General features: G+C 45.5%; 1 protein-coding gene across 2 annotated transcripts; it reads left to right on the forward strand.

Moving 5' to 3' along the window:
* Nucleotides 1-3253: 3253 nt before the first annotated feature.
* Nucleotides 3254-52630, forward strand: fam8a1b (family with sequence similarity 8 member A1b). Of its 2 annotated transcripts, none has more exons than XM_085988898.1 (5): nt 3254-3816; nt 14923-15043; nt 20484-20607; nt 22531-22670; nt 52356-52630. In XM_085988898.1, exons 1-5 carry the CDS (start codon nt 3333-3335, stop codon nt 52393-52395), a joined length of 909 nt encoding a protein of 302 aa, XP_085845024.1. In that variant the 5' UTR covers nt 3254-3332; the 3' UTR covers nt 52396-52630. The 2 variants fall into 2 exon arrangements, with proteins under 2 accessions (XP_085845024.1, XP_085845023.1); XM_085988897.1 differs by lacking the exon at nt 52356-52630 and adding an exon at nt 33828-40783 and having other exon boundaries at nt 3267-3816.
* Nucleotides 52631-72089: the final 19459 nt, after the last annotated feature.

Raw genomic sequence — 72089 nt, forward strand, 5'->3', positions numbered from 1 at the left:
ACCACCGGACGTCCCAAAGTGCTTTACAGCCAATGAAGTACTTTTGGAGTGTAGTCACTGTTGTAATGTAGGAAATGTGGCAGCCAATTAGCGCTCAGTAAACTCCCACAAACAGCAATGTGATAATGACCAGGTAACCTGTTTTTGTTCTGTTGATTGAGGGAGAAGTATTGGCCAGGACATCAGGGATAACTCCCCTGCTGTTCTTCGAAATAGTGCCATGGGATCTTTTACATCCACCTGAGAAAGCAGACCGGGCCTTGGTTTAACATCTGCTCTGAAAGACGGGGCCTGAATGGACCATGTCTTCCCCTGAGGGATTCAAAGATGTACATCAGATCCTGTTTCCAAAAGCAGAAGATGACAACTCACACCAAGCCAAGGTTGTGCAAGCAGCCATCCTGTGACTAAAACTGCAAGGCTTTGGGGCAGTTACTGTTATGAAATGCTACTTTTAGACTATTAGAATCATCAATGGTTTATTGAGACCAAAGCCCAGAAATTAATGTTGAATGAATTAAAACCGCAGAAAATAATGGTTGTCTGCAACAATAGGCATATTTCCTCATTTCCATCTGATACAGCAAAGGTCAGATCTGTCAAATGTCAATCATTTAGGGATTAGGGATAGCATAAGATCCAAGGAGAGGACATAAAAATTGGCCAGAAAAAACAGTAAACCTGAGGATTGGGAGCAGTTTAGGATTCAGCAAAGGAGGACAAAGGGATTAATTAAGAGGGGGAAAATAGAATATGAGAGTAAGCTTTCAGGGAACATAAAAACTGACTGTAAAAGCTTCTATAGATATGTGAAGAGAAAAAGATTGGTGAAGTCAAGCGTAGGTCCCTTGCAGTCAGAATCAGGGGAATTTATAATGGGCAACAAAGAAATGGCAGACCAATTAAATACATATTTTGGTTCTGCCTTCACAAAGGAGGACACAAATAACCTCCCAGAGATGTCGGGGAACATAGGGTCTAATGAGAGGGAGGAACTGAATGAAATCAGTATTTGTAGGAAAATGGTGTTAGGGAAATTGATAGGATTGAAGGCTGATAAATCCCATGGGCTTAATAGTCTACATCCTAGGGTACTTAAGGAAGTGGCCCTAGAAATAGTAGATGCATTGCTGGTCATCTTCCAAAATTCTATAGATTCTGGAACAGTTCCCATGGATTGGAGGGTAGCTAATGTTACCCCACTATTCAAAAAAGGTGGTAGAGAGAAAACAGGGAATTATAGGCCGGTAAGCCTGACATCGGTAGGGGGGAATTATAAAAGATGTAATGGCAGAGCACTTGGAAAACAGTGACAAGATTGGACAAAGTCAACATGGATTTACAAAAGGTAAATCGTGCTTGACTAATCTACTGGAATTTTTTGAGGATGTAACTGGTAGAATAGATAAGGGAGAACCAGTGGATGTGCTGTATTTGGACTTTCAGAAGGCTTTCGATAAGGTCCCGCATAAGAGATTAGCGTGTAAAATTAAGGCACATGGGATTGGGGGCAAGGTACTGACTTGGATAGAGAACTGGTTGGCAGACAGGAAGCAAAGAGTTGGAATAAACGGGTCTTTTTCCGAGTGGCAAGCAGTGACTAGTGGGGTACCGCAGGGATCGGTCCTAGGACCCCAGTTATTCACAATATATATTAATGATCTAGACGAGGGAACTAGATGTAATATCTCCAAGTTTGCAGATGACACAAAGCTGGGTGGGCGTGTGTGCTGTGAGGAGGATGCTGAGAAACTCCAGTATGGTTTGGACAGGTTGGGTGATTGGGCAGATGCATGGCAGATGCTGTATAATGTGAATAAATGCGAGGTTATCCACCTTGGTGGCAAAAACAGGAAGGCAGATTATTATCTGAACGGCAATAGATTGGGAAAAGGGGAAGTGCAACGAGACCTGGGTGTCCTTGTGCACCAGTCGCTGAAGGTAAGCATGCCGGTACAACAGGCGGTTAAGAAGGCAAATGGTATGTTGGCCTTCGTAGCGAGAGGGTTCGAGTATTGGAACAAGGATGTCTTGCTGCAGTTGTACAGGGTCTTGGTGAGACCACACCTTGAGTATTGTGTGCAGTTTTGGTCGCCTTATCTGAGGAAGGATGTTCTTGCCATGGAAGGAGTGCAGCGAAGATTCACCAGGCTGATATCTGGGATGGCAGGAATGACGTATGAGGAGAGATTGGGTCGATTGGGCTTATACGCGCTGGAGTTTAGAAAAATGAGAGGGGATCTCCTTGAAACTTATAAAATTATAACAGGACTAGACAGACTAGATGCAGGAAGGATGTTCCCGATGGCGGGGGAGTCCAGAACGAGGGGTCACAGTCTAAGGATAAGGGGTAAGCCATTCAGGACAGAGATGAGGAGGAATTTCTTCACCGAGAGTGGTGAACCTATGGAATTATCTACCACAGAAGGCAGTTGAGGCCAATTCATTAAATATATTCAAGAAGGAGTTAGATATATTTCTTAAGGCTAAAGGGATCAAGGGATATGGGGAGAAGGCAGGGACAGGGTACTGAGTTTGGATGATCAGCCATGATCTCATTGAATGGCGGAGCAGGCTCGAGGGGCCGAATGGCCGACTCTTGCTCCTATCTTCTATGTTTCTATCAAGAGTGAAAAATCTCTAATACAACATGTAAGATACTGCGGATGTTGGAAATCTGAAACAAAAACAGAAAATGCTGGAAAAACTCAACAGGTCAGGCAGCATCCGTGGAGAGAGAGACAGAGTTAATGGTTCAGGTCGATGACCTTTTGTGTTCTGACGAAAGGTCATCGACCTGAAACGTTAACTCTGTTTCTATTATTATAATATATATAAATATGCTGTGGGGGGGGGTTATGTTCTGAAATATGTTGATTTAGTTGGGGAGAAATTAAGAGGGGAAACAAACACGTTTTCAACATCTAGGATTCCCCTCCCATTAGCAGCCTGGGCTGGATTCAGCAGAGCAGCCTATCACCAGCAAAAGTCCTTTGGACTGCGAGGCTGGCCCGTGCGCTCGCCACTCTGACACTTTGACAACCCAGCCCGAGTGAAACACGTCACCCAGAGACGGGCGCGTCTATTCTGGGCCCGTAGGGGTGACATTCTCATCTATGCCGATTTTTGGTTTATTTATCTTCAACTTTGAAGACCCTGTCCTTTCTAAACAACATTTTTAAAAAAAATGAAAACTGCAGTAAAACAGCTAGGTTTTTGAAATGCATTTGCTCGTTTGATTTATTTGTGTCCCCTCCCCGCCCCCCCTATCATACCGTTGCAGCGAAAGATTCTCCACACCCGGGCAACGTTCCAAACTCCGCACTCCAACAATGGCGGAGAGCGGCAGGGAAGCCAGGCACAGGGGCGGATCCTGCTCCCCTACCCACAGCCTGGCTGGGAAAAGCCGGGGAGCCCCCGGGACCGCCGGCGCTGGGGAATATTGTAGGAAAGTGCAGGAGTGGCTCTGGCAGTATTATAGCTACGCGCAATGGCAGAGCTGGATGATGATGATGATGGCCCCGCTCCCTCCCTATTACCCCTTGCCCACCGTTTCTACCGCAAACGCCGGCGGGGCGAGCTCAGCCAGGCAGAGCGAAGGAGCCGCCTCCGCCGCCGGAGGGGAGGCTGCGGTGCCCGGGGCCAACAATCTCTACAATCCCTTCTCGCTTTACGCTCCCTACTTCGGGGTTCCTGCTGCGGCGCAGACTCAAGATGAACACCCTCAGCAGCAACAGGTTGCAACTGCCTCGGCGAACGGCATCAGGCTGCCAGCCACTAATGCACAGCAACAGGCAGGGAACGTGCACCCGGGAGGTAAGACACGACTGGCGAGGTGTCTGTATGTAGTTTATTTAAAGTAAAAGAGGGGCGCAAAGTTCTAATTAGAAACATCTTGGCTCTGCATTTACCAGTACAAGCTTCACAAACAACATCCAAATAAGATTTGGAGAGTGACTGCAAACCGTAACATTGAATCAGCTGTTAAATGACACGCAGTACTATTTACACGCATTTCTTTTTCCATCAAAACACTTGCAGCAGTTTCGTTTATCGGTGGAGTATAATAATTTATATGATTACTTTAAATGCAGCTTTTGGTAAACGCTAAAGTTTTACAGAGATTTAGAACTATCAGGCATTGCAACGGTAAGCGCATAAGAAATAGGAGGAGTAGGCCAGTCGGCCCTTCGAGCCTGCTCCTAAGCTATCCTCTCACTTAAAATGCATCTCAAGTTTTAACCAATAGTGCCTATATACAGTAACAACCTCCTTATTTATGGACAACATATTGGTGGAAAGAGCACTGAATGCTAGTAATTCAAACAAAATCCTTGCGATGCTGTCATGCAATACTGAATCCATCCAGGAAATCAAATAAGCACACAATGGAGAATAGTGAATTTATAAGTGCCACTGAATGGTTGGTTGTCAGTGAATTAGAGCACACTTATCCAATCAAGGGCTTCAGCTAATGAACATAAATTGCTTGATATATGGTTCTTGAAATATATGGTGACCTCTGAACTCCCTGATTAGATTTTTCACTTGCATTTGACTGACAGCAGTCCAATATCTGCTGCAACTATCTCACCTCAACTGGATGAAAATGGCCATGCATATACATAAGTACTGTACCAACAATCAGGTAGCTGACAATGCAGCAATTTTGACTTCACCATTGGAAATTATAGTTTTGCTGTTAATGGCTTACACTGTGCCTTTTAGGAGTTATTAACATAATTTATTGGTAGTATAATGTGGAGCTCTTTGACACTTCTTCGACAGTATATCCTTGCAGCTAAAATAAGGAGAGCACTAAAGACAATGGACAGAAGTTACAGAAGGATATGGCCTGGTCTGCCCCTGCCTCAGCTCAGCTGTTGAAAACCTCATCCATGCCTTTGTTAGCTCCTAGACTTGACTATTCCAATGCACTCCTGGTTGGCCTCCCATGTTCTACCCTACATAAACTTGAGGTCATCCAAAACGTGGCTGGTCATGTCCTAACTCGCACCAACTTCTGTTCACCTGTCCTCCCTGTGCTCGCTGACCTATATTGGCTCCCGGTTAAGCAATGCCTCGATTTTAAAATTCCCATCCTTGTTTTCAAATTCCTCCATGGCCTCGCCTCTTCCTATCTCTGTAAACTCCTCCAGCCTCATAACCCCCCCAAGATATCTGCGCTCCTCTAATTCTAGCCTCTTGAACATCTCTGACTATAATCGCTGAACCATTGGTGGCTGTGCCTTCAGCCGCCAAAGCCCTAAGCTCTGGAATTCCCTCCCTAAACCTCTCCGCCTCTCTCCTTTTAAGACGCTCCTTAAAACCCTACCCCTCTGACCAAGCTTTTGGTCATCTGCCTTAAAATCTCCTTATGTGGCTTGGTGTCAAATTTTGTTTTATAACAGTCCTGTGAAGCGCCTTGGGACGTCTTACTACATTAAAGGCGCTATATAAATACAAGTTGCTGTTGTTTGGCTATTCAATTGGGCTGGCAAATGGCAAACTAAATCTAACATTAGTCAAAAAAGTATGACTTATAAGTATACAACGAATGAAATTTAATTAGCTTAGAAAGGGACATAGAAACAGAAGATAGGAGCAGGAGTAGGCCATTCGGCCCCTCGAGCTTGTTCCGCCATTTAATGAGATCATGGCTGATCATCCAAATTCAGTACCCTGTCCCTGCTTTCTCCCCATACCCTTTGATCCCTTTAGTCTTAAGAAATATATCTAACTCCTTCTTGAATATATTTAATGAATTGGCCTCCACTGCCTTCTGTGGTAGAGAATTCCACAGGTTCACCACTTTCTGGGTGAAGAAATTCCTCCTCATCTCAGTCCTAAATGGCTTACCCCTTACCCTTAGACTGTGACCACTCGTTCTGGACTCCCCCACCATCGGGAACATCCTTCCTGCATCTAGTCTGTCTAGTCCTGTTAGAATTTTATAAATTTCAATGAGATCCCCTCTCATTCTTCTAAACTCTAGCGAATATAAGCCCAATCGACCCAATATCTCTTCATACGTCATTCCTGCCATCCCAGGTATCAGTCTGGTGAATCTTCGCTGCACTCCCTCCATGGCAAGAACACCCTTCCTCAGATAAGGCGACCAAAACTGCACACAATACTCAAGGTGTGGTCTCACCAAGACCCTGTACAACTGCAGCAAGACATCCTTGCTCCTGTACTCGAATCCTCTCGCTATGAAGGCCAACACCATTTGCCGCCTTAACCGCCTGCTGCACCTGCATGCTTACCTTCAGCGACTGGTGCACAAGGACACCCAGGTCTCGTTGCACTTCCCCTTTTCCCAATCTATTGCCATTCAGATAATCTGCCTTCCTGTTTTTGCCACCAAAGTGGATAACCTCGCATTTATCCACATTATACTGCATCTGCCATGCATCTGCCCAATCACCCAACCTGTCCAAATCATGCTGGAGTTTCTCGGCATCCTCCTCACAGCACACACGCCCACCCAGCTTTGTGTCGTCTGCAAACTTGGAGATATTACATCTAGTTCCCTCGTCTAGATCATTAATATATATTGTGAATAACTGGGGTCCTAGCACTGATCCCTGCAGTACCCCACTAGTCACTGCCTGCCACTCAGAAAAAGACCTGTTTATTCCAACTCTTTGCTTCCTGTCTGCCAACCAGTTCTCTATCCAAGTCAGTACCTTACCCCCAATCCCATGTGCTTTAACGACCTGGTCGATTTCAATGTCTAGACAATGTGGCAAAGCACTTGTTAAATAAGAATACTGCACTATATAGCCAGAACAGCAAAGTACAAGTCTGCAGAGGTTATGCAGAGGTGTTAAAATGTACTGGTCAGCTGTTCCTTACACTACTGTATTCCCTTCTGCCACAACAGAATAGAATTTCATCCAGAACCACCATTTTGCAGCTGGCCATACAGCAGCTCCACGACCCCATTTATGAGCAGCTTGACTCCATTCCCCAGGTTACTACTGTAGCCGATGCCAAAGGTTTCCTGTCACATCTGTTGCTTCAGTTAATGTGGAGGTCGGGGGGTGGGGACTGCCTTACTTGGGGTGTCTAAAACAGATACGTTTTGGGGGAAAAACATGAATTAAAAGTAGTAATGTGTGCAGTGCATTTAAAAATGGTGAGGCTCCTTTTTAAAATTTGTTGATGCTGATACTTCTGGTTCTTGAAAATTGTGTACCTTTTTTATTTAAATGCCCGGGACGTTTCAGGGACTGGTGTTCAAAAGTGTGGACTTGGAGACTGTCTTTGGGCTGAAGATTCCAGTTCCCAGATCCTGTAGCTGTCTTGTCAGGGGTGGTGAAAGAGCAGTGAGCATTGTAGCTTTGCTAGACATCTGGGCTTTTGAATTTCTGATCAGTGTTTTAATCCATTTATTTTAGGCTTGGCGCACAAGGGTTACTGCTGGTGTTAAAATAACGGCAATCGAAAAATCTAGGCTCATTGCTCCAGACAGTATGCAAGGAATTGTTGTCCTTAATATCACCAATGTCTTTTGTGATATTTTGGTAAGAATTTATTTAAAGGAATGCTGCAGGGAACACAGGAAGAAATATTTGGGCCTCTGTTTATTTTTTGCCAAAAATTGTTTCCACTTACTTGTTCAAGTAGCTTTTCTGTTTTTTCCACTGTTTGCTGCCCATATTGTGAGCCGTGCCATCATATCCACTTCCTGTCCTGATTTTCTGCAAATATCATAGAATCTTACAGCACAGAAGGAGGCCATTCGTGCCTGTGGTGGATCTTTGAAAGAGCTATCCAACTAGTCCCACTCCCCTGCTCTTGCCCATTGCCCTGCAAATGTCTCCTTTTCAAGAATTTATCCAATTCCATTTTGAAAGTTACTGTTGAATCTGCTTCCACCACCCTTCCAGGCAAGGCATTCCAGATCATAGCAACTCGCTGCGTAAAAATAAAAATCTCCATCTCCCCTCTAGCCAATTATCTTAAATCTGTGTCCTCTGGTTTCTCCCTGTTTACTCTATTAAAACCCCGCATTATTTTGAACACCTCTATTAAATCGCCCTTAACCTTCTCTGCTCCAAGGCGAACAATCTCAGCTTCTCTAGTCTCTCCACGTACCAAGTCCCTCATCCCTGGTATCATCCTGGTAAATCTCCTCTGCACTCTCTTCACGGCCTTGACATCCTCCCTAAAGTGTGGTGCCCAGAATTGGACACAATACTCCAGCTGAGGCCTAACCAGAAATTTATAAAGGTTTGCCATAACTTCCTTGCTTTTGTACTCTATGCCTCTATTTATAATGCCAAGGATCCTATATGCTTTTTTAACAGTCTTACCAACTTCTCCTGCCACCTGCAAAGATTTGTGTATGTGAACCCCCAGGTCTCTCTGGTCTCTGCAGCCCTTTAAATTTGTACCATTTAGTTTACATTGCCTCTCATTCTTCCTACCAAAATGCAGCGTTATATTAGTGGAGCGTTCTGTAAAACCGAAAGAGCTACCTAGTATTAAGGAATTCTAAGTCCGCATAGTTTTGAGCAGTACTGAATCTTGTCAGAGCTGCCATTTTGATTTTTCAGGTCTAGTTGTACAGTCACTTTGACCGTGCTGCAGCCCATCTGTGTAAATACAAGGCGTCTGTACACTTGAAAGTGTCACATATGAAAAGTGTGTGCCACAGTTGCACCTGATTAGCTTGAGCATTGCATTCATAAAACAGCAGCAAATCAGAACTGAACAGGATAGGGCACCTACCAAAGAAAGAGTAGCTACTTAAACATTTTTTTTAAACAATTGAAAGAAAGGCATTCATTTCTCGGCTGGTTTCTTCTGACCTTCATAACCTGGACTTAGCAGCTGGCAATCTACAAATTTACTGGAACAACAGAAATGAGTCTCTACCTGGCCTCAGGATGTGCCTATTTACTGTGGTTAGACATTGCGGGCATCAAGGACAGGCTGGCTCAAACACCGCTCCACCATAACCGCAGGCAGCTTTCCTCAAGGCAGGCCATTTGCATCTATTAGGAAAAGACTATTGAGACATAAACACTGTCCATGATTATACAATACTACGTTGTGTGTCACATGGACTAAAGTACCTGTCATTCTAAAATATCATGGCCCAGAAATTCAGGTCGGGGGCTTCCCACGGGTGTAAGCCCCCGACCTGCACTTACCTTGCACACCGGCTGTTGAGCTGTGGGCCCGCGTGGAATTGCGATCCTGGGCCTGCTCCAGCTGCCGGCGCGCAGTGATTGCGTATCTCGGGGGCGCAGTTAGTTCGATGCGTCCCCTGGAATCACGTGGGTCATGGGGAGCCAATCAGAGCAGGGAATGCTCCATTCATAAGTCTGACAGGAAGACCTGTCAAAAGTTAGAAACACTACGGCCCCATAACATCACTAAATCTTCAAATAAATTTTTAAAAAACCATCACATTTTAAAAATAAATATAAATTACATGAAATAACTATTTTAAACAATAATTTAAATTTTTGAAAAAAATAATTTTAATTTCTTACGGGGCTAAAAATAAACTTTCCTTTAAAGTATTTAAAAATAATAAACCTGTGGAAAAAATGTTTTAATTTTAATTAATTCACCACTTACCTTGTAAAAAGCAGGCCTTACGCCTGCTTTTTAAATGTCTAACTTCTGGAGACTTACCCTCCCGGAGAAACCTGCAAAAAAAACCTAAGTTCGATGCGCACGCGCAGCCTCTCCCGCGCACGCGTTCGACCTCTGAACCCCTGCTTTCAGGGGAGCGGAAGTGCTGGTTTCCTGCGTGTCGTGTATTGATTGCGAGTTTAACACCAGTTAATACGGTAATGTAATGTGCGAGTTTAACACCAGTTAATACGGTAATGTAATGTGCATTGCATTATGGGAATTACCCAGAAAAGCTGCAGTCAGCCATTTTACCAATAAAGTAAAGATCACAGTTAGAAGCCTGTCTGCCTGACTCTGATTTAATTCGACATATCTACATGCTTGATTGAACGCATTAAAGCATAGATACAGCATTGGCGACGAGGATAACGAACAGGAATCATTTTAGATAAGTAGTTGCCCAAGTTTTAGTTAGCTAGGATGGAGAAGACCGGCATTCAAAATTTTGCATGTTTCGCCGAGCCAGCCACGTTGGGTCCAAGGTGGACGAGGTGGTTAATGTCTTTTGAGCTTTATGCCGACAGCAAAGGACTCATTATCGACGGTACTTCTACAGCTGCCACAAAGCAGAGGAGAAGAGCTCTACTTCTACACCTAGCAGGACCAGATGTCCAGGATATCTTTTCGACTACCGGACACAGGAGAGCCAGCAGACTACACAGCGGCGGTTAGTGCTTTGAATCACTACTTCATGCCCCAGGTCAACGCAGCATTTGCTAGACAGACTTTTCATAAGTTGTCCCAGAAGACAGGTGAGACTGTGCAACAATTTGCTACTCGCTTGCAGCAGGCTGCTAAAGACTGTGCTTTTGGGGGGGATGCGGATAATCAAATAAGAGACACTATCCTGAGTAGGTGCACGTCAGCTTATGTGCGGAGGAAATTGCTAGAGGAAGGGTATGATCTAACGCTCGCCTGCACGTTACAATTGGCCTCACAATGTGAAAATGTCGAGGAGCAGATGTCAGCCATGTCATGTACAGAGAAGGTGGAGACAGATACTGTTCGTCGTGTTACACAGAAAAGAGGGTATTATACGAAAAGCTCGACAGAGAAACCAAAAGGAAATGCCGATAGGAATGAAAGGAAATGTTACAGATGTGGACACACAGACCACATGGGCAGAGATCTGAAATGCCCAGCACGCGGACAAACGTGTCATAAGTGCAAGGGAAAGGATCATTTCTCCAAAGTATGCCGCACAAAGGGTACAAAGAAACACAGTGCGAACAATGTAGAGGAACAAAATAACTGTGCATTTGCTGTTACTGGAAATAACGTGACAGAGACTTACCTTTTGTGTGGGGGGAGTAAACCTGAGAATGTTAATTGATTCGGGTGCAACTAATAATGTGATAGATGAGAATACATGGGAAGGATTAAAGTCAGAACACATTAAGTGTCAGTCACATGTCCCTAAGACAGCGAGAAAGTTATTCTCTTATGTAGCCGACCACTGTCAGTTAAAGGTGTATTCACATGTGAGATTACAATGGGTAAGAGAACTGAGCAGGCAGAGTTCATTGTGGTTAAAGGCCATGGAGAGCCGTTGCTAGGAAGGGAGACAGCCATGAAACTAGGAGTTTTAAAAATAGGCGCAGATGTCTCAGCTGTGGTAGATGTAAGACAGCTACTAGAACAGCGGTATCCAAAGGTGTTCCAGGGAGTAGGAAGGCTGAACACAAAACAGATCAGTTTGTATATCGACCCACAAGTGAAGCCTGTGGCCCAGCCACTCAGGCGTACACCATTCAACTTAAAGGGGGCAGTAGAGGCCAAAATAAAACAATTGAGGGACATGGACATTATTGAACCTGTAACTGGTCCCACCCCATGGGTAAATCCTGTGGTTATTGTACCAAAAGCGGATAAGGATGTAAGGTTATGCCTAGACATGAGACGAGCAAACCTGGCAATAGTGAGGGAATGATATCCAATCCCCACCGTTGATGAGATACTCCAAGGTATGAACGGCTCGACGGTGTTTAGTAAGCTAGACCTGAAATGGGGTTATCACCAGCTAGAACTGACCCCTGAGTCACGAGAAATCACAACGTTTGCAGTACATAACGTCGTATACAGGTACAAGAGGCTGATATTCGGTGTATCTTCAGCTAGTGAGCAATATCAGCACGAGATAGCTAATGCCTTAGCTGGAATAGAGGGTGTTGAAAACATCTCGGACGACATTATCGTGCATGCACACGACCAGGAAACGCACGACAGACGCCTGCACACTGTCATGACCAGACTAATGGAAAGTGGACTGACACTAAACTCCGAGAAGTGCCAATTCAACATGGACCGATTGATTTTCATGGGAATCCTGTTGTCTGAAAAGGGCATCGGACCAACAGCAGAGAGAGTGCGAGCGGTGGCAGAAGCTCGGGAACCAGAGAATGCTACAGAGGTGAGGAGTTTCTTGGGACTCGTTGGGTACAGTAGCAGATTCATCCCGCAGTTTGCAACGCTATCAGAGCCACTGCGACGCCTGACGAGAAAAGACACACCATTTAAATTTGGATCACAACAGAGACAGTTGTCTGCATGTGCTTGACCTCACTGTTTCTCTCCTTTATCAACAAATTCTTGGATGTCAGTGGCCCTCCTTGCTGATTGTGCCACCCTCTGTAGAGTGGTTATCTCCATTTCTGAAAGATTAACAATGAGTGTGTCACTGTGGAATTGGACCGTGGACAGACAAATGGTGTGTTATTTGCAGCTCTGCAATGACTCCAGTCTGTAACTCTTGTTGAGAAAGGTCATGTGATATTGTTTATCTCCAATCTTAGGGTTGCAGCACTTCATTGCTTAATAATGTCCTCTTCTCTCCACTGGGTGTATATCCATACTATAACTTCATGGTCGGTGTGAAGGGCTTTCCTCTAAACCTGTGTAGCGTAAATCTGGAGTGGGGGCCTGACCTCCCTCCGGACTCCCTCTTCCTCTCACTCTCGGGTCAGGTTTTTTAATTTAGGCTGCATTGATACTATAATTGTAGCAGGGATGTAAAACAAAACCACATTGCACTGAAATAATTGTAGTGTAAATGCCAAACAAGTGATAATTGTTGATTTAAAAAGTTCATAGTAGAGTGGGTGTCCTATATGGAAGCTCAACCTTCATCACATTCCTATTGACACGCAGCCTGAACCCATTCTACAGATTATGTGACGGGCATGAGAGACTTCTTGCCACCTCTGTTGTTGGATTATTGGGTTCTGCAAAGCCTTTAACTGGTCTTTGTCTGAATATTGTAGTCCCCAAAGTAGGACCAGAGGAGATAAAGGGAATATTATATTTAGAATAGACATCAGCAGGAGCATCAGCACATGCATGGTAACACCATCACCTCCAAGTTCCCCTCCAAGTCAAAAACCATCCCAACTTGGACATGTTGACGTTCCTTCAGCGTCGCTGGGTCAAAATTCTGGAACTTCCTACCTAAGCATTCTGGGAACACCTTCACCACACTGACTGCAGCGGTTCAAGAAGGCGGCTCACCACCACCTTCTCGAGGGCAACTAGGGGTGGGCAATAAATGCTGGCCTTGCCAGCGCGGCCACATCCCATGAATGAATTTTTTTTTTTTTTAAACGTCTTTACTCAAAGGAGCGATAATTGTTTGGAGTAATCGATTACAGTTGGATGCTGTGAGAAAACCGATCTTTAACATTTATAATCAATGCAAGTCTGTATTCATACAGAATAGTGGACTTGACAAGCTAGTCTGCTACACAGAGAGTCCATGCTGTACACTATCAGAGAAACACAGCCAAAATATCTGTGACCGCAGCAGTGCCATAAGAGCTGTCGGTCCCAAACGCAGACCTCTGTTTGTGGCAGGAACATGAGAGTTGATGCAATTACACCTAATGAACCCTAAACGTCCAGACTCCGCAGTAAATGTTATAGAATCATTTTTCCAGTTCTGACGAAGGGTCCCAGACCTGAAATGTTAACTCTGTTTTTCTCTCCACGGATGCTGCCTGGCCTGCTGAGTATTTCCAGCATTTTCTGCTGTTGTATAATTATTACCTGCTGATCTCACCCAGACAGTGCTGTCACACGAACTCTTTCCCATTGTAATCAGAAGCTCATGTGGGGAGCTAATCATCACTCGCTGAACCAGGGTTGCTGGAACATTTAATGGACTATGTGGAACCTGGTGCCCGGCACTATTCCTCCAAGGCCTTCTGTGTCCCCAGAGGCTAGTAGAGTCCATGTCCACGTACACCTGTTCCAGTCCTCTACAGTTTGTTTTCAGCAGGCCATAAAAACATTAAAAAAGTCAGGAAGGTAGAGACCATTTGGCCCATCCATCTAGTACCCCCTAATTTTTTTATTACCGTATCCAACTGTATTTTATTATTCCAAACATTCATCACTCCTTTGAGTGAAGAAGTTTTCTCTGATGTCTGTTGTAAATTACATTTTCCCTTATTTCCTCTGGTCCTAGTTTCATAGCTTATTTTGAAGTAATAATCTGGATGCACCTTATCTATTACTTAATATATTTCGATAAGGTCCTTTAACCACCTTTTTGAGAACATAAAACTCAAGTTTCATTAATGTTTCCTTATAGATCAGCCCATTTACACTTGGGATCAGTTTTGTTGCTTTTTTCTGTTTAAAAGTGCTCCTTTTTATTTAGAAGTCTTCATAGAGCTCATCATTGAATATCCTTTTTGTCTTGCCTCTAGCATAGGCTCATCACACTCTAAATGTCATGGTTCAGAGTGTTGTATTTTATTACAGATGCAAAAGTATTTCTTCAAAAAAAGAGAAAATGTGTTCATTTCATGTTGGGTTCTTCTGACCTGGAGCCAGAAATTTACATGCAGCTGTAATTGAGCTCTGGAGTTAACAAGCAGTTACAGTGACCTGGATTCACCGAGATAGACCACTTCCCCATGGGGAGTACTTGAGCAACGGCTGTATAGGGAAAGTCTGTGTTAAACACACCTCCACATTAGCAGCTAAACATCGATAGTCCAGACTACTTGTGAGCATTGGTAGGGCACGTGTATTTATTTGTGAGAGTGAGGTTCTCCCCTTTTTATAAAGTTAGCAGTATATCTCCTCCCTGTCTATGTAGGTGACTCATTGTTGTGGGGTGGTGGATGGGGGGAGACTGTCACTCATTCAAGGGGCAGCATTCGTGGTCCAGTGGGAGTAATTTTTTCTTGCATATTTTTAAATGATGTGTAGACTTTGTTTCTTCAAATCAAAACTATTACAAAATGAAATGTCTTATTTCTAAAGGGCGTGAGTATACAATCCCCTCCCTGATGCAACGATTCCTTGCAGAGATGGTGGATTTCCTGATCCTATTCCTGCTAAAAGCTGTAGTGGTGCTGACTGTAATGCACATCTGTGGAATCAAGTAAGTAATGGGACTTTTACATAAATTAAGGCACAGTTTCATTGTGCAGTTTTTGTATGTACATAGTTTGTTAAAACACAGCAAGTCATAATGGGAAGGCTATCCAGCGATTGAGTTGCCGCTAATAAATGTAAACTGACAATCAATCAAGCAACATACAATTGGCAGTGGTTAATAATGCGACTTGTATTGGAGTTGCCTCAAACTTCTGGTACAGTGGGCACCATAAGATGATGTTTTGGTGTCAAAGTTCTGATTCCACACGGAAACAAATTGCTTCTCCAGCTGTTGTGTGTACCTGTTCAGTACTAATCTGTCTGAGTGTCGCGTATTGCATTGCTAACAATTTTGGCACTCTTCGCTAGCGCAGTCAGCTGGAGTACTAGTAGCTGGTGTCCTGGCCAATATTTAATCCCTCAATCAACATCACTGAAACAGATTATCTGGTCATTATCACATTGCTGTTTCTTGGAGCTTGCTGTGCACAAATTGGCTGCTGCATTTCCTACATAGCAACAGTAACTACACTTCAAAAGTACTTCATTGGCTGTAAAGTGCTTTGGGACGTCCGGTGGTCGTGAAAGGCGCTATATAAATGCGAGTTTTTCTTTTTGGTGTAACACATTCCCAAAGAAAATAGTGTGGGAAACTGCGCCTATCTTAAATACATTTGTTTTTGTGCATATTGTGGTTTGAATTTGGGGGGGGGGAAACTATATAGGTAGATTAATTGCTGATTTGGAGTGTGTTGCAAAAGTGCAGCCTGATTGAGGGGATCCTAAGTTAACAAAATGTGGAAATGAAATTGGAGTAGGTTGCACCACCATTGAAACACTAACAGTATTGCACTTTTTGCTTAAACTAGTGTTCCAGAGGAAAATGTAAACAGAAATATTCTCAACAGATTAATGTCACTCAACAGACCTGCAATAATAATCTGGGTTTTTGTGACAAAGACAAGTGTATCTTAAAAGCCGTACGAAAAAATTTTATAGGATTCGACGAGCTACTGTAGCTTGTAATCTATGGGGCTCTATTTGTTGCTGTAATTTGTGGTAATCTATAGGACTCTGCCTGGTGTAGCATGTGGTAATCTATAGGACGCCACTCAGTTCTGTAGCATGTAGTAATCTATAGGACGCCACTCAGTTCTGTAGCATGTGGTAATCTATAGGACTCTGCCAGGTGTTGCATCACGTGGTGCAGTAGCATGTGGTAATCTATAGGACTGCACGTGGTGCTGTAGCATGTGGTAATCTATGGGACTGCACCTGGTGCTGTAACATGTGGTAATCTATGGGACTGCAACTGGTGCTGTAGCATGTGGAAATCTGTAGGACTGCACCTGGTGCTGTAGCATGTGGCAATCTATAGGACTGCACCTGGTGCTGTAGCATGTGTTAATCTATAGGACTGCACCTGGTAATCTATGGGACTGCACCTGGTGCTGTAGCATGTGGAAATCTGTAGGACTGCACCTGGTGCTGTAGCATGTGGTAATCTATGGGACTGCACCTGGTGCTGTAGCATGTGGTAATCTATGGGACTGCAACTGGTGCTGTAGCATGTGGAAATCTGTAGGACTGCACCTGGTGCTGTAGCATGTGGAAATCTATAGGACTACACCTGGTGCTGTAGCATGTGGTAATCTATAGGACTCTATGCAGTGCTGTACCACGCGGTAATCTATAGGGCTCTGCCGGGTGCTGTAGCACGTGGTGAACCAAAGGGCTCTGCCAGATGCTGTACCACGTGGTAATCTGTAGGGCTCTGCCAGGTGTTGTACCACGTGGTGATCCATAGAGCTCCACTTGGTTCTGTAGTATTTGGTAATCTATAGAACCATTCAGTGCTGTAGCATGTCTACAGTCTACTATTAATTGAAAGTCGTTTATTGCTCAAAATAATGGAATTATCTATTCATTTGAATTACGCATTATAAATAAAGCTCGAGCCATTTTCTGCTCAAAACTGATCATTTGAATTAAGCAATTTGCTATTAAAAGGAGCCAATGGCATTGGGCACCACAGGGTCATTAATGTATATTTTGATAAAAAGGGAGAAAACAGTGAGTGTAAAGTAGCAAGAAATATAAAAACAGATTGTAAGAGCTTCTACAAGTATGTAAAAAGGAAGAGAGTAGCAAAAGTAAGCGTTGGTCCCTTAGAGGCTTAGACAGAAGAAATTATAAGGTCATGTTTATTTCCAACACTGGATCTCTAGTCACCTTGAAGGCAACGCCTGATTTCTTTCTCTCTTCCCCTTGGAGGACAAGACACACCCAGCAGTTTATCTGGAATGTGCAATTAGATCCTGCCTACCTAAGTAATCAGTTAGTTTGCAAAGTGTAATTCGAACCATTTTGACTGCCTTGCTCCAGACAGAACAGCTCACGTAGAACAGACAGGGTTCACCCTCACTGGTTAAGACTATCTCCCACCCCCCAAATAAGTTCCTAACCTCCCTCACATCCCCGAGTTTCTGACCTGTTCCCTCCCCAACAAGTTCCTGTCCTCCTCTTCCCCCAAAGTTCCTGACCTACTTCCCTCCGCCCAAGTTCCTGATCTTGACTCTCTTTCCCCCCACCAGCCACATGAGTTCCTGACCTCCTCCTCCTCCCCTCTGATCCTCTCTGGGATACCATGCCTATGCGCAGAAGGCCGCAAAAATGTTCATGTAGATAATCACAGTGAAATTATAATGGGGAATAAGGAAATGGCAGAGACTTTGAACAAATATTTTATATCTGTCACAGTAGAAGACACAAAAAGCATACCAAAAATAATGGGGCACCAAGGGTCTAATGAGTGAGGAACTTAAAGTAATTAAGATCAGTAGAGAAAAAGTACTTGAGAAACTATTGGGCCTAAAATCCGACAAATCCCCTGGACCGGATTGCCAACATCCTAGGGTTCTAAAAGACGAGGCTGCAGAAATAGTGGATGCATTGGTTGTGACCAAAATTCCCTAGATTCTAGAATGGTCCCAGCAGATTGGGAAATAGCAAAGGTAACCCAAGAAAAGGGGGAGAGAAAACCGGGAACTACAGGCCAGTTGGCCTGACATCAGTTGTTGGGAAAATGCTGGAATCCATTATTAAGGAAGTGGCAGCAGGGCATTTAGAAAATCATATGATTAGGCAGAGTCAACATGGTTTTATGAAAGGGAAATCATGTTTAACAAATGTATTTGTTTTTTGAGGATGTAATTAGCAAGGTAGATAAAGGGGAACCAGTGTATATGTGGATTTCCAAAAGGCATTCGATTAGGTGCCACATAAAAGATTGTTAAGCAAGATAGGGGCTCATGGGGTTGGGGGTAATATATTAGCATGCATAGAGGATTGGTTAACAGACAAAAAACAGAGAGTAGGGATAAACGGGTCATTTTCCAGTAGGTAGGTTGTAACTAGTGGGTGCTGCAAGAATTAGTGCTTGGGCCTGAGCTATTTACAATCTGTATTAATGACTTAGATGAAGGGACCGAGTGTAATGCTTCCAAGTTAGCTGATGATACAAGGCTAGGTGGGAAAGTAAGCTGTCAGGAGGACACAAAGAACCTGCAAAGGGATATAGACAGATTAAGTGGGTAGGCAATAAGGTGGTAGATGGAGTATAATGTGGGGAAATGTGAAGTTATTCACTTTGGTAAGAATAGAAAAACAGAATATTTTTTAAATGGTGAGAAACTTGTAATGTTGGTGTTCACAAGATTTAGGTGCTCTCATACAGGAAACAGTTAGCCTGCAGGTACAGCAAGCAATTAGGCAGGCAAATGGCATGTTGGGCTTTATTGTAAGGGGGTTGGAGTACAGGAGTAAGGAATCTTGCTACAATTGTACAGGGCTTTGTTGAGACCACACCTAGAGTACTGTGCACAGTTTTGTTCTCCTTATCTGAGGAAGGATATACTTGCCTTTGAGGCGGTGCAACGAAGGTTCATTAGATTGATTCCTGGGATGAGAGGGCTGTCCTATGAGGAGAGATTGTGTAGAATGGGCCTATACTCTCTGGCGTTTAGAAGAATGAGAGGTGATCTCATTGAAACATACAAGATTCTGAGGGGGATTGATGGGGTAGAGGCTGAGAGGTTGTTTCCCCTGGCTGGAGAGTCTAGAACTAAGGGGTATAGTCTCCGGATAAGGGATTGGCCACTCGGAGGGCTGTGAACCTTTGGAATTCTCTATTCCAAAGGGGCTGTGGCTACTGAATCAGTGAGTATATTCAAGGCTGAGATAAATAGATTATTGAACTCTAGGGGAATCTAGGGATTTGGGGATCGGGCGGGAAAGTGAAGTTGAGGTCAAAGATCAGCCATGATCTTATTGAATAGCGGAGCAGGCTTGAGGGGCCTTATGGCCTACTCCTGCTCCTAATTCTTATGTTCTTATTGTTAAAAGTGAGTTTACAAATAAACATTGAAGTGTCCTGTGGGTAAGTGCTATTTAGTTGTTCACACCCATGACATTGTTTCCCTTTCACGTGTGAAACTATTACAAAGCAGTGACTAACAGCTGAATTGTAAATTCTTATAGATTACCACAAGCTAAAGAATATAAGAGCAGAGAGGTAGTGCTAGAACTATATAAAACACTAATTAGGCCGCAGCTAGAGTACTGCATATAGTTCTGGTCACCACATTACAGGAAAGCTTTGATTGCACTAGAGAGGGTACAGAGGAGATTTACAAGGATGTTCAGGACTGGAGAATTTTAGCTGAGGCTGTTTTCTTTGGAACAAAGGAAGCTGAGGGGAGATTTAATTGAGATGTAAAAGATTATGAGGGGCCTAGATAGAGTGGATAGGAAGGACATATTTCCCTTTATTAGTGAGGTCATTAACAGGGGGCATCAATTTAAAGTAATTGGTAGAAGGATAGGGGTGTTGAGAAGAAATTTTTTCACCCAGAGGGTGGTGGGGGTCTGAAACTCACGGCCTGAAAGGGTGGTAGAGGCAGAAACCCTCATAACATTTAAAAAGTACTTGGATATGCACTTGATGTGCTGTAACCTGCAAGGCTACGGACCAAGAGCTGGAAAGTGGGATTAGGCTGGATGGCTCTTTTTTCGACTGGCACAGACATGATGGGCTGAATGGCCTCCTTCTGTTTCATAAACTTCTACAATTCTATAGCACCTTGCTTTTGTATACAGCAATAATTGTAGGGGGAATTAGTACTTATTTTACTCATTTTTAATTTCTTCCATCATTTCACATTATTTATACAATATGGAGAATGCTTTGTGGCGATTCAAAGTTTTGTTTGCACACACTGATTATTGGAAATGGAAGTGCGCGGGGAATTAATGTTAGTTTTTCCAAACGCTAGAAAAAGTCATGTACAGTACTTCCGAGATTTTTCTCCAGCACTTCTATTTTCACAAATGGTGAGTGATAATCTGTTTATGCATGTGCATCTTGTCTGTGTTGTGATACACAGGGATCTTTCTAAATTTGCCCTGAATTACATAATTGAAGAAATAGATGAAGACACCTCTCTAGAAGACCTTCAGAAAATGATGGCCGTAGCACTGATGTACAGACTCTTAGTCTGTTTCTATGAGGTAAGATGTTCATTAGAATCATGTGGGACTGGGTCTTTGGAGTAATGAGATGGTATTAATGTGCTATTGGAAGTAACAGTGGGTTGGGTTTGTCTGGTTGTATATGTAGTACTGGTTTAAAAATAAAGTATAACCCTATCACTGACTTGCACTCCAGAAGATCAGCCTTGCTGAATTTGCTCTGTTGTGATCCTGGAGAGTTCCAGTACGATTATTAGATGCACTGTGTGAGGGATACATTTTTAGGAACATGCAACTTGTCATACCTATCACATATTGGGTTGCCTTGAACATAAGAGCATAAAAACTTTTTAGAGGTAAAGGCCATTAGGCCTAAAAGCCCATTCCTTTCAAATAGATCAGCACCATCTACCAGCTTTCTTACTGTATCACTCTATCCCTTCTCTGTCCATTAAGACATTTAAGTGCTCATCTCCAAGTATACAGCGGCAGTGAGAAAGTCTTGGAGTGGCTTGAACACAACTTGTATTTATATAGCCCCTTTTAACGTAGTATAACGACCCAAGGTGCTTCACAGGAGCGTAATCAGACAAAATTTGACACCCAGCCACATGAGATATTAGGAAAGCTTGGTAAAAGAGGTAGGTTTTAAGGAGCATCTTAAAGGAGGAAAGAGAGGACGAGAGACTGAGCGGTTTAGGGAGAGACTACCAGAGCTTAGGACTTGCACAGGTGAAGGCACAGCCACCAAAGGCTGGGCAAAGGAAATTGAGGATGCACAAGAGGTCGTAATTGGAGGAACGCAGAGTTCTCCGTGGATTGTAGGGCTGGAGGAGGTTACAGAGATATGGAGGGATGAGAATTTTAAATTTGAAGCGTTGCTGGACTGGGAGCCAATGTAAGTGAGCGAGCACAGGGGTGATGGGTGAACGAAAATTGGTGTGAGTTAGGATACGGGCAGCAGAGTTTTTGATGAGCTCAAAGTTTACGGAGGGTGGAAGATGGGTGGCGGGCCAGGAGAGCATTGGAATAGTCGAGTCCAGAAGTAACATTAGAATAGTTGTGTCTGGAGGTGACAGAAGCATGGATGAGGGTTTCAGTAGTAGATGGGCTAAGGCACGGGTGGAGATGGATATTACGGAGGTGAAAGTAGGCGGTCTTTGGGTTGGAAGCTCAGCTCAGGGTCAAATAAGACACCGAGGTGGTGAACAATCTGGTTCAGCCTCACAGTGGCCAGGGAGGGGAATAAAATCGGTGGCTAGGGAACACAGTTCGTGGTGGGGACATACGACGGTGGCATCAGTCTTCCTAATGTTTAATTGGAAGAGATTTCTACTCCAATACTGAAATTTGGACAAGCAGCATGACAAATTAGAGGCGGTTGAGGGGTGGTGGTGGTGAGGTATAGCTGGGTGTCGTCAGCGTACATGTGGGACCTGACGTGTTTTCTCCCCTTTGCCTCTGAGCACGTAATTTAGGCAGACAGTTAAGTGCAGTGCTTAGGTTGTGCTGCATTGTCAGAGGTGCCATCTTTCGGATGAAACTTTAAAATGAGACCCCACCTGCCTTCTCAGGAAGATGGAAAAGATCCCATGACACAATTGAAAGATGAATAGGAGATTTCGTCCTGTGTTCTGACCAAAGTTTATCACTCGGCTAACACCACCAAATGCAGATTGACTGCTCATTTCTCTCGTCTCTGGTTGTGGAGCCTTGCTGTGGGCAAATTGGATGCCATGTTTACCTACAAAACCATAGTGACTTCCATTCAAAACTAATTTAAGCACTTTGGGGCATCCCGATGATGTGAAAGGCACTTTTTAAAAATGCAGGTTCCTTTTTTTGTCTTATAATTTGTTAAAAAGGGAAAGACAAGTAATGAAATTGTCCATGGTGTTCACTCAGTAATTGACATCACCCAAAATCTTTTAAAGACAATTTTGTCTTTGTCTCTATCTTCAGATCGTCTGCCTGTGGGGCGTCGGAGGGGCTACACCTGGCAAGTTTCTGCTTGGGTTACGAGTCGTTTCTTGTGACAGCTCGGTGCTAGTTGCTCCTAACCGGGTACTGGTGATCCCGGCACAGAATGTCAGCATCTCATCGTAAGTAACATTAGTAGTTCAGAAGAAACGGTCTGTGATTCAGTTTGACAGCAGTTATCTGTACTTTATTTTTGTACCAATATTTCAATTGCAAGGTCTGTTATGTCCGTGTATAATCAGACACCGACTGCGGAGAACGGTACAAACGGTGTTTACTCAACGTGGCTCAGATTGCAACTGAACTGTACAGATTACTACTCAACGTTATATACAGGTGTGGTCACTGCCGGTACTATAGTATACATGAGCTATAAAAAGTAGTTCTCCCCCTTAAAGGTACATACATTACAATTCCTCCCCTTTTAGATTAACAGTACCATAACACTCATTTAACAATTAAATATCAAACTAATTACAATTAACACTTTTAACATGCAACATTAGCTGAAAATAGTCTATTTATAAATTCAGTCTTTGGGGAGGCTTCCTGATCCTTTCTGGATAGCGCCTTTCCCGAGTGTCTTGCTCTTGGTGCGGAGGCGATTCTGGCCCCCTGTCGTCGGTTGGTTCATCAGCTTCCGATGCTACTGTTTCTGGGGTAGATGCTACCTGTACGTCGGGTTCATCACCAGGTCCGTATGGGCGAGGCATGGGGTTGACTTGTTCCTGTGACTCTAGGATCTGGTCAGCATGGCATCTCACGATGCTCTCCCCAACGTCCACTGTACATTAGTGGGCCCTGCCGTGTGCATATCGTTCCTGGCTGCCATTTTTCTGTTCGGTAGTCGTGGGCCAAGACTGGTTGCCCTACATTGAAGCTCCTTGTTGGCTTCTCATGGATGTGCTGGAATTGCTTACTCTCAACATCTCTTCGTACGTTTGGTCTGAGCAAATCCAAGCGAGATCTTAACCTTCGGTTAAAGAACATCATGGCTGGGGCCTGGTTGGTGACTGTGTGGTAAACCACTGTTATTGTTGTTCACCGTTGTTGTTGCACACTGTTGTATCTATGCATGCCTCAGCTGGCTCCGCCCCTGGCTCCACCCACATGCCCAGGTATAAAGGTGACTGCTCTGCAGCCCCCTGCCTTCTTGGAAACCAGTCAACCACGAGAGGCATGCTCTGTTCTTTGTTAATAAAAGCCTTTTAGTTACTCTCCTAACTCTCCGTCTTTTATGAGTAATTAATAGCGCATCAATTTTATTAACAAAAACAAAATGTCGGCACCAAACGCTGAGCAGCAGGCGCTGCAGCAAATGACGGCACCAAACGCTGAGCAGCAGGCGCTGCTGCATGCCCTCAGACCAACATGCCTGGACCTAGACCCTCAAGAGGCGGGTTCGTCTACCAAGTTCGCACAATGGCTGCGTTGCTTCGAAGCTTACCTGGAAGCCTCAGCCGTGACACTAGATGGAAACAAACTAAAAATCCTGGCATCCAAGGTGGGCCACCAAGTCTACACGCTCATCCAGGACACGACTACCTACGCGGCGGCTATCGATCTGCTAAAAGGACAATACACACGCCCGGTAAATACGGTTTATGCCAGACACCTCCTGAGATCCCGCAAACAGCAGTCCGGGGAATCGGTGGAGGCATTCCTACGGGCACTACAGATACTCGGCCGAGCCTGCGATTGTAAAGAGGTATCGGCCGCGACACACACGGAGGGACTTATCCGAGATGCTTTTGTTGCGGGCCTCAAGTCCGACTACTCCCGGCAGAGACTGCTGGAGAAGGGCGAAATCGACCTGAAGAAGGCAGTGTCCCTCGCGCTCTCGCTAGACGCGGCCCACCGGAATATGGACGCATTCTCCCCTAACCGCTCCGCACCGTGGACGCTGCAACCTTAGGTCACGGGACCGCCACCAACTGCTGCAGCGATGTCCAAGGGCCCGAAATGTTACTTTTGTGGCCAGGCAAAACACCCCAGAGCACGCTGCCCGGCGAAAAACGCTACCTGCTCTGGCTGCGGGAAGAAAGGACACTACGTCAGCGCCTGCAAAGGTAAAACTGCTAACGCCAGCAGCGCCGCGTGTGAACCGTGGGGGCAGCCATCTTGTCCGCCATCTTGGACACCTCCAGCCGCGTGGGGATCGGGATCATGGGCGCAGCCATTTTGTCCGCCATCTTGGACGCCCCCAACTCCAATAGCGGGTGACCCGGACTCAACCACCGCCTCGTCTGACGACCACAGCAACTCGCTCGACCATACGCTGGCCTCCGTGACGCTGGACCAATCTCTCCCTTACCAACTGTCCAGGTCCATGATGGACATTACGGTAAACGGCCGCGCCACTACCTGCCTTTTCGACAGCGGGAGCACGGAGAGCTTTATCCACCCCGACACGGTGCGCAGTTACTCTCTCCCGGTCCTGCCAACGCGCCATCGGATCTCTATGGCTTCCAAATCCCATTCAGCAGACGTCGGTGGCTACTGTGTAGTGACCCTTTCAGTAAGGGGCACAGAATACAAAAATTTTAAACTTCTTGTCCTGCCCCATCTCTGCGCTGCCGTTCTACTGGGGTTGGATTTTCAGTGCCACCTTAAAAGTGTCACATTAGCGTACGGCGGACCCCTCCCCCCACTCACAGTCTGCAGCCAGCAGCTTTTAAATCGCCCACCACGCACCATTTGCAGCCTCTCCACGCTCAAAGTCCCCCCCGCCCCCTTGTTCGCTAACCTCACCCGCGACTGTAAGCCCATCGCTACCAAAAGCAGGCGGTACAGTGCCGGGGATAGGAGCTTCATTAAATCCGAAGTAGCAAGACTCCTGAAGGAAGGGATTATTGAGGGTAGCACTAGCCCATGGCGAGCACAAGTGGTGGTAGTGAAGACTGGCGAAAAACAGCGCCTAGTTATTGACTACAGCCAGACGATCAATCGCTACACCCAGTTAGATGCATACCCACTCCCCCCGCATATCTGACATGGTCAATCAGATAGCACAATACCGGGTGTTCTCGACGATTGATCTGAAGTCGGCATACCACCAGCTCCCCATCAGGGCTGTGGACCGCCAGTACACAGCTTTTGAAGCTGACGGTCGTCTCTACCACTTCCTCCGAGTCCCCTTCGGCGTCACCAACGGGGTTTCGGTCTTCCAAAGGGAGATGGACCGAATGGTTGACCAGAACGCGCTGCAGGCCACCTTCCCCTATCTAGACAACGTCACCATCTGCGGCCACGACCAGCAGGACCATGACGTTAACCTAGAGAAATTCCTCCGTACGGCCCAGCGGCTGAATCTAACATACAACAAGGACAAATGTATGTTTCGCACCACGCGCCTCGCCATTCTTGGCTGCGTAGTGGAGAACGGAGTCATCGGCCCCAACCCCGACAGAATGCGCCCCCTTATGGAGCTCCCCCTCCCCCACTGCCAAAAAGCACTGAAGAGATGCCTAGGGTTTTTCTCTTACTATGCTCAGTGGGTGCCCAACTATGCGGACAAAGCCAGACCCCTCATCAAGTCCACCTCCTTCCCCCTGACAGCAGAGGCATGTGCAGCCTTCACTCTCATAAAAAGAGATATTGCGAAGGCCACAATGCACGCAGTGGATGAGTCCATCCCTTTCCAAGTGGAGAGCGACGCATCCGACTTCGCCCTAGCTGCAACCCTTAACCAGGCGGGGAGACCCGTGGCCTTTTTCTCAAGGACCCTCCAGGGCCCCGAGATTCGACACTCCTCTGTCGAAAAGGAGGCCCAGGCCATTGTGGAAGCTGTGCGACATTGGAGGCATTACCTGGCCGGAGAACGATTTACCCTGCTCACTGACCAGCGTTCAGTAGCTTTTATGTTTAACAATAAGCAGAGGGGCAAAATCAAGAACGACAAGACCTTGAGGTGGAGAATTGAATTCTCCACCTACAATTACGATATCTTGTACCGGCCCGGGAAACTCAATGAGCCCCCAGATGCCCTATCACGTGGTACATGCGCCAACGTGCAGGTTGATAGACTGCAGACCCTCCACAATGACCTCTGCCACCCGGGGGGTCACCAGGTTCTTCCATTTCATCAAATCCTGTAACCTGTCCTACGCCATCGAGGAGGTCAGGACCATGACCAGGAACTGCCAAATCTGTGCTGAGTGCAAACCGCATTTTTATAGGCCAGACAGAGCAAGCCTGATCAAGGCCACTCGCCCCTTCGAGCGCCTGAGCGTCGATTTTAAAGGGCCCCTCCCCTCCTCTGACCGCAACGTGTACTTCCTCAACATAATTGATGAGTACTCCCGTTTCCCGTTTGCCATCCCTTGCCCAGACATGACCAGTACCACGGTCATTAAATGTCTGAATGACCTTTTCGCCTTGTTCGGCTTCCCTAGCTATATCCATAGCGACCGGGGCTCATCCTTTATGAGCGACGAACTCCGTCAGTACCTGCTCACGAGAGGTATTGCTACAAGCAGAACCACCAGCTACAACCCCCGGGGGAACGGCCAGGTGGAAAGAGAGAATGCGACGGTTTGGAAGGCCGTCCTCTTAAACTTAAAATCTAAGGGCCTTCCGACCTCTCGCTGGCAGGAGGTCCTCCCTGCGGCGCTCCACTCCATTCGGTCACTGCTTTGTACGGCCACCAATGCCACCCCCCATTGAAAAAATGTTCACTTTCCCCAGGAAGTCCACATCGGGGACCTCGCTACCGACATGGCTGACGTCTCCGGGACCCGTCCTACTGCAGAAGCACGTGAGGTCCCATAAAACAGACCCCCTAGTCGAGAGGGTGAGCCTCCTCCACGCCAACCCCCAGTATGCTTACGTGGCGTACCCGGACGGGTGGGAGGACACGGTCTCCATACGAGACCTCGCACCTTCGGGTGCCCCTGAAACACTACCATTGCCATCCACCACTACCCACAACCCAACCCCTGTAGACGGCATGCCGCAGCCCCAGGACCCGTCATTGACCACCCAACCACTCAATGAGACGCCAGATTCAACGTTGGATGCTGCACCATCACCGCCGCCACCACGACGATCAGGACGGCATACAAGGCCACCTGATAGACTCACTTACACGAACCTTTAGTACACTTCACCCCGTCGGACTCAATTTTAAACAAGGGGTGAATGTGGTAAACCACTGTTATTGTTGTTCACTGTTGTTGCACACTGTTGTATCTGCATGCCTCAGCTGGCTCCGCCTCTGGCTCCACCCACATGCCCAGGTATAAAGGTGACTGCTCTGCAGCCCCCTGCCTTCTTGGAAACCAGTCAACCACGAGAGGCATGCTCTGTTCTTTGTTAATAAAAGCCTTTTAGTTACTCTCCTAACTCTCCGTCTTTTATGAGTAATTAATAGCGCATCAGACTGCATGTGTCGCATTCTGGTAGGCGAACAGGAAATTGTCCACCTTGTGCTGCAGCGGAATGTTGTCATTGTACATAGCCTTTATTGCCGCCTTAAAGGTTTGTATGAACCTCTCAGCCAATCCCCATTTGTGGCTGGATGATACGGGGCGGATGTGTAATGCCTTACCCCATTCTTTTTCAAGAACCTCCGGAACTCTTCGGACACAAACTGTGGTCCATTGTCGGAGCAAATCTGTTCTGGCAAGCCATTCCTGGCAAAAATGGTCGGTAGGACTGCAATAGTTTTCTCCGTGGTGGTGGAGGACATTTTGATGACCTCAGGCCATTTCGAATGCGCATCCACGGCTATTAAAAACATTGAGTCCATGAATGGACCAGCAAAATCCGTTGCCATGGAGATGAGGGCCACTCCCATGGGTGTAGAGGGGCCTGTGGTGGTGCAGTTTGGACTTTCTGGCATCCTGAGCAGCTCTTGGTCAGGTCCTCGATTTGTTTATCGATTCCCGGCCACCACACATAAGCCCTGGCTAGGCTTTTCATTTTTACCCCTCCCAGATGACCCTCATGAAGCTCATTGAGCACTCTATCCCTTAACTTGGGTGGAATTACCACTCGGGATCCACATATCAAGGTCCCCTGGCACACTGACAGCTGTTCTCTCCTTGTCGAGAATGCTGGCAACAGTGAGTCACCATGTGCTGGCCATCCCTTCACCGTCACATCATATACCCGAGACAGTGTCGGGTCATTTCGGGTTTCCTTTTCGATACAAGCGTTAGTTACCGGTAGGTATTCAACTATAGTCGAATGGAATATTTTGACAGGATCCACTGCTGGTGCTTCCTCCGCAGTAGGCAGTGGCAGGCGTGATAGCCCATCAGCATTTCCATGCTGTTTCGTGCCCTTATATTCAATCTCATAGTGGTGCGCCCCTAGAAAAAGTGACCATCTTTGTAGTCGTTGCGCAGTCATCACCGGAACGCCCTTCTTTGGATTAAAAATGGAGACAAGAGGCTGGTGATCAGTCAGCAAGGTGAATTTCTGCCCGTGCAGATAGTGATTGAACTTTTTCACTCCCCACACTAGGCTGAGGGCCTCCCTGTCAATCTGGGCATAGTTACGCTCGGCTGAGGTTAGTGATCGTGACGCAAAGGCTATTGGCCTCTCTGAGCCGTCCGAGAATTTGTGCGACAGCACCGCTCCAATGCCGTAGGGTGACGCATCACATGCCAACCGAATTGGTAATGCTGGGTTGTAATGGGCCAATACCTCTTTCGATGTGATTAGTGTCTTGCTCTTCTGGAAAGTTCGTCTACATTCGTCACTCCACTTCCATGGCACCCCAGTTTGCAGTAGGGTGTTCAGTGGGTGTAGTATTATAGACACATTTGGCAAGAACTTATGGTAGTAGTTTACCAGCCCGAGGAACGACCGCAGTTGTGACACATTTTCCGGTGCTGGAGCCTTGACTACAGTCTCAATCTTCTCTAGGGACGTATGTAACCCCTCTTTATCGGTAACGTGGCCACAATACGAGATCTGTTTCCTCAAAAACTCGCATTTGGGGCGGTTAGCTCGGAGCCCACATTCCTGCAATCTAGTGAGCACCTGCTCCAGGTTGGCAAGGTGATCACTGTCATTTTCGCCTGTGACCAGGATGTCGTCCAAATAACACTGGGTCCCTGGGATCCCTTGCAGGACTTGTTCCATTGCCCTCTGCCAAATAGCTGGAGCTGATGCTACCCCGAATACCAGCCGGTTGTATTGGTAGAGACCGTTATGGGTGTTGATTGTGAGGTATTTTTTTGATGCTTCTGCTACCTCCATTTGCAGATACGCCTGGGCCAGATCAATCTTAGTGAAGCGTTTCCCTCCAGATAGCGAGGCGAAAATATCTTCAATCCGCGGAAGTGGATATTGTACGGTGTGAAGGACCAGGTTCACTGTTACTTTAAAGTCCCCACAGATGCGAACCTTCCTTGGTTCCCCAGGCATGCTGCTCAACGACCTTTTCATCACAGGGACGATGGGTGTAGCCCACTCGCTCCAGTCTACCTTGGACAGTACACCTGAACGTTCCAGACTCCAGCTCTGCTTTGACGGCTGGGCGGATCGCATAAGGTACCGGTCTGGCCTTAAAAAAATTTTGGACTTGCGTTTTCTTCAATTTTAATCGTCGCTGTCATGCCTTCTAGTGTTCCGAGTCCTTGCTGGAACACTTCTTTCGCGTCAGTTAGGATCTTTGACAGTCGCCCAGGTGTGACGTCGTCATCCTTTTTGTCAGCCACAGTCAGTGCCTGTATGGAATGCCAACCCAGTTGTATTTTCCGGATCCATTCACGGCCCAGTAATGGTGGTCCTCCATCTTGCAATACATACAGGTCTAGTTTTGGTGTTTCCTTACCGTTATATATAACGGTCACCCTTATTTTTCCTTTGGGGTAGACTTTTTGCCCCGTGTACGTCTTCAAAATAATTTTTGTGTCTCTCAAGGGTATGTGTGAGAATAGCCGCTCGTAGTCCCGTCGGTTTATGACTGTTAGGGCTGATCCTGTGTCCAATTCCATCTTTACCTGGACTCCTGCTATCTTGAGAGTGACCCAAATGGTTCGGTGATCCTCTATTGTGATCACATTATGTAGTTTCAGACAACTCGGTTCCCTGCTTTCGGAGTCGTTATCACTCTTTTGTTCGTCTGAACTATTCTCCGTTATCTTATGTACCTTCTTGTACTTTCATTTGGTCGGTTTCTTATTGCTGGTTTTCTTTCCCGACCTGCAGACTCGTGCTATGTGTCCTACATTTCCACACTGTCTGCACACTTTGTCTTTGAACCAGCAATCATTCTGGTCGTGTGTTGTTCTGCCGCAGCGATAGCACTTCTCTGTTCCATATGACATTTCATTTGTGCCATATTCTTGCGGTCTCTGTTGTATCTCTGCAGCGCCCTGTGCTGCTGCTTCATATGATACCGCAATGCTGAAAGCCTTTTCCAGCGTAAGGTCCTTTTCAGATAAAAGTCGTTCCTGGGTTCCTTCACTTTGAAGCCCACACACAAACTTGTCCCTTAAAGTATCTGCTAGTCCCGTTCCAAACTGGCAGTGTTTCAATAGCTTGCGCAGTTCCGTTAAATACTCAGCATTACTTTCATCTTTATGCTGGTTCCTTTTGTGAAACTTAAATCTTTCTGCTATCAGCAGCGGTGTGGGGTTTAAGTGGTCCTGTAGGATTGACACTATGTTTTCAAAATCCTTTTCTACTGGCTTCTCTGGGGTTACTAGGTTTCGTAGTAAGCCATACGTTTTTGCACCCATTGAATACAACAATACCAGCGCTTTCTTGTCATCTGGCACTTCATTCACCTTGCAGTATACTTCTATGCGTTCGACATATGTCGTCCAATCTTCGACTTCATTGTCGAACGCTGTGATACTGCCACTCTTCGGCATTTTTGGGTGTGGTTAGACTGGCTTAAAATGGCGTCTCCCGCGCTTTCCTTTCTTCCCCGCTGCGGCTTAAAATGGCGTCTCCCGCGCTGCTGCCGACGCCGCTCTCGGCGGTCCTCGTGGCAAATGGCGACGCCCTGTGGGTTTCGCGCGCTGCTCCTGCACTGCTGCCAACGCCACTCTCTGCGGTCCTCGTGGCAATGGCAGCGCCTCGCATTTTCTTGCGCGCCTCTCTCCCCCGTTGACGCTGCTCAGCCCTTGAACACCGGCTGCGCTCTGCTCTCTCTCGTCTGTCTCCCCCGTCGACGCTGCTCGGCCTTTTTCTGTGCCGCTCGGTCGGGCTCTAGCCCGCCGCTGTCCGGGAAGGGTCTGCGCAGTACCTGTTGCCAGCCCGTTTCGCTGGACCACCGTGACTGGAAAGCCAAGCCTGGCTCTTGACAGCCTCCCCTGCGATGCTCAAATCTCCGCTGGATGACTAGGCTTCTGGACTCGACCTTCTTCCACTGTTTTCCAGGAGCGAATCCCTGGGAGGTGATGCAGAGTTGCAGGTAGGTTCGAATCTGCCTCGTCGCCACTGTTATGTCCGTGTATAATCAGACACAGACTGCGGAGAACGGTACAAACGGTGTTTACTCAACGTGGCTCAGACTGCAACTGAACTGTACAGATTACTACTCAACGTTATACAGGTGTGGTCACTGCCGGTACTACAGTATACATGAGCTGTAAAAAGTAGTTCTCCCCCTTAAAGGTACATGCATTACAAGGTCCATGCCACCCAATATTGTGCGTTGCAGTGCTCAAGGCAACGTGAAATTGGATGTTTAACCTCTTGTAGTTGGTGGAATAAAAAGTACCACCCCCCCCCCCCCCCCCCGGCCCCGGATCGGTAAAGCCATTGTGCAGGTCAAAGGTTAGAGAAAGCAGTCTGTTTCCTTCATTGAGTTCGGCGAGTCAGTTAGTTAAAACAAGGACATGAGGGAGAAAGGAATCGAAGGATATGCTGATCGGGTGAGATGAAGTAAGGTGGGAGGGGGTTCATGTGGAGTATAGACGTGTTGGGCCGAATGGCCTGTTTCTGTACTGTAAAATTCTAGGTAAGTCCAACAAGGAATGCTGACCAAAGTCTGTCCACTGTTTCCCTATCCTGCTGTGCCTGAAGTTATTGATTTTATGCATTTCATTATGGCTTGTTACAGTACCTGATTAGCTTGAATATAGGCCAAGTTTTTTTTTTTTTAAAGCAAATTATGAAAGTTAATTTTTGAGGGATGCTTAACTTTTTAGGTTTTGACCCATGTGGGCTACATACCTGTTGTATTGTGCAGGATCCATTTTTGTGATTTTTACCAATTGGTAGTCTGAATTTTGATGTGCTACAATTTAATACAAGGGCATACAAACCACTGGTCACATGCAAGCCCTGAAGTCCAGGTAACTCTTGACCTATTTGCACTAAGTCTGTGCGTTTCATCGGCCTGGAGGAAAAGGGCTATGCTTAGTGCTGTTGCCTCATTAGTGAATAAATCTTAAATTGAAACACCAAGATTTGCTAGAATTAACAATGAGATATATGCAAATTAAAAGGAACAGGGATTTAAGTTTTATGTTACATGCCCTCCAAGCTCGGTGTTTCACGCCTGTGTGGCCCAAAAAGACAGGAAGCATCTTTTTAATAATGCATTAAAATTTGTATTAAACTTCTTCAGTTGGATTAAGTTAGTCAGTATATTTATTGAAGAAATTGTTTTAGAAATTCATGCTCCAAACTTCACATGATAGGGCTGCATAGCGGAAATTCAGCCGTGGCGGTCAGCGCGACTTGCAGGAGCTATATTATCCATTAAAATTAATGAGGGAAAATCCCACCGGGCACATCTGCAGCCAAATTCCCGATATGTGGTGTTGGTAGTGCAGATTTGTAAAATCTATCTTTACATTTAAAGAGTAGGACTATGTTCTGTATTGCCCATTGTTAAGAAGAGACTTCTATTATTTTTATATATTCTGATATATGAAAGAGACTGCTATCTTTTAGATGAATCCAAAACTAGGGGTCATAAATATAAGATAGTCACTAATAAATCAAATAAGGAATTCACCACAGAATGGTTAGAATGTGGAACTCGCTACCACAGGGAGTGGTTGAGGAAAGAAAGGGATAGAAGGATATGTTGATAGGGCGAGATGAAGTAGGTGAGAGGAGGCTCGTGTGGAGCATAAACACCAGCACAGACCAGTTGGGGCCGAGTGTTTCTATGCTGTAAATTCTATGTAATCTGTAATGAATTCATGCACTGATCTTGAAGAAATGCAGGAGTAATTGAAACAATAAACTGAAACTATTTTTTAAAGAAGTTGTGTGGAAAGTGACAAATCTGATTTCAAAAGGAATCCAGGAATAAATTGTCCCTTATTTATTGTCAATTTTTTTGTTGTCATTTGCAACAGGTCTGCAATACGAGCGTTGATCAAGAATTTTTCCATTGCCTTCTTTTTCCCTGCCTTTGTTACATTGCTTTTCTTTCAACACAATCGCACGGCCTACGATATCGTAGCTGGGACTATTGTGGTAAAGAGAAATGGAGCGAGATGAGGACACCGCGGAAGACTTCTCTAATTTTTTCAATCTGCTACTCCAATTTGTTGGGGTTCTGCATCATTCAGAAGGAGGGGAGAAGAAAACACCTGTTGCTGTCTGCACTCTGAAGTCACTGATCTTATTAGGAGCTGAGTTGAGAATGAGCACATTTACAGTACTGTACCTGCCAGTGTAATGAAATACAGGAAATGACTAGGTCTTGGGAATTAATCTTCTCTGACAGTTGACACTGCGGTCTTTAAAATGTGTGTCTTGATTGACTCACAAGTTCCACATCAGAACTTTGCACAACTTTGAAATTAATGTCTCAAAATCTTCATTTTATTAGCAGCTTGAAATTGATAAAAGCAGTAAAGAATTGACTTTGCCATTGGCAGTCGCCATTTTATTTTAGTCTCTTCCTCGTGACACTTCTATTTTTTGTGTGTGTGGCTGCTTTAGAAAGTTCTGCCGTTGGACCGTCTGAAGAAAAGGGTTTGCAGTCAATCTACCTTTGAAACTATAACGTGCACCAGTGGGTTGATAATAGTTATCAACTTCCCTCCGGAAACATAACTGGATAGATTTGCTTAATGAAGAGATGTTGTATCTTGAAAAGCTTCAGCTAAATATCCAGGGGAAAGAAAATTGGGGGAAAAAAGAGACTTAAGCTTTAACACTGATGGCTTGTTTCTGTATATTCAAGGTATCAATTGCTTTTAAAGCTGATGCCTGTTCTGCAATAGTAAATCCATGTGCTCAGTATTGAAATTAATTCTATTCAGTTTGGCTTCCTAGGATTATGCAAAACACAAGCTTTTGGTTATATATTATGGCTATTTCATGCAAATAATTTGTTACTTTTTAAAATGGATATTTCGTGCATACTTGAATAATTTGCTTTTTTTTTTTTAAAAAGTGATTTAATCAATCAATTGCTTTTGTAACTTGAGTAATGACACACCACCTCAATGTAACATAACTTGCTCAGAGAACTGTATGTGTTTACATTTTCTGCCGCTTTCCGCAGATGTTGGCTTTTGTTTTGCTTTTATCAGATGGAAGCTCTCAATCACTTGTTCACAAATGCACACTTAGCATTCTCGCACACCCGTGATACTGGAACTGGCCAGCCGGAACATGCAAGGTTAGATTTCTGATCGGTGTAAAGTAGAAATCTGCAATCAGAGAAAATGTGTGGAAGTCCGTTAAGTCAGATATTTGCTCATTTAGCGCTCCGCCCAAGTTGTCAGTCGCACTCACCAGGTTCCATTCAATTCTCTCAAGCCCAAATGCTGTCATTTAGACATCCATGTATTTTCCCAGCATTTATAACACTCGCTTATCTACTCACTCATGTAAAAGTGTGTCTGGAGTGTGCCGTTTGTGGGTATGCATTTAAAGAGTGTTTTGAGATGATTTCTGAACTTTTTGTCTTGTGTATTTTTTCCCGATTCCACTTAGTTGCGATGCTTTGTGCCAAGTGATCCAGTGCAGCCACCTTTTTTTTGGTAATACACCATCTTGGGACAATGGGAATCCTACTTCACTTATGCTTTTTGGCAGAAGAGAAGGAGCAATGGCGCCATCAAACACTGAGTTCAGGCGCTTCACTTGACTACAAAGACAGAGTGTGACCATCTGCTCATATCCTCGTACCTCCGATTACAGATGGAGGTGCCCCTAAGTGGCAGTGACCATTGTGGAATGATGCTCCCTGTAGCCAGAGTCAGAGCTGTGCATCTGCTGCGAGTACACCTGCAGCCAACGTGTACTGTAAAGCTGGCCTTGCCAGTGGTGGGAACGGTCAGCTGTGTCCTCCAGTTCTCTTGCTCTACCTTTTACCAAGCTGAGCTAAGCAGGACCACACTGCTCACAAGCACCTCATTCAGCACTACCTCCACTTTGCCAGCAGCAGGTTTGATTGTTGCACTGCTCCATAGACTTGACTTCCTTCCTCCACAATTATTGTGCCTGCCACTGGCTTTACCAAACATTTCTTACCTAAAACAGTTTTTGCAAAGGTTGAAATATATATATTAAAAAAATATAAACTGCTTTTTTAAAGGCTACTGGCATTTTTGTACTCGTATGCAGCCATTTGCCATTAAGTGGCCACATCCCTTTAAATTTACCCCTTATCCTGCATTATCTCGCTCCACTTCTGGCAGCGTGCCAGTGTCAGGCACAGTATATGTGGATGAAGGTGAATGCAGCATCAAGTGGGATCAGTGACCAATGCCCAGTCAGAGGCCTGATCTACCCCCATATTCGCCACCCTATCCAAACTGAAAAGGCTGACTGATGACTGATGTTTGCAAATACTGACAGTTGGTGTAGACTATGTCTGTCTGGGAGTTAAACTGTTGTCTAGGAAGACATGGTGGTCAGCCGCCTGCAAAAATAATTTGCATACATTACAAATACAAACCTCATTTTGGCCAGTACACTTCCTCCTCTTATCTCCCTGGATTTTTAATTTTAAATACCCCCTTATGAATTATTTTCATGACCTTGTAGCAAGCTTATTATTTCCATTGACACAATGTGTTAAAATTGGCTTTTGCAAGGAAACCAAATCATTTTGGGGAGGAATCGAAATTGGTGATTTGGGTTTCTTGGTTTGGCGCAATGACTAAGTATTTTTTAAACTGCCATTTCAGTCAAATGTTAAACCTGGTGTCATACTACTGTTGTGATTTAACATTGCACAGTATATGGTTTTGCTATGCTGCAGATAGTCTTATAAAGTGTAGTAGTGAAATTCTGTGCCAAGAAAGTCATATGAATTGGTGGAATATTTCTGCTGGAACTGCTCTCCAGCGATAACCAGCGTTGAACCATTCCCATAATACTGACTTATGGTGTCGCTTCATCCAGTGTAATCATATTGAACCCGCCCTACTTCTGAAAAGAACAACGTACAGAAAGCCCCCTCCCCCCTCAACGGTTACAGATCTCTGGTTTTATAGCTTGTTTAGTGAAGTAGTAACAAAAATCAGCCTGTCCATCGTAGTGCTGTTTTCTCAATAGGTCAGTATAACTGTAGATAATATTCTGATGCACTGCAAGTTACAAATTACTTTTGCCCAAATTAATTTGAGTTGAAAGTGAATTTTTATCCAAAATGCTTTTCTCAAAATGAAGCTTAAACAGTAAACACACAAAAAAAATACAGTTCTTGACTCTGCAGGAGGGAACCGTACAATTGTTAATTTTTCCGGTGATCTATTACCAGTGGGTTTGCCACAACATGGTCAATATTGCAGATAGTGCCTCAAGTTTAATTTGGGGTTGACTTTTTTTGTAATTAATTGTTGTCATCAGAACACAAAGAAACCTTTCCGCACCCTCGCTCTGTAGTTTAAGAGTCCATGTGGTTCAAGTTAGAGGATCATTCAGAATAAAGAAAATATACTCAGCCTTGAGTTAGTTTCAGTAGATTCAACCATCTCATCTCTTCAATCGATTTAAAAAGCGAAACTTCTAAATAACAATTTTTTATTGGGGGGCACACGTTTGAATTACTGGGCTACTTACTTTTGCCAGCAGTGGGTCAGCAACCATATGCTGAACCAGATAACATGAGCTATGGCTGCCAACACTATACCATGGTGGCTTGTATGTATAAAGTTTGAATCTTGACATCCAGATAGAGCAAGAGGAAAAAAAGATGCACTGATTTGATTACAGGTTCAGTGAAGCTGTAGTATAGTGTGAACAACAGTAGGGGAACCATTTTACGGATTTGAGTTACCCTCTTTAGAAAGGAAAGGATAGCAAATTCAACTTTCATCCGGTGCACCAACCAGCTAAAAGTTCACCAGATTAACTGAATTATTAACATTGGAACCATGTGCTGGGACTGCTGGTTGGGTGGTTTATAAAGGCCCAGTGCTAACTGGATAGCCCTTTCCAACAGGCACAATGGGCCAAATGGCGGCCTTCTGTGCTGTATGATTCTATATGAATGCGATTGAAGTTACGCTGGGCGACAGAGGGATATGTTGATGAGATTTTTTTGACCTCCTTCAACGGAACACCTGGCCGATGTAAAATGAGCTGGTTAATCCCTCTGTTAAAACAGCAGAGGGCTGAATTTTATACAACTGCCCTGGAGGGTTCTTTTGCTGATACTGCAATTTCACAGCAATTGTTTCTATAAGTACAAACTGTAGAGCTACTTATGCCACTTGACTTTTAATATATTCAGTTAATCAGCAGTTAGATGGATCAAACATAACAGCAATAATTTGATTCTGCATTGGTAAGTATTACACTTAGCCCATCAAATTTTGTTTTAGCATCTGATCCATGCGTTCTAAACTATTCTTTTGTATTCTGCCAAATTATTTTGATTGAAGCAAGTAAAAAGAAAACCATTTCTGCAGTTTAATTTTGATTGCATCAATAGTCTTGCATACTGGCTCATTTTTAATGGTACAATAAAGAATATTGTCAAATGCTTAAGTATTTTATGTGGAAATGAGTGAGAAATTGTACCTTTTAAAATGTCAATGTTTGATTTGTAATTTCAATTAAAAAATTTTGATGGAACTTCATATGGAGAACAATAGACACAGCGATTAATGAGACTAAGGATTGCCAATGATACCCTAAACCATAATACTCCAGCCTTGAAATCGCTCTGTATCTACCATTTGGTTTATTTTAATGCTGCACACTGCCTAGTGTTTAATAAATTACACTGTCTCCATTTAGACAGCAAGCATATTGAGAAATTTGCAGTTTATTTTCAGGAAATAATAGGAGAGCCAGGCTCGAGGAGGGTGCAAGTCAGAGATAGAGCTACAGCACCGATTCTCTGAGCCGCCCTCTCTCGGAGCGTGGGATTGTTGCTTTTGCATCATTCCCGTAGAACCAGAGAGGTTTACAGTGCAGGCAGTCATTTGGCCCATCGTGTCTGCGCTGGCTTCTTTACTAAAGCAAAAATTGCCCAATAGTATAACAGTCTGTTAATTAAATATTCGTGACTCGGCAAAGACAAGTTTTAGCTGGTTCCCAACCGAAAATCACAGATCCATGTTCGATGGGCGGATTGTCACTGGCCTTCCTCAGTTGGGTTTAAAAAAAAAAATTAAAAAAAAATTTAATCAGGAGAAGAAATGTGAGGGGGCAATGTGAGGATCCATAATATCCTGCAGGAACAAATGGAAATGAAATGTACAATCACTGCACATGTGTGTTTAGAAAATGCATTTATATAACAAATGTGTCAGTGTGAAATGATTTCACCGCACTAATGTTGCAGTTACAGTGTAAATGTGAACTGAATCCAGGTGTTCAACATAGAGTAGATAGGGAGGAACTTTTTCCAGTGGCAGGAGGGAAGGTAACCAGAGGACACAGATTTAAGACAATTGACAAACGAGCCAGGTTGTAGAGCGGGGGAGTGGTACTAATTGGAAAAGCTCTTTCAAAGAGCCGGCACAGACATGATGGGACGAATGGCCTCCTGTGCTGTATCATTCTATGAATCAAGAGTAAGAGCCTTACCTGGCACCTAAATGAAATGGAATAGGACTCCCTGGAGGAGGGAGTCTCACTCAGTATTGGAGTCAGTTCAGACCTTCACACCAGATTTACATTCCCAAGTTTGGCGGCTGTGTGAAACATTCTCCGTTTTGCACTGAAACTAAACTTGTTTGTGAATGTAAGTTAGATCCATGCATTTAAAATTAATCAGAAAAAATAAATAACTTTGGTATCATAGCCTGTCATTATTAATAAATGGTCCACTGACATTATCAAAATGCAATAGCATCAACCATTTGATGTGAGTTTGTGCTTAAAAACCAACAGTATGAACAAAATTTAAAATTTCACACTGCTGGGGCATTTAACTTTTTCTAAAGGTCGATTCTGTATGTGATTTGATCTAAGCAAAAACAAGTGTTTGGTTCTACATGTTCATTCCATGTTGTAGTGTCCGTGTGTAGATAAAGACACTGAAGACAGGAGTTGGTTCATAGGTATTTACTAAGCAAGTCTGGGGGGGGGTTTCTAAAGGATATACACAATACACAGGCTTATATAGCCCAAGTGGCAATTACCGGCATTACGCACACCTGGGGCTCTTTAAGAGCAATTATGGTGTATGTGCCTTTAAGGCACATACACCACACCACACCATTTTAAAGCTACATGACCTTCCAATTTTTAACTCTAAAAATCAAAATGGCTAACCTTCAGATAGATGTTGCTAAAACTTGCATAAGCATTTGATGTGGTTTAAAAGTTACTGCAGTTTTTCTGCCACTTCCCCAGATACACTTTTTAATTTTCCAACCCTCCGCCTCTCCCCTTCCCCCCCCCCTCCCCCGGTGTCACAGCATACAGCAATGATAACATTGTGCTGTGGGTCACGAGGGCTAAACTAGTTGGAATTTAAATATTATCTGAATCTTTGCAGATTTCGACAACAGCAATTTAAAAATATATAAAAGTTTTAGAGCAGTCCCATTCGAGCAGTGCAGATGAGGACATTCTTGGGCTGATTCTAGTCAGAGGCCTTGATGCTTTGTGTGTGACACTGGTTGGTAAATATTGGACAGGAGAACTCTGCTCTCTGGGGAAGAATTGCTGAGAAACACTTCTTAAATGTAATAACTTTACAAGTTGTAATGTTAATGGAGTCATGCAGTTTAAAGTTTGTGTGTGTGTATATATATGATAGTCAGGATTCTAATATTGTTTATAATAAACATGCATTGATTGTTGCCTGTATGTAAGGAGAATGTATATAATTTAACAACCAATTTCCTATACTCATCAGTTCTAGGATATTAAATTTGGTTTCACTTTATTTGAACTTTGTCCAGTGAGTTTACTTTGATGATGCAGATCCAAGTGTGGGCAGCCAATGGTAAGTTAAGTAGGTGCAGAGGCCGCTTCTGAAGGTAGCTTGGACCACAACCTATTGCACGTGACTAATGAACATTATATATGGAGGTTCTTACCCAACCGAAAATCCAGGAGCTTGGTTGAATGGGAAGCCTCCAGTGAGGCCGGGCTGTAGGAATTAACGAATTCCTACGAATAACGGCGATCGACACGAGAACAATTAAACAGGTCTTTACTCAACGGAGATGCCACGAGGACTCCATGGGCAGTCCCGTGGTTTGCGACGTGACGTCATCGTGTTTGCCCACTGTGGTAAACCACTGTTACCGTTCACAACCGTTCACTATTGTTACACTGTTGTTATCACTGTTTACACTGTTGTTATCGATACACAAGGTTACCTCTTGCCATGCACACTGCTATACCTGGGCTTACCTCAGCTGACTCTGCCCATGGCTCCGCCTGCTTGCCCAGGTATAAAGGTGACCGCTTGGCTAGTATTCTCCCTTGTTGGAACCGATCGCCCACGAGGGTGGGCTCTGTTATTTAGCCAATAAAAACCTATAGTTACTATCTTAACTCGTCGCTTTTCATGGACTGAATTGATAGGTATATCAATTTTATTGGCTAAATTTTGAAATGAGTGGATCGGAGCAGCCAAACGACCAGCCAAACGGCCAGCTACAACAGCCACAGCAGCCGGCCTGGCTGCGAGCCCTCCGACCGCCGTACCTGGATCTAAACCCACAGGCAGCGAACTCAGCCCTCGACTTCGAACACTGGCTGAGCTGTTTCGAATCCTACCTGGGAGAATCCGGCGTGCCTCCGGGATCCAAACTAAGAGTTCTGACCGCCCAGGTGAGCCCTAAAGTGTTTGCATTCATCCGGGACCGTGCTACATACGAGGACGCCCTCAACCTGCTGATAGAGCAGTACCGGAGCCCTGTAAATTCTATGTATGCCAGACATCTCCTAAGATCCCGCTCGCAACAGCCAGGAGAGTCTGTAGATGAATTTTTACGGGTGCTACAAACACTCGGCAGGGACTGTGACTTTAAAGCTGTAACGGCTGCAGAAAATACTGAAGGGAACATCCGCGATGCCTTCGTGAAAGGCCTTTGGTCTGACTACTCACGGCAAAGACTGCTCGAATCAAAGGACCTTGACTTGAATACAACTGCAGCCCTCGCTCGCTCTCTGGAAGTGGCCCATCGGGACCTCGAGGCGTACTCCAGGTACTGTGCTGCGCGACCCTGGGACGCGGGCCCGACTCCGGCCGCAATTCCCCTCGCACCGCCACCCCTGGGACCCACCACGGCATCGGTGTCCCGGAATCGATCGGGACCGCCACCCCCGCGACCCGCTGTGGCAGCGGACCTCCGCGATCGGGCCGCCAGCTGCTTCTTCTGTGGCCAGGCGAGACACCAAAGGGCGCACTGCCCTGCAAGGAACGCGACCTGCTCCGGCTGTAAAAAGAAAGGCCACTTTGTAAACGCCTGCAGGGGGAAAGCCAGACGCCAGCATTGCCTCATGTGAGTTGTGGGGGCAGCCATCTTTGATCAAGGCCACAGACGCCAGCAGTGCCTCATGTGAGTTGTGGGGGCGGCCATCTTCTCCGCCATTTTATCCAACTTCGTGGGGACCCGCGTCATGGGCGCCGCCATTTTGTTCGCCGCACTCGGCCGCCGTTCTGTCTCCAGACCCGACCACCGCCTCGCCTGCAGACTACAGCAGCTCGCTCAGCCGTACACTGGCCTCCGTCACGCTTGACCAAGCTCTCCCGCATCATCTGTCCAAGTCCATGATGGACATCGAAGTAAACGGCCACGCCACGTCCTGCCTGTTCGACAGCGGAAGCACTGAGAGTTTTATTCATCCAGACACGGTGAGCTGCTACTCCCTCACTGTCCGGCCAGCGCGCCATCGGATCTCGATGGCGGCGAAGTCCCATTCAACAGACATTAGCGGCTACTGTGTAGTGACCCTGTTGGTTAGGGGCACGGAATATAAAAATTTTAAACTTCTCGTCCTGCCCCAGCTCTGCGCTGCCGTCCTACTAGGGCTGGATTTCCAATGCTACCTTCAAAGTGTCACTTCGGCTTACGGTGGACCCCTCCTCCCACTCACAGTCTACAACCAGCAAATTTTAAACCGCCCACCGCGTACCACCTGCGGCCTCTCCACCCTCAAAGTCCCGCCCCCCTCGTTCGCTAACCTCACCCGTGACTGTAAACCCGTCGCTACCAAGAGCAGGCGGTACAGCGCCGGGGACAGAGCTTTTATTAGCTCTGAGGTGCAGCGACTCCTGAAGGAGGGCATCATCGAGGGGAGCACCAGCCCCGGCGTGCCCAGGTCGTAGTCGTTAAGACCGGCGATAAAAACCGCCTGGTTATCGACTACAGCCAAACCATAAACCGGTACACCCAGCTGGACGCATACCCCCTTCCCCGCATATCTGATATGGTCAACCAGATTGCACAGTACCGGGTATTCTCCACCATCGACCTCAAGTCAGCCTATCACCAACTCCCTATCCGCCCTGAGGACCGCCAGTATACCGCCTTCGAGGCGAACGGCCGCCTCTACCACTTCCTTAGGGTTCCCTTCGGCGTCACCAACGGAGTCTCGGTCTTCCAAAGGGAGATGGACCGGATGGTCGACCAGAACGCGCTTCAGGCCACGTTCCCTTATCTAGATAACGTCACCATCTGCGGCCGCGACCAGCAGGACCATGATGTTAATCTGGAGAAATTCCTCCGTACGGCCCAACGGCTGAATCTCACTTACAATAAGGATAAATCTGTGTTTAATACCTCGCGCCAGGCCATCCTCGGCTGCGTAGTAGAGAACGGAGTCATCGGCCCCGACCCCGAAAGAATGCGCCCCCTCATGGAGCTTCCCCTCCCCCACTGTCCAAAGGCGCTGAAGAGAACCCTGGGGCTCTTCGCTTACTATGCCCAATGGGTGCCGAATTATGCGGACAAAGCCAGACCCCTCATGAAGTCCACCTCCTTCCCCCTGACAGCAGAAGCAGGCGCAGCCTTCTCCCTCATAAAAGGAGACATTGCGAAGGCCACAATGCACGCTGTGGATGAGTCCATCCCTTTCCAAGTGGAGAGCGATGCCTCCGACTTCGCCCTAGCGGCAACCCTTAACCAGGCGGGGAGACCTGTGGCCGCCTTCTCAAGGACCCTCCAGGGCCCTGAGATCCGACACTCGTCTGTCGAGAAGGAGGCCCAGGCGATTGTGGAGGCGGTACGACGCTGGAGGCATTACCTGGCAGGCAAACGATTTACCCTCCTCACCGACCAGCGTTCGGTTGCTTTTATGTTTAATAACAAGCTGAAGGGTAAAATCAAGAACGACAAGATTTTGAGGTGGAGAATTGAGCTCTCCACCTACGATTACGATATCTTGTACTGGCCTGGTAAACTCAACGACCCCCCGGATGCTCTATCACGAAGTACTTGCGCAAACGCGCAAGTTGATAGACTACGGACCCTCCACAACGACCTCTGCCACCCCGGGGTCACCAGACTTTACCACTTCATTAAGGCCCGCAACCTGCCCTACTCCATCGAGGAGGTCAGGACCATGACCAGGAACTGCCAAACCTGTGCCGAATGCAAACCGCATTTCTATAGGCCGGACAGAGCAAGCCTGATCAAGGCCACCCGCCCCTTCGAGCGCTTGAGCGTCGATTTTAAGGGGCCCTTCCCGTCCTCTAACCGTAATGTGTACTTCCTCAACATTATTGACGAGTACTCCCGTTTCCCCTTTGCCATCCCCTGCCCAGACATGACCAGTACCACAGTCATCAAATGCCTGAACGACCTGTTCGCCTTGTTCGGGTTCCCGAACTATATACATAGTGACCGGGGCGCATCCTTCATGAGCGAGGAACTTCGCCAGTTCCTGCTCGCGAGAGGTATTGCTGCGAGCAGGACCACCAGCTACAACCCCCGGGGGAACGGCCAGGTGGAAAGAGAAAACGCGACAGTTTGGAAGGCCGTCCTCTTAGCCCTAAAGTCTAAGGGCCTTCCAATCTCTCGCTGGCAGGAAGTCCTCCCGGCAGCACTCCATTCCATCCGGTCACTGCTTTGCACTGCCATTAACGCCACCCCCCATGAATGAATGTTTGTTTTCCCCAGGAAGTCGACTACGGGAACCTCGCTACCAACATGGCTGACTTCTCCGGGGCCCGTCTTGCAGCGGAAGCACGTGAGGGCCCATAAAACGGACCCCCTGGTCGAGAGGGTGGACCTCCTGCACGCCAACCCCCAGTACGCCTATGTGGCATACCCAGATGGGCGGGAGGACACTGTCTCCTTGCGAGACCTCGCACCCTCGGGCACCCCCGAGATACCACCGTTACCCCCCACCACTCCCCCAAATCCAGCTCCTGTAGACGGCATGCTGGAACCCCAGGAGCCTTCGTCGACCACGCAGACACCAGCATTACCATCGGATACTGCACCACTGCCGCCGCTGCTGCGCCGATCAGAAAGGCTTACGAGGCCTCCTGAGAGACTGACATACACGAACTGGCAGTACACTTCACCCCGCCGGACTCAATTTTAAACAAGGGGTGAATGTGGTAAACCACTGTTACCGTTCACTATTGTTACACTGTTGTTATCACTGTTTACACTGTTGTTATCGATACACAAGGTTACCTCTTGCCATGCACACTGCTATACCTGGGCTTACCTCAGCTGACTCCGCCCATGGCTCCGCCTGCTTGCCCAGGTATAAAGGTGACCGCTTGGCTAGTATTCTCCCTTGTTGGAACCGATCGCCCACGAGGGTGGGCTCTGTTATTTAGCCAATAAAAACCTATAGTTACTATCTTAACTCGTCGCTTTTCATGGACTGAATTGATAGGTATATCACCCACGTTTTCCCACGCTCTTAAAGGGGCCACGTCCTGTACATGCAAACTCTATGTACAAAACACAGTAATGCCTAACACAATGGTACAGGTTTAGGCTGGCGTTAGAACATCGTTAAAGAGAATTATATGCAGTTAGCCAGAGTCATTCAGTGGTTCTGCCACAGGGCTGCTGTTTTGCTCCTGTTGAAGCAGATCCAAATTTCAATGCCTCAGAATTGGTGGTGTTGAAGTTAAAACCAGAACCACTGTTCCCGGACTGGAAACTTAACTGCAGATTATATTAGAAATGGCCTCAACACTCAGCACATATCTATTCAATGACAATGTCACCTCAACATGCATTTCTTGTCCATCATAGGTGCCAGCTCAGTGGTGTACTCTTCTCTGAGTCAGAAGGTTGTGGGATCAAGACCCACTCCAGAGATTGAGCACAAAATCTAGGCTGACACTCCAGCGCTGCACTGTGAGGTTTTGTCTTTTGGAGGAGACACTAAACCGAGGCCCCATCTGCCCTCTTAGGTGGACGTAAAAGAATCCCATGGCACTATTTCGAAGAGGAGCAGGGATTCTTTCCTCTTTCTACCCCCCACCCCACCCTTCCTGGCTAATATTCAACACCTAAAACAGATGATTTGGTCATTTGTCTCATCGCTGTTACACTAAACATCTGTAAGACAAAGGTCCTCTACCAACCTGCCCCCGCCACACAGTACTGCCCCCCCCGATTATCAAAATCCATGACGAGGCCTTGGACAACGTGGACCACTTTCCATACCTTGGGAGCCTACTGTCAACAAGGGCAGATGTTGATGACGAAGTCCAACACCGCCTTCAGTGTGCCAGTGCAGCCTTCGGTCACCTGAGGAAGAGTGTTTGAAGACCAGGACCTCAAACCCTGCACCAAGCTCATGGGCTACAGAGCAGTAGTGATTCCCGCCCTCCTGTATACGTCAGAGACATGGACCATGTACAGCAGGCACCTCGAGCACTGGCGAGGTATCGCCAATGCTGTCTCCGCAAGATCCTGCCAATCCATTGGCAGGATAGCACACCAACGTCCGTGTTCTCGCTCAGGCCAGCATCGAAGTTTTGACCACGCTCGATCAGCTCCAATGGACAGGCCACATTGTCCACATGCCCGATACGAGACTCCCAAAACAGGCGCTTTACTCAGAGCTCTGACACGGCAAGAGAGCCCCAGATGGGCAGAGGAAACGCTTCAAGGACACCCTCAAAGCCTCCTTGAAAAAGTGCAACATCCCCACCGACACCTGGGAGTCCCTGGCCCAAGACCGCACAAAGTGGGGGAGAAGCATCCGGGAAGGCACTGAACACCTCGAGTCTCTTCGCCGGGAGTAAGCGGAGGCCAAGCAAAAACAGCGGAAGGAGCGCACGTCAACCCAAGAACCCCACCCACCTGCCCCTTCAACTATCGTCTGCCCCACCTGTGACAGAGACTGACCGGTCCTGCATTGGACTCACCTGAGAACTAATTTTTAGTGTGGAAGCAAGTCATTCTCGGTTCCAAGGGACTGCCTAAGAAGTTGTTTGCGGGACCTTGCTGTGCACAAATTTCCTGCCACGTATCCTACATTACAACAGTGACTGCGTTTAAAAAGTGCTTAATTGGCTGTAAAGTGCGTTAGGACATCTGGAGGTGGTGAAAGGCGCTATATAAATGCAAGATTTTGCTTTAATAGCCCCAGTTTATTTCCCACACTCGGAGCATTGCAATACGTGCACTTTATCTTTGTTTGTTTGTATTTAATACTATTCCTTTTCCCTTTGTTTGGACAAAAAAATCCAACACCTAATTTCTTTGTCTTTTTCCTGCTTATAACTGATGTAATTTTCCTCCCCTATTCCCAGTATACATTCTGCATGTTATCCTTGCTAAGTTTGTATATTTTCCGACTCTGATGCATGTATATGTGCTCTCTGGCACAATGGGCTTCAGGATAGCCACTTTGGTGTCACTGCATATGCTTCTGATACTTTCAACATCTCAACCTTGCTTGCAGAGGGGAGCAGACATGCATGGGCGGTGCAATCAACTGTGACCTGCAATGAGGGAATATTAAGCACCTGAAATAGCACTGGAAGGGAAAGCCATCTGCTTAGCCTGTATAATTGGGAATTATTGAGTGAGGAAGGACAGTTGGAAAGGAGCTGCAAATGCTTCCACAAGAAGCCAATGAGAGGAAAAACAATTTGAATTGATTGTTAGCCATCTCTTCCCTTCTCCCAGAAGTGCATGGAAGCTTAGTAGGTAACACTAATTGTCTCATGCAGGTTTCTCGCAATGCACAGACCAGGGAGGTCTACTGTCACCACAACCTCTATGTCATGCACAATGTATTATTCTAAGGCCAGATTGTTAAACAAACAGCAGCTGAAGTCAATAAGATTAATTGTTGTTTGGTCAGGAACATTTGCAGATTGTAAAGTGCTAATTATTTTCAGGCTGTAGGATTTTAAAATTGTTTTGTATCTGTGATAAAGTGCAAAGTCTGGTGTGCAGTTAATGTACTGTTTTTACGATATTACTAGTGGGTCTTCCGAGGCATTGCTCACGGTGAGTTGGAGGATGCAATGCTGTATAAACAGGGTTTTATGCCATGTAGTGCGCAATGTATTTTTATGACCAGTGACTGAATAAGTCAAGTTAAATTTCTATTACTTGGTATTGTGGGATTTTTTTACCAGTATTTTAGAATTGAATTTGGTATATGAGTAGTCATGTACTTTTACCCATTCAATCTTTATCTTGCATTTTAAAACCTGGGATATACAGAAAGATAGCAGGCATCATATAACAGATTGGACATGGGTAATTGGGGTTTAGCAGTACTTGTGGTTTGTGGAAGGTGCTGGACTTTCGTAGCAGTGGGGTGTTTCTGGGGTATAGCAGTACTGTGAAGAGGATATCTGGGGCTTGGTAGCACTTGGGCTGAATGATGGGGTCTGGCTGATTTCTGGAACCTGGCAGTAGCTGGGAAGGTTGTAGAGTTTGATTTGAATGGAGGAGGAGGCACTGGGGGGTCAGGTAGCACGAGACCGAGGATGTGACTGCACTAAACAGGGTGTGTCTGAATTGAGTCATGGGGGTAGATCGTACTTTGTGCGATAGTGTAAAACGGCTATAATCTGGACTAGTTAATGCAAGGCTGTTCAGCCATCTAGTACTTCTCTAAACATCAACTGCAGAGTAAACCCCAGAAGGTTCCTCAACGAGGAGATGAGGGGGTTAAGGATTCATCTAGTGTCTTTTGACTAATAAAATAGTTTACCAAACCCAGCATTCTCTCAACAGCTCACTCAAAAATCAAACTGTCCAGTTCAAAGCTGAACAGGAGAAATTCTCTGTAAAACTTCAAGACAGTAAAAATCCATTCCCCAGATATCGGTTACATGTAATTGTCCTCGTTACAGTTACTACAGCACTAAATGTCATCACTTGTGCTTAAATGCATTGTTAATAAGACGCAAAAAAATGTTTAAATCACCATCTTCCTACCTCCCCTGTGTATCTAACGTGGACTTTTCCAACATTTTTTGGCCATAGACAGGAAAAACGTTGGTCAGATAATGAAGGGTGTCAGATCGTCAAAGCAAGAAGTTACTGGTATGATCCAAGCATGTCAGATTGAACCAGAGGAATTAGATTATTGAAGTGGGGGAGGTAAAGAATAAGAAACAACAGTTGGTACATAGTGAATGGAGTAAAAATATTTGTTAAAATATGCTAGTTGTGTACTAAGTGTATTGTAATTATGTAATTACAGCACCAATACTAATTTTATTAGTATCTTGCTGGAAATACTCAGCAGGTCAGACAGTATCTCTGGAATATCTTTCGAGCATTTTCTGTTTTATTTCAGATTTCCAGCATTCGCAGTATTTTGCTTTTGTTTTATTAGTATCTTAACGTATTGTTGTGTATTGATGGCCATTAATGTAGAATTGACTTGCAGTGTTTGCTCTTCAGGCATTGTAGAAAGCACATTTAAATGAATGTCAGCATAGAAACATAGAAAAATAGGAGCAGGAGTTGGCCATTTGGCCCTTCGAGCCTGCTCCGCCATTCAATGTGATCATGACTAATCCTCTGTCTCAATACCATATTCCTGCTCTCTCCCCATACCCCTTTGATGCCTTTTGTGTCTAGAAATCTATCTATCTCCTTAAATATATTCAGTGACATGGCCTCCACAGCCTTCTGTGGTAGAGAATTCCACGGGTTCACCACCCTCTGAGTGAAGAAATTTCTCCTCATCTCAGTCCTAAATGTCCTACCCCGTATCCTGAGGCTGTGACCCCTCGTTCTAGATGCCCCAGCCAGGGGAAACTTCCTCCCTACATCCAGTCTGTTTAGTCCTGTCAGAATTTTATACGTTTCAATGAGATCCCCTCTCATTCTTCTAAACTCTAGTGAATACAGGCCTAGTCGACCCAATCTCTCCTCATACGACAGTCCTGCCATCCCAGGAATCAGTCTGGTGAATCATCGCTGCACTCTTGCTATGGCAAGTATATCCTGTCTTAGGTAAGGAGACCAAAACTGTGCACACTACTCCAGGTGTGGTCTCACCAAAGCCCTGTACAACTGTAGTAAGACATCCTTGCTCCTGTACTCAAATCCCCTTGCAATGAAGGCCATACCATTTGCCTTCCTAACTGCTTGCTGCACCTGCAGGTTTGCTTTCAGTGACTGGTGTACAAGGACACCCAGGTCCCTCTGTACATCAACATTTCCCAATCTATCACCATTTATATAATACTCTACCTTTCTGTTTTTCCTACCGAAGTGGATAACTTCACATTTATCCACGTTATACTGCATCTGCCATGTATTTGCCCACTCACTCAACTTGGCTAAATCGCCTTGAAGCCTCTTTGCATCCTCCTCACAACTCACAATCCCACCTAGTGTTTTGTTGTCAGCAAACTTAGAAATATTACATTTGGTTCCCTCATCCAAATCATTGATATATATTGTGAATAGCTGGGGCCCAAGCACTGATCCCTGCGGTACCCCATTAGTCACCGCCTGCCACCCTGAAAAAGACCCATTTATTCCTACTCTGTTTCCTGTCTGTTAACCAATTTTCAATCCATGCCAGTATATTACCCCCAATCCCATGTGCTTTAATTTTGCACACTAACCTCTTATTTGGGACTTTATCAAATGCCTTCTGAAAATCCAAATACACCACATTTACTGGGTTCTCCCTAATCTATTCTACCAGTTATATCCTCAAAAAACTCCAGTAGGTTTGTCAAACACAATTTCCCTTTCATAAATCTATGTTGACTTTGTCTAATCCCATTGATATTTTCTAAGTGTCCTGTTATCACATCCTTTATGATAGACTCTAGTATTTCCCTACTTCTGATGTTGGGCTATAGTCTGTAGTTCCATTTTCTCTCCCTTTTTTAAATAGTGGGGTTACATTTGCCACCCTCCAATCTGCAGGAACTGTTCCATAATCTATAGAATTTTGGAAGATGACAACCAATGCATCCACTATTTCCATGGCTACCTCTTTTAGTACTCTGGGATGCAGATTATCAGGCCCTGGGGATTTATTGGCTTTCAGTCCCATTAATTTCTCCAGCACTATTTTTTTACTAATACTAATTTCCTTTAATTCCTCCTCCTCACTAGACCCTTGGTTCCCTAGCATTTCTGGGAAGTTATTTGTGTCCTCGTCTGTGAAGATGGAACCAAAGTATTTCTTTAATTGCTCTGCTATTTCCTTGTTAACCATTATAAATTCTCCCATTTCTGACTGTAAGGGAACTACATTTGTCTTCACTAATCTTTTTCTTTTTACACACTTGTAGAAGCTTTTACAGTCCGCTTTTATGTTCCTTGCAAGTTTACTCTCATACTCTATTTTTCCCCCTCTTAATCAAACTCTTGGTGCTTTTTTTGCTGAACTCTAAACTGCTCCCAATCCTCAGGCTTGCTACTTTTTCTGGCAACTTTATATGACTCCTCTTTGGATCTAATACTATCCTTAATTTCTTTTGTTATCTTTTATCTTTTGTTCTTTTGAATCACCAGTGATTCCATCCGCTGCAACATTGGGAAATTGACTTTGTGATCATTTAAGTAACTTCTAATTTAAATGTCTCTGCACTGGAAACATGAGCCACAATCTAAATATCAAGGGAAAAATTCCTATAATAAAGATGGCAGGATAGTTAAATCAGACACGTTTTAATTTTTGCAGTAAACGAAGAGTTTTTGGGGGTTTCTAACTGATAAACAAACCCAAAGTGGTTTCCATTAGCAAAGGGGAAATAATTTGGTTGTAATTTTATTATGAATTGAAAGTTTCCAGTCAGCTGATTTCAATGAAGCGAACTAAATATTGGGATACGATAGCAAAATACTGCAGATGCTGGAAATCCGAAATAACAACAGAAAATGCTGGAAAAACTCAGCAGGCCAGGCAACATCCGTGGAGAGAAATTAAGAGTCGATGTTTCGGGTGAACCCTCTTTCAAAACTGGAAAGGAATATTGGGATATACTGCTTGACTCTCTCCTTCCATAACATCCACAACTACTTGCCACTGGATAGTAATCAGAAGCTGCAACCCTCTCTGATTTCCACCTCTCCCTAACGCAGAGGCACTGAGACCAACTGCAGCATCCGGACCACCAACTAAGCTGAGAACCAGGAGCCTTTATGAGGAACTTTAATTCAGTGGGATATTGTCCATGATGGGTAAGATTGAACATGGTTTGTGGGAAGAACAGTTTGCTGGAACAAATGGGCTATTCTCATTCCGTGTTTTATGTCATGAGATACTTTAGCTACTTAAATAATGAAAGTGATTTTGGATCAAAATTATACATCTACATCCATGATAAAGACCATATTAAATAACTGTTTATTATATAGTGGAATTAATTATGTATGGAATAAATATTCTGCATAATCATTTCAATAGATTTTTTAAATGTCTACTTTTTTTGTACAGATAAATAACATTTGTCAACTTTTGCAATTGTGTTAAGGTTCGTATCCCAAAACTATTTCAGATTTTAATCATTTTGTTTTATGCATATGTTAAATGGTAGACAATGATTCTGTATAATTTTAATTAGCTATTATTTAAAGTTTGTAGGTAAAGTATGTCTAAACCATAAACTTCTGTAATCTTACTTAACTAGATACATTCTAATTTTGTAATGTATTTGTCAAAATTATTTGCTTTTGTTCTTTCAGTAATGACTAAATTGAGAAGAGTTCAAATCTGCTGCGCATCTCTGCACACAAAACAAATTATACTTCCTAACAGATTTAGTGAAATCCAGTGAACGTGACTTGGATTAGGGTTACCAACTCTGGTTGGACATATTTCTGGAGGTTTCATCACATGACCTCCCACACCGCCTCACCCAGTCGAACAGCCTCTAAATAAATAATAAATTAAAAAATTCAAAGAAAATGGGAAAAGAACCACACTGCCCCTGTGACTTTTCTCCTGGATTGCTCGCATCAGTATCCAGGATATTAATCTTTAATTCCTGGAGAATCCAGCAGAATTGGCAACCCTAACATAGGTTAGCAACTTTGAAAATTGGGATAGTTTGTAAAGATAACATAGCATGTACCAAGTAGACCCATCTTTCCATAAAATTCCCTATGCAATAAGCTGGATCTTGACGTTTGATTAAAGGTATTGAGGTAGATTCATGAAAATAAAGAAGGTTCACTAGGTTGATTCCTGGGATGAAGGGGTTGTCTTATGAGGAAAGGTTGAGCAGGTTGGAGTTCAGAAGAATGAGAGGTGATCTTATTGAAACATATAAGATTCAGAGGGGGCTTGACAGGGTAGATGCTGAGAGGATGTTTCCCCTCGTGGGGGAATTTAGAATTGGGGGCATAGTTTCAGAATAAGGGGCTGCCCATTTAAGATGGCGATGAGGAATTTCTTCTGAGGGTTGTGAATCTTTGGAATTCTCTATCCCAGAGAGCTGTGGAGGTTGGGTCATTGAATATATTCAAGACTGAGAGAGACAGATTTTTGAATTACAGGGGAGTCGAGGGTTATGGGAACAGGCAGAAAAGTGGAGTTGAGGCCAAGATCAGATCAGCCATGATCTTATTGAATGGCGGAGCCGGTGCTCCTATTTCTTATGCTATAGAGCCATAACGGCACAGAAGGAGGACATTCGGCCCATCGAGTCCATGCCGGCTCTCTGTTGAGCAATCCAGTCAGTCCCATTCCCCTGCTCTATCCCCGTAGACCTGCATGTTTATTTCCCTCAAGTGCCTATCCAGTCTTCCCTCAAAGATTGAGTGTCTCCGTTTCCACCACTTCCGTTGACAGCGAGTTCCAGGTCCTCGCCACTCACTGCGTAAAAAAGTTTTTCTTCACATCCCCCCTGTATCTCTTGCCCAAAACCTTAACTCTGTGTCCCCTAGTCCTTGTACCATCAACTAGTGGAAATAGCCTTTCCCTGTCTAGCCTATCCAAACCTGTCAATCTTGTATACACCTATCAAATCACCCTGCAACCTCCTTTGCTCTAATGAAAACAAATCCAGCTTCTCCAACCTGTCCTTGTAGCTAAGATCCCCCATCCCCAGAACCATTCTGGTAAATCTCCTCTGCACCCTCTCGAGGGCCTTCACATCCTTCCTAAAGTGTGGTGACCAGAACTGGACGCAATACTCCAGTTGTGGCCTAACCAGCGCTTTATAAAGGTTCAGCATAACTTCTCTACTTTTGTACTCAATACCTCTATTTATGAAGCCCAAGATCCCATATGCTTTGCTAACCACTCTCTCAATATGTCTTGCCACCTTCAGGGACCTATGCACATTAACTTCCAGGTCCCTCTGTCCCTGCACACTCTTTAAAACTGTGCCATTAAGTGTATATTGCCTCTCCCTGTTCCTTCTGCCAAAATGCATCAACTCACACTTCTCTGTATTAAATTCCATCTGCCACTTGTCTGTCCATTCTGCTAGCCTTTCTATGTCCTGTTGCAGTCGATTGGCATCATCCCCACTGTTTGCCATACCCCCAAGTTTGGTGTCATCAGCAAATTTAGAAAATCTACTCTGTATTCCAATATCCAGGTCATATATATCAAACAAAGCAGTGGCCCCAGCACTGACCCTTCGGAAACACCACCGTCTCCAGTCTGAAAAACAGCCATTTACCACAACTCGCTGTTTTCTCAACTTATGCCAATTCCTTATCCAAGCTACCACTGACCCTGACCCACCTATCCCATGAGCCTCAATTTTGTTAACCAGCCTTCTATGTGGTACTTTGTGTCAAATGCCTTCCTAAAATCCATGTAGACAACATCCATTGCATTCCCTTCATCAATCCTCCCTGTTACTTCATCAAAAAATTCAATTAGATTAGTCAAACACGATCTGCCTTTTACAAATTCGTGTTGGCTCTCAATTAGCTTAAACCTCTCCAAGTGCCCATTAATTTTGTCCTTGATTATTGTTTCTAAAATTTTACCCACCACTGATGTTAAACTGACTGGCCTGTAGTTACTAGGATTGTCCTTACACCCTTTCTTGAACAATGGTATCACATTTTCCACTTTCCAATCCTCAGGCACCTCCCCTGCATCTAGGGAAGATTATGGCAAGCCCTTCCGCCATCTCCTCCTCCAATTCCCTTAGCAACCTAGGATGCAAGCCATCTGGACCAGGCGACTTGTCCACTCTAAGCATACCCAGCCTTTCTAGTACATCCTGTCCATCAATTTTCACCCTTCCATTGCATCTACCTTTTCCACTTCTACCGATACTTTGTCAGCATCCACCTCCTTAGTAAACACCGATACAAAATACTCATTGAGTATTCTAGCATTGCCCTGCGCCTCTAAGCATATATCCCCTTCTTTGGCCCTAATAGGCCCCACCCAGCCTCTTACTACCCTCTTACTGTTTACATGCCGGTAGAAGATTTTTGGGTTCCCTTTTATGTTAACCACCATATTCTCTCTGCCAATCTTATTTTCATCTTCATTTCCCCTCTCAACTTATTGTATTTGGTCTGGTTCTCCCTTGATGAATTCACCTGACATGCATCATACACCCTCTTTTTTGTTTCATCATCTTCTCTATCTCCCTCGTCATCCAACGAGCCCTTGTTTTGGTTCCCTTACCCTTCCCTCTTGGAACATCTCCTCCTTAAAGATCATCCATTGTTCCATTATAGTTTTTCCTGTCAGTCTTTGGTTCCATTTTACCCTGGCTAGATCCTTTCACATCCCATTGAAGTTAGCCCTATTCCAGATTAGACGTTCCACTCTAGATTGTTCCTTGCTCCTCTCCATTGCTAATCTAAATCTTATGATACGATGATCACTCACCCAAGTGTTCTCCCACAGACACTTGGTCGACCTGGCCCACCTCATTCCCCAGCACCACATCCAGCAATGCCTCCTTCCAAGTTGGGCCAAGAACATACTGGTCAAGGAAATTCTCCTGAACACATTTCAGAAATTTCTCCCCCTCCTTTCCTTTACCCTAGCATTATTCCAATCGATATTTGGATAATGAAAGTCCCCCCAATATCACCACTCTATAGCTCTTGCATATCTCTGTGATTTCCTGCAGATTTGCTCCTCTACCTCCCTCTCACTATTGGGAGGCCTATAGAATACCCCCAGTGGCGTGTTCATACCCTTTTTGCTCCTCGACTCTAACCAAATGAATTCTGTCTTTGTCCCCTCAAGAACATCCTCCCTTTCCAACACTACAATGTCTTCCTTCATCAGCATTGCCATCCCACCTCCCTTCTTTCCTTCCCTATCTTTTCTGAGCACGGTGTACCCTTGAATATTAAGTGCCCAGTCCTCACCGTTTTTAAGCCTTGTTTCCATTATATTGTGGCAGAACCACTGAATGACTCTGGATAACTGTATATAGTTCTCTTTAACGATGTTCTAACACCAGCCTAAACCTGTACCATTGTGTTAGGCATTACTGTGTTTTGTATATAGGGTTTGCATGTATGGGGCGTGGCCCTTTTAAGAGCGCGGGCAAACGCGATGACGTCACGTCGCAAACCACGGGGCTGCCCAGGCAGTCCCTGTGGCATCTCCTTTGAGTAAAGACCTGTTTAATTGTTCTCTGGTGTCGATCTCAGTTATTCGTAGGAATTCGTTAATTCCTACATTGGTGACCCTGTTTTTGTGAACGTTTTCACAAAAGAAGAGCACAGCATGGAAGCAAACGCCGTTTCACTAAAGCTACCGCAGTTCTGGGAGCAGCAAGCGCCCTCGTGGTTTATTCAGGTCGAGGCCTAGTTCGCCCTGAGGAACATCGATGCGGATCAGACCAAATATCTTTGTGGTCTCCGCATTTGACAGCTCTACCGCCTCTCGGATCGTCAGCCTCCTCGAAAACCCCCCAACGGAGCGCAAGTATGAAACCCTCAAAGCGCAGTTACTGCAGGTTTTCGGGCTCACAAAATTGGAACGCGCCTGTCGATTACTCGCTATGCCCGGGCTCGGGGACACCAAGCCTTCAGAGTTGATGAGCCAAATGCTCACACTCCTGGGCTCAGAACGGGAATGTTTCCTATTCCGCGAGATTTTCCTCAGCCAACTGCCTGAACAGGTACAAGCTGCCCTGGCCAGATCTGAAATAGAAGACTGCGCAACACTCGCTGCGGAGGCTAACAAAATTTTCGCTGTAACTCTGCATTACTGCGCCGCCGGGAGGCACCCATCCCCCGCAGACGCTGCACCAGCTCGTCAGCCTGCTGGGCTGTGTTTGTACCATGCGCAGTTCGGCGCGAAGGCGAAGCGTTGCCGCCCTCCCTGCAGTTTTCCCCAAAAGAACCAACAACTGACACTGCGACCACCGAGGAACGGGTCTAACGGGCGGCCGTGATGGCAGTCGGCAATGCGGGAAAATTGTTCATCACTGATACTCTCTCCGGTCGTCGTTTTCTGTGCGACACCGGAGCGCAGTGCAGCATTTTACCCGCGTCCGCCCTCGATGTGCAGATGGGGAATCACGGCCCCACCCTTGAAGCGGCCAATGGCGGAACAATTCGGACCTTCGGCAGACGGCGAGTGGAGTTGTGCCTTGGGGGGCAATGTTTTCACTGGGAGTTTGTTACGGCCAAAGTTTCCCAACCCCTCGGCGCAGATTTCCTGTGCGCCAACAGCCTCCTGGTTGACGTTAGGAACCGGCAGCTGATCAACGCAGCAACTTTTAATTCTCTTCCATGTTACCGCAGTAACACTACATCACGCACCATCTCCTGTGCGTTCCCGACTCCTGATGAGTTCACTCGCCTGCTCAGTGAATTCCCCGACCTGACAAGACCCACGTTCTCCTCCACAGCCACAAAACATGGTGTGGAACACCACATCACCACCAACGGCCCCCCCGGTCTACGCACGGGCCCGGCACCTGGAACCTGGCAAGCTGGCGGTCGCAAAGGCGGAGTTCGCAACCATGTAATGGTTAGGGATTATTCGCCGGTCGAATAGTCCCTGGTCTTCACCCCTCCATATCGTCCCGAAGCCTGGCTGCGGATGGCGGCCATGCGGCGACAATCGACTGCTAAATGACGCCACCACTCCTGATAGGTCCCCGATCCCCCATATCCAGGATTTCTCTGCCCATTTGGCAGGGAACACCGTGTTCTCAAAAGTCGACCTCGTCCGGGGCTACCACCAGGTCCCAGTTCATCCACAAGACGTCCAGAAGACCGCAGTCGTCACCCCATTCGGCCTCTTCGAGTTTTTACGGATGCCGTTTGGGTTAAAGAACGCAGCCCGGGCTTTCGAATGCCTGATGGACTCCGTGCTGCGGGACCTCAAGTTCCTCTTTGTCTACCTGGACGATATTCTAGTTGCCAGTACTATCAAGGAAGAACATACCTGTCACCTACGCACCCTTTTTCGACGCCTCAGCTAACACGGCCTGATTATCAACCCGGCCAAGTGTCAGTTTGGCCTGCACCAAATTGATTTCCTGGGGCATCGCATCACCTCAGAGGGAGCGGTTCCTTTACCTTCGAAGGTCGAGGTGGTGACATCTTTTCCATGCCCGCAGAACATAAAGGCCCTGCAGGAATTCCTAGGCACTGTAAACTTTTACCACCGTTTCGTGCCTAAGGCGGCACTACTCATGCAGCCCCTGTACGAGGCCCTCAAGGGCAAGACTGGCAAGAACCCAGTAGACTGGACTTATGACATGGCCCGAGCGTTCGCCAACACCAAAAGCGCCTTACCCAATGCCACCATGCTGGCGCACCCGCTGCCAGGAGCCACCATCGCCCTCACCACCAACGTGTCGGACTATGCAGTCGGTGCCGTGCAACAGCAGTGGGTGAACGGGACGTGGCAGCCGTTGGCATTCTTCAGCCGTCAACTACGGCAGAGCGAGATAGCATGCAGCACGCTCGACCGGGAGTTGCTCGCCCTTTTTCTGGCATCCGCCATTTTCGGTTCCTTCTGGAAGGACGTCCTTTCACTGCCTTTGTGGACCATAAGCCGCTGACCTTTGCAATGTCCAAGACCGCCGAACCGTGGTCAGCCCGACAGCAGCGTCAACTGACCTACATATCTGAATTCACCATGGATATACGGCACGTGGCTGGTAAGGACAACCTGGTGGCAGACTGCCTCTCCCGCGCGATCGTCAATACGGTTCATTTGGGCATCGACTACGCCCTCATGGCAGCGGGCCAAGCCTCAGACCTGGAATTCCAGGCTTACAGAACGGCCATCACTGGCCTCCAGTTGGCCGACGTCAAGTTCCATTCGGCAGGTACCACGCTATTGTGTGACGTCTCCGTACAGGATCCTCGCCCTGTCGTGCCGGTCGGCTGGCGCCGCAAAGTGTTCGACACCATACATGGGTTGTCACACCCAGGAATGAAGGCCTCTAAGAAACTGATGTCAGCGAAATTCGCATGGCATGCATAAGGATGTCTGCGACTGGGCCAACACCTGCGTGGTCTGCCAAAAGGCTAAGGTACAGCGCCACATCAAAGCTCCGTTGGCCGCCTTCACAGTTCCGGAGCGACGTTTTGACCATGTCAACGTGGACCTGGTAGGACCACTCCCACCCTCCCATGGTTTTTCACACATCCTGACCATGGTTGACCGCACCACCAGATGGCCAGAGGCGTTCATTTCCTCCTGGATCGCCCGTTTCGGAGTGCCCGCAGATATTTCATCGGGAACGCTTCCACCGTTCAATGAAAGCCGCCCTGAGGGCCAGCCTCCAGGACGCTGGATGGGCAGACAAGTTACCATGGGTCCTGTTGGGCCTTCACACGGCCCCCAAAGAAGACCTTCACTCTTCATCAGCGGAGCTTGTCTATGGTCAGCCGCTGCGAGTCCCAGGGGACTTCCTACCAACATCGACAGAGCCATGGTCCGCATCTGCCCAGCTTGCTAGTCACCAAGAGGCGGCCAGATGTTTTGCACCGGTGCCCACTTCGCACCACGGGCCGCAGAGGTCACACATTCCCACAGAGCTTCACAAGGCGGAATACGTTTTTATTCGCCATGATGCACATAGGGATCCGCTCAAGGCCCCATATACCGGTCCCTTCCGTGTGTTGGAAGCAGGGGACAAAACCTTCACTGTAGATGTTGGTGGCAAACCAGACCACATTTCGGTCGACCCTTAAAGCCAGCGCATTTAGACTTCGACCGCCCCGTCGAGACAGCACAACGGCCGAGACGGGGTCGGCCACCCATCGTCGTTACGGCAGATCAAGTGCGACCACCCGTCAAACCACCAGCAGCCTCCGCCTCGAGAGTACAGGAGTTGTTCTGACAGGCTTGTCAGACCCCCTCACCGTTTGACTTTGTCTGTTAAAGCAAATTCTGGGGGGGCGCATGTGGCAGAACCACTGTGACTCTGGATAACTGTATATAATTCTCTAACGATGTTCTAACAACAGCCTAAACCTGTACCATTGTGTTAGGCATTACTGTGTTTTGTATATAGGGTTTGTATGTACGGGGCGTGGCCCCTTTAAGAGCGCGGAAAAACGCGGGCAAATGCGATGACTTCACATCGCAAACCACGGGGCTGCCCAGGCAGTCCCTATGGCATCTCCTTTGAGTAAAGACCTGTTTAATTGCTCTCCTGCGTCGATCTCAGTTATTCGTAGGAATTCGTTAATTCCTACAATATCATCATATTGCCACACGGTTAATTGTGCTTGTAGCTCACCAACCTTATTCACCACACTTTGTGCGTTTACGTACATGCATTCTGAACCCTCTTTTTGAATTTTTCGTAGTCTTTCAGAGCCTGCTCCTATCTAATATGGTACTACTACCGCCTCTAATACTAATCTTCTCTAGTGCTATCCAACACACTCACTCTTTTATGCACCTTATTCCCCTTTTCTACTCCTATATGCTGGTACCCATCCCACTGCCAAGCTACTTTAAACCCTCCCCAACAGCACTAACAAACCTCCCATGAGAATATTGGTTCCGGCTCTGTTAAGGTGTAACCCATCCGGCTTGAACATACCCAGACCTCCCCAGTATTAAACAGTTAGGGATGCCATAACTGAAGCATTCCGCAGAGTCCAGAACTGTAAGATGACATTCTTTCCACAGCCTTGGCTCCAGGAATTCCTTCCCCCCAACTCTCCTGTTCATTACTCTGTGATGTAGCAGTGTGGGTTGGAAGCAGCAATTAAGTGAAGAAACATGACACTTCCACACAAATCTCAGGAACATTGCAAAAATCAGAATCCCAAATGGGCTCCAACATGAATAAAATCTGAAGTGAAAATGTTACACTCCCTCATCAGTCGAAAACAATAGCTAAAATGGCCCCAACAGTGAAAAAAATAAATTCTACCTTTAATGACTCACAGTAATGTGTGTTTCAATACATGCACCTATGGATAACTGAGTACGCCACAAAGAAAAACAGACTGAGTTTCACTATATTAGAGGCTAATTTTCCTTCCAATTCTAGTTATTTTGAGAAGCAGTTTAGAAATGAAGGAATAAACGGCCATCAAGAACTGTAACATTTGCATACTGAATTATCATTGGCCCGCAGGCATCTGTAAGGAATACCTATTATATTCACGTGATCACATGCTGAGTTGTCATTGGCCTGCAGGCATCTGTAAGGACTGCTGTTGTTTAGAAGACCCAGGGGGTCCTGACTCCATCTTGTCCACACTGCTGTATGTTTAAGCTCACAGACCCGATGCTTCATAAAAGAGTTTAAAGTGTAATACTCCGTTGTCCTGCAATTTATTATTTTTGTACAAAGTGTGCAAAACAAGACATGGTGTCAGAACAGGGATTTGAAATGGACATCGTTGGCGCTCCCTTACCTCGAATGAATTGGGAATCCTTGAACTTACATAGAGAATGGTGCAAGTTCAAGCAACACGTGGAATTGACGTTCTCGGGTCCACTGAAAAGTAAAGGGGAGGAAGAAAGATGCAGCTACCTACTCTTGTGGATCGGAGAAAAAGGGAGAGACATTTTTAACACATGGTCTCTCACCGCAGATGAAGCAAAGGTACTGAAAAGTTATTTTGACCATTTTGAAGCATATGTGATGCCCAAGACAAATACGATATTCGCTAGGTACAAGTTTCAGGAGAAAGTACAGGGAGCTAGTGAGTCGTTTGAACAGTTCGTGACTGAGTTAAAACTGCTGGTAAAAGACTGTGAATATGCGGATAAAGATGAGATGGTCAGAGACCACATCGTGTTTGGAATACATTCAGCTAAAGTGAGAGAAACTTTTGAATGTTGGGTCCGGGCTAACACTGGACAAAGCTATAGACATAGCTAGATCGCACGAGATAGCCCAAGCACAGTTGAAAACCATAACCGGCTCCACGAGCAGCTCGAGTGAACAGAGAGTGCACGCAGTTAATAGACACACACCAAAGAACACTGCCCAGACAGCATGTTTCAGAACCGAAAGAACAGCGAGAGTTCTAAAAATGGGCGACACAGACATAAAACGCTTCAAAAACTGTGGATATTGTGGAAACAACTGGCATGGAGAAAAGGAGTACTGCCCTGCCAAAGGAAGGCAATGTGGTAAATGGAACAAAAAGTTTGCAAGACTGTTTTCGGAAAAGCAGTACAGACAGTGAGTGACAGCCAAATGCCAGATAGATAGCCAAATGCAGAGGAACTGTTTATTGATTCTGTGTCACAGAAAAAACAGATTTCAGAGACTGAGCAAGCCTATGCCAATATTGAGATAGGAAAACAGGGCAAAGAGCTTAAGTTTAAACTAGACACTGGATCTCAGGTTAACGTAATTCCTCTGAGTGAGTATCACAGCTTGAAGGATGAGTGTGAGCTACAGCCCACCTCATGCAGACTGACCGGCTATGGGGGTGAGCAGCTCATTATAAAAGGCACATGCGTGATGAAATGCAAGTACAAAGAAAGCGACATGATGTTGAACTTTTACATTGTTGACACTCGAGCACCTCCAGTGCTAGGTCTAAAGGCATGTTTAGATATGGACCTCATCAAGTTAGTGCTATCATTGACAGCACCAGTTGAGAAGCAGACAGTCATGGAGGAGTTTGCTGACGTTTTCAAAGGAATCGGACTATTCCCAGGTGAATGCACTATTCACCTTGACCCAGCAGCAACCCCTGTGGTTTGCCCACCGAGAAGGATACCCCTTGCTCTACGTAGTCGCCTGAAGGATGAGCTACAGAGCATGGAGAATACAGAAATCATCGTCCAGGAAACAGAACCGACAGACTGGGTCAACGCATTAGTAGTGGTTGAGAAACCACGTACAGGCAAGCTCAGAGTCTGTCTCGACCCCAGAGAGTTGAACAAGGCTATCAAATGCCCTCACTACCTTCTACCAATGCTAGATGACATCACACCCAAGCTAGTGGGAGCATGTTACTTCAGTGTAATGGATGCACGATCAGGATACTGGACTATCAAGCTCACGGAAGAGTCAACTAAGCTAACAACGTTCAACACACCATTTGGATGCTACCGATTTCTGCGTTTACGATTTGGTCTTATCTCAGCTCAGGATGAATTCCAGCGGAAGATCGACGAAACCTATGAAGGCCTCGATGGAGCAGTCGCAATCGTAGACAACATCCTCATCTATGGCAAGAATAGAGAGGAACATGACGGGAACCTCCGTGCGATGCTACAAAGATCACGGGAGAAAGGTATCTGGCTCAACCCCGAGAAAAGCATAATCGGATCCACCGAGATCAGTTATTTCGGGCATCACCTCTCAACTGATGGCATTAAGCTGGATCCAGAGAAAATCTCCGCCATCAAGAAGATGGAGCCGCCGAAGAACCGCGCAGAGCTAGAGACAGTACTAGGCATGGTTAACTACTTAGCTAAGTTTGCCCCGAGCCTTTCCGAAATCAACGCACCCATGCGTCAATTGCTCAAACAATCCAATGAGTTCCTGTGGGACAAACAACATGACACAGCATTTCAGAAAATGAAAGGACCTAATCACCAGAGAACCAGGACCAGTTCGTGCCTGCTTCGACCCCAACAAAGAGCTCAGACTACAAGTGGACGCGTCAAAGTACGGACTAGGCGCAGTATTACTGCAAGAAGGAAAGCCCATCGGCTACGCTTCCAGATCTCTCGCAGACAGTGAAATTAACTATGCTCAAATCGAGAAAGAGGTATATGCAATTCTGTTTGGATGTAAGCGTTTCCACCAATACGTCTATGGCCGACGAGTCATTGTGGAATCCGACCACAAGCCCCTCGAGTCAATCATGAGGAAACCACTAGCCGCAGCCCCACCAAGGCTACAGAGAATGATCCTTCAGCTACAGAAGTACGACTTCACAATCATTCACCGTCCAGGCAGACATTCCTGTCGCAGACACGCTCTCCAGAAAGTCTCTTAGCTACCAGGACAGCAGCCTCAGTGAAGGCATGGATGTGCAGGTTCACATGGTGTACAACAGCTTACCTGTGAGTGACTCAAAACTGAAGGAGATCCGAGCAGGAACAGAGAAAGATGCACAACTCGCACTGCTGAGCAAAGTCATACATGAAGAATGGCCTGAGGAAAGGAGGAAATGCCCTCGGAGCATATCTGAATTCTGGAACCACAGAGACGAACTGTCACAAATCAACGGAATCGTCTTCAAAGGGGAGAAAATCATCATTCCTACCAGTCTCAGAGAAGAGATGTTGACAAAAATTCATGCTGGACATATGGGCATGGAAAAATGCAAACAAAGAGCACGTGACAATGGCCCTGAAATTAGGATCGGGAGCTTGCCGCGCGTGCAAGCCCCCGATGTGCACTTACCCGACGCGCTGACATTTCAATCGTGGCCCGCATTGCATTTCCTCTCACTGGCCCGCTTGAGGTCCTGCCGCGCTGTGCGTGCATGACCCAGTGGCGTACTTAGTGCGATGAGCCAGCTGGGATCACGTGAGCACAGGGCAACCAATGGGAGGTTGCAAAAGTTCATTCATGAGTTTGACAGTAAGAGCTGTCAAACTCATGAAAACTCCTGGCCCCAAAACACTACTTAAACTTGAAAGAAAATTTTAAAAAACATTGCACTACTTAAATGAACCATAAATAAATGTAAAAAACTATTTTAAACAATTTTAAAATTTGAAAAAATTTATTATATAAAAAATCGGGGCTAAAACTAAACTTACCTTACTGTAAATTCTTTAAAAATAATAAACCTGTGGAAACATTTTTTATAAATTGTATTAATAGACCACTTACCTGTAAAACTAAGTACTTGTGTGTGGTTTTTCAATGCGTAAAAACTGGAGGCCTTTACACATGCGCAACTCTTTTTTTTTAGAGGAAATCCAAGTCGCACGCGCAGACTCCTGCGCACACGCGTTCAGCCTCTTAACCCCTTGGGTCAGAGGAGAGGAAATGCCGGTTTTCTCCGCATGCGCTATGCATGCTGAAAACCGGCAATTCCTCCGGGCACACGCGTGAGTACCCCGTCCGTACTCACGCGTTGGGAGAGGAATTACTGGGCCATTATGTTTTGGCCCGGAATGTGCAAACACATTGAGGACATTGTCAGAAAATGTTCCATTTGTCTAGAACGCCGCCAATCAAATGTCAAAGAGCCCATGATAACTCACCATATCCCAGACAGGCCCTGGCAGGTCGCGGCAACGGATCTGTTCACATGGAACAACGAGGACTACATAGTGACTGTTGATTACTACAGCAGATTTTTTGAATTGGACAAGCTTCACCACACCACATCTGCAGCTGTGATCCACAAGCTAAAGGCAGCCTTTGCCAGGCATGGCATTGTAGAGACCTTAGTCTCAGACAATGGGCCCCAATACAAATCAAAAGCGTTTGAGTCATTTGCCAAGGCATGGGATTTCACACATGTCACATCAAGCCCACATTACCCTCAAAGTAATGGTCTTGCTGAAAAAACTGTCCAGATTGCAAAAACAGTCATGGACAAAGCCAAAGCGGACAAAAGAGACCCCTACATCAGTCTCCTTGAGTACCGCAACACTCCGGTTGACAACTTCAAGTCACCAGCACAGCTGTTGATGAGCCGCAGACTTCGCTCAATCCTTCCAAGCACCAACCAGCAGCTGCAGCCAGGGGTCGTCGGCTGCAAGCAAGTGCATGCAAAACATGTACAGAGACAGCAACACCAAAAGAGATACTATGACAGGTCAGCTAGACTACTGCCACCACTCCACAATGGAGAATCCGTCAGAATCCAGGAGCATGACTACTGGAAGCCAGCAGTCGTCATCCAGTCAGCTGACACTGAGCGATCGTATCACGTCCGCACCCCAGAAGGACAGGTGTACCGCCGCAATCGCAGGCACCTCCTGAACACCAAGGAACAATACCGTCATTCCGACAAGAGGATCAGTGCAACAGAGTGTGATGAACAGAGCAATACACAAAACACATCATACTTACCTGGACCTGAACCTGAATTATTGACCGATTCAGGAGCATGCTCAGTTCCATACCCCACAAGGTCGGGACGAGAGGTCAAGCCTAGAATTATCCTTGACTTGTGAACTGTCAAAGGGTGTAGGCGGTGTAATGATCAGTAACCTGTCATTCTAGAATGGTACACTAGGTGGAGCTGTAGAGATGTATGTTTAGCTATGTATATAAGAGTGGACTACCCACGGTGCACTAGGCTACCCACAAGGCAGTAGTCAAGATGGATGCTGTACAAGTCCACATGGCATGAATAAAGTGACTAGCTCAAGCTAGCTGTTCATAATGAAAACGACTAGTTATTAATGAACATAACATGGTACCAGGATTGGTAAAATCTGCTGAATATTGTGAAATGCGACATGGAGACTTTGAAACCACCGGAGGGTTTGAAACTCACGGGGAATGTCGACTGCAATTGGTGGACTTTCAAACAACAATTCGAACTCTACATTGCTGCCATCGGGTTCGGTACGATGCCAGACGCAAGGAAAATAGCGTTGCTGCTTATGGTTGCAGGCCCACAGGCGATAGAGGTATTTAATACATTTGATTTTGATCAAGAGGAGGACAGAAAAAAACTGGACGATGTGCTAAAGAAATTTGATACACATTGTTCTCCTAAAAAGAATGAGACCTATGAGGGATACGTGTTCCGTTCACGGACACAGCAGCAAAATGAGATTTTTGATCGCTTTGTGACTGATCTAAAACTGAAAGCACAGATATGTAATTTCTCTGATCTGAAATTATCCATGATTCGTGACCAGATTGTGTTTGGTATTCATGATAAAAAAAGTCAGGGAACGTCTGTTGAGAGAAACCGAACTAACATTGGAAAATGCTGTGAAAATACGCCAAGCCAGTGAGCTAGCTCAAAAGCACGTGAAGACTTTCAGTGAAATTAATAATAATGCGATTGTAGTAAGTGATAGTGCTGCTGTCGGTGCTGTGTCCTACAAGGGGAAGAAACGTGGGCAGAACAGAAATGAAAAGCAATCGGAGGAAGGAAGTTTTAATTGTAAATGCTGTGGTTATAAACACCAGTCAAGACAATGCCCAGCATTTGGGAAAATATGCACAAAATGTCATGGAAAGAATCACTTTGCCAAACGATGCTTTTCAAAAGTAAAAACAAAGAAAGGGCAACAAGTCCAAGTCAATGTGATTGAGGACACTGATTTAAGTGAGACATTTTTTGTAGGAATGGTGTCATGTGACAATATCAAAAAGGATACAGAAAATGTGCAGCCCTCAGGAATGGACAATGCTGAACATAAAATTAATGCAGTAAAAGAGGACAAATGGATGATGCCACTGCAGGTAAATGGAGCATTAGTTACATTGAAACTAGACACTGGGGCAAAAGCAAACTTAATCAGTATGAGTGACATTAAAAACATGAAAGAAAAGCCCAAAATACAGAAAAAGCCAGTACTACTGAAGAACTATAATGGACAGAAAATAGATAGCTTAGGTGTATGCAGACTTAAAGTGACAGTCAAAGACAAATTGCATCATCTCATGTTTTCTGTTGTGGCTGAAGGACTTGATTCACTACTAGGTGACAAAGCTTGTGAGGACTTAGAACTGGTCAAGAGAGTCTACCGTATAAACTGTGCTATAAGCAGACCAGATGAATCGGTGGATTCTGTAGTGAATAATTTCCAGGATGTGTTCAAAGGATTTGGAGTTCTACCATTCACTTACAAGATCCAGCTAAAGGAGGATGCTCAGCCAGTGGTACATGCTCCACAGAGAGTTCCAGCACCCCTGCGTGACCGGCTCAAGAAAGAACTGGACAGAATGACCACACTAGGAGTCATCAGGAAAGTTGAAGAGCCAACAGACTGGGTTAACTCCATGGTATGTGTAAAGAAAAAGAACAATGATCTAAGAATATGCATGGATCCAAAGGACTTAAATGCAAACATAAAACGTGAACACTACCAGATTCCCAAGCGAGAAGAAATTACCAGTGAAATGTCAGGTGCCAGATACTTCACAAAGTTCGATGCCTCACAAGGATTTTGGCAACTAAAACTGGATGAAGAGAGTACCAAATACTGTACCTTGAACACACCATTTGGCAGGTATTGTTTCCTCAGAATGCCTTTCGGGATAATATCTGCATCTGAAATCTTTCATAGAGCGATGGAACACATAATTGAAGGTCTGGAAGGAGTTCGGGTCTATGTTGCTGACATCATCATCTGGGGCTCCACACTGAAAGAACACAATGAGAGACTGACTAAAGTGCTACAGAGCATACGCCAGAATGGACTGAAGCTCAACAAAGCCAAGTGTCAGTTTGGCGTCCAGGAAGTCACTTTCCTAGGAGATAATCTATCTGGTAAAGGAATAGAGCCAGATATGGAAAAAGTAAACGCCATACTCAACATGCCCCGACCCACTGACAAAAAAGGAGTGCTATGCATCATGGGGATGATAAACTTAATTGGAAAGTTCATTCCTAACTTGTCAGCCAAGACAGCCTGTCTGCGAGACCTGCTACATAAAACAAATGAGTTTGCATGGACAGAAAGACCTGACCAAGAGTGGATGAACCTTAAAACAGTGCTGACAACCACACCTGTACTCACCTTCTTTGACCCAACAAAAAGAATCAAAGTGTCAATGGATGCATCAAAAGATGGCCTAAGCGTGGTCTTGCTACAAGCAGAGGGTGAAGATTGGAAGCCTGTTGCCTATGCCTCCAGGTCTATGACTGACTGAGTGTCGATACGCCCAAATTGAAAATGAATGTCTAGGCTTGGTAGTTGGACTAGAAAAGTTCCATGGCTACATATATGGACTTCCCACCTTCACAGTTGAGACAGACCACTGCCCACTGGTTGTCATCATAAAAAAGAACCTGAATGAGATGTCTCCAAGGATTCAACGACTCATGATGAAGCTGCAAAGATATGACTTTGAACTGATCTACACACCAGGCAAACACAGTGTTAGCAGATGCACTATCCCGAGCACCCACAATGAGTCATGTGAGCTCTACTGAGGAAGACGTGGCTGTTCATGTGAGTATGGTCACTGCTGCGCTGCCCGTGTCAGACACAAAATCAAAGCAAATAGCAGAAGAAACAGTAAAAGATACAGTGTTACAAACAGTAATAGAGAACATTCATCATGGTTGGCCAAAAGGTTCCTGTCCAAAGTACTATCACATCAGGTCAGAGTTGAGTGTCACAAGTGGACTATTACTAAAACAGAACAGAATATTCATTCCACAGGCTCTACGTCAAGACATGCTCAAAAGGATTCATGAGGGACACCTCGGAATTGAAAAGTGCAAAAGGAGAGCAAGAGACACTGTTTATTGGCCTGGCATAAATAAGGACATTGAAAACATGATAGGCATATGTGAGACATGTCAGAAACACCAAAACAAACAAACAAAGGAACCAATGATAGTAGCTGACATACCAACAGCACCATGGCAAAAGGTTGGTATGGACCTTTTTCATTTGAATGGTAAAGAATATCTAATAGTGATTGACTACTATTCTAACTATCCTGAGATGGTGCTGCTCTCAAGCACCACAGCAAGCAGTGTCATAATGCATGTGAAAGCCATCTTCGCCAGACATGGAATTCCCAGGATTGCCGTTAGCGACAATGGTCCGTGCTTCAACTGTAAGGAGTGGCAACAGTTTGCAGCACAGTATGACTTTCAGCACATCACATCCAGTCCTTTGTATGCTCAGTCAAATGGTAAGGCAGACAAAGGCGTTCAAGTTCTCAAACAGCTACTGAAGAAAGCGACAGAAAGCAAGTCTGATCTTTATCTCGCCCTGCTGAGCTACCGAGCCTCACCTTTAGACTCTGGTTCGTCACCTGCTGAACTCCTAATGGGTCGCAAGTTGCGCACCACGCTACCCTGCTGTGCAAAAGAAAAGCAGAGTAAGGAACTGAGACAGAGACTTCAACTGTTAAAGCTGAAACAGAAATCATACTATGACAAGTCATCCAAAACCCTGAAACCATTGACAAGGGATGATGTTGTCAGGATTCAGGATTCAGATGCATGGAACAGGAAAGCTACAGTTCTTGAGGAAGTAGGACCAAGGTCATACACTGTTAGAACTGAGGAAGGACAGATTCTCAGGAGGAACTGCCATTCCCTCCTAAAAACACAAGAAACTATCCAAGAGCAAATCGATGACAATGCCGAAACTGAATCTTGTCAATCACCACCAGAACAATCTAACACAAACACACATACAGGCTCTCATGAAAACACATCAGACTTACCTGTGCTGAGAAGATCCACACGTGAAGTAAAAAAGCCTGATAGACTTAATCTTTGAGTATAAAGTAAAGCTTTGAAAATGTGTTGACTGTTGTGAAAATGTTTGTTTATAGAGCACTAACAAAAGTGTTACTGATATCATCTTTATCGTTTTTCTTGAAAGTTGATTGATATTGATTTTGTTTAACCTCAAAGAAAGGGGGATGTAATGATCAGTAACCTGTCATTCTAGAATGGTACACTAGGTGGAGCTGTAGAGCTGTATGTTTAGCTATGTATATAAGAGTGGACTACCCACGATGCACTAGGCTACCCACAAGGCAGTAGTCAAGATGGATGCTGTACAAGTCCACATGGCATGAATAAAGTGACTAGCTCAAGCTAGCTTTTCATAATGAAAACAACTAGTTATTAATGAACATAACAGGTGGATCGCTGCCCTAAACAAACTGTACATCGTTATTGAAACGTTGAGATGTTTTCAGTGCTAGTTAAATGTTGAGTTTACTTATATGTTGATGCTACTGAGAACATTATGTAGAAGAAAGGTTCAAAAGTAATGCATAACATTTTTCTTTTAAAAGAAAGGGGATGTAACATTTGCATACTGAATTATCATTGGCCCACAGACATCTGTAAGGAATATCTATTATATTCACATGTGATCACATGCTGAGTTGTCATTGGCCTGCAGGCATCTGTAAGGACTGCTATTGTTTAGAAGACCCAGGGGGTCCTGACTCCATCTTGTCCACACTGCTGTATGTTTAAGATCACAGACCTGATGCTTCATAAAAGAGTTTAAACTGTAATACTCTGTTGTCCTGCAATTTATTATTTTTGTACAAAGTGTGCAAAACAAGACAAGAACCAAAAATATTAACATTTATAACTTTTGGGAACCCATCTGTAACCATTTTAGAAATGCTGGATGGTTTTTAGCCTACATGGTTTTTTTCCCCCCAATTTAAACATTTCCAACAGTTAAAATCAGAAGGTCATCTCAATTTATTCTCGCTTGAATATCAAGTCAAACATCCAAACTTTAAAAAACTTACTGATTCTTCATCCTGAATCAGCTGTACAATGTTATCAAGCACAGGACCAAGATTCTTGGACTTTATGTTCTTATGTAAA

The sequence above is a fragment of the Somniosus microcephalus genome, chromosome 5 (assembly GCF_052327205.1).
Source record: "Somniosus microcephalus isolate GS21.2 chromosome 5, FLI_Smic_1.0, whole genome shotgun sequence".
Taxonomy (NCBI): domain Eukaryota; kingdom Metazoa; phylum Chordata; class Chondrichthyes; order Squaliformes; family Somniosidae; genus Somniosus; species Somniosus microcephalus.

What these genes read in the sequence shown, in the direction of transcription:
- fam8a1b (XM_085988897.1), top strand. Translation starts at nt 3,333, where the DNA reads ATGGCGGAGAGCGGCAGGGAAGCCAGGCACAGGGGCGGATCCTGCTCC. An exon ending in AGGGAACGTGCACCCGGGAG is followed by an intron (nt 3,817 to 14,922) that starts GTAAGACACGAC and finishes TTATTTCTAAAG; the next exon opens with GGCGTGAGTATACAATCCCC. An exon ending in TCTTAGTCTGTTTCTATGAG is followed by an intron (nt 20,608 to 22,530) that starts GTAAGATGTTCA and finishes CTCTATCTTCAG; the next exon opens with ATCGTCTGCCTGTGGGGCGT.